This window comes from Bidens hawaiensis, unplaced genomic scaffold (genome assembly GCF_021521415.1).
Source record: "Bidens hawaiensis isolate Kalapana, Puna unplaced genomic scaffold, B.hawaiensis_p1.1 tig00013897_1, whole genome shotgun sequence".
Classification (NCBI taxonomy): Eukaryota; Viridiplantae; Streptophyta; class Magnoliopsida; order Asterales; family Asteraceae; genus Bidens; species Bidens hawaiensis.
In genome coordinates, this window is record NW_027492190.1 from 366811 (window position 1) to 423449 (window position 56639).

Genomic DNA, 56639 nt, shown 5'->3' on the forward strand with positions numbered 1-56639 from the left:
AAACATGAAGTGTATGTTATAACATATGAAACAATTATAATTATTTAGAAAAAATCCATAATGCCAAATAATTTAGTAAGGTATAACAATTTTTCATAAATTAAACTATATATTACACTAATTATAATAATGACGAAGGATTATAACATAAATTGTTCATAAAATAAAGGAAATAATTCAATGGAAAAAGTTTCCACCAGGTTTGAAAATACCAGTTGTTTCAACAAACTTGTATTGAACCAAATATGAACCTGAACCGCTCGTTCAAATTAAAATAAAACTAAAAATACATAAATAATGAATTTGAGTTTTAAGTTAAAAAAAATACCAACCTTTAAAATAACTCTTTTCGACTCATATACATTCGGATCATAACTCTTATCCGCTCGTTTTGACCCAAACTAATTTGATACTATTTTAAAAAGTGTTTTGACGCGAATTTATTTTAATCAAAAAATTATATTACTTTAAACAGGCGGGTTGGGTTTTTGTTTGGTTCAAAACAAGTTTAGGTCAATGTACTACGATACATAATAATGAATTTTATTTTTAAGTTAAAAAATCCTGTGGTCGATTAGCCAACAGTTATGGTTTAATTATTTATAATATTTTTTTCTAGGTGGTTTTTTATTTGTGATGGAAACCCATTCCCAACCCCTATACTTTCATTTGTGGTGGAAACCCCAATCCAAACCCGCAACCTTGATTCTCTCTATTAATCATCTATATATTAGAAGAGTGCCCGCGCGATGCAGCGGGTCTTTAAACGCGGAATCTATTAATCACGTAACAATTATGAGTGTTCATGGTTTGGTTTAAAACCCTGAAAACGTTTAAACTGGTCATCGGTTTGGTTTCTCGGCTGGGTTGTTTACTTTCAGTCGTTTTTTTACTTCCTTTATCCTTTCAAGTATCATATTTTGACTAATAAGTGCACGCAAACAAATTAACATAAAGACCTAAACATGAAAGGATTCAAATGAATGAACTGAACGAATCAGATGTGTTCGTGTTCCATCGTTTAGCTAAATGAACAAAAAAAATTTGTCCGTGTTCATTCGCTTATTTAATAAAAACCCATGAATGGTTCACGGACAGTTCACCGCACGTTTGGTTCCTTTAACAGTGCCCAACCATGAACCAAGGAAATGTTTTATCTAACAACCAAGAGTATAAACCAATTTGTTATTTTATTATCATCTTTCTAATATTCATTTTATGTCTTATTGTTGATTTCTGCTAAAAGATTAATGTGAATTATGTTAAATAGGGAAGTTAACAAGGCATTTTGTGGCTTTTCGGACCCTTGCAAGTCTCATAGATATCAGATGCTATTCAAAGATGATCACTCTTCAGAGGCTGAGCTTGATCATGATTATAAGAGCCTTGAAAGCAATTCAGATAATTTGGTGTGAGATTTTTCTACCTTTAACTGATATCTAATTGTTTTAGTTGGAGGTAACAATTTTGACCCGTTTACATATAAATGGGTCAATTTTGGTCTAATGAGTCAACCCTGAACAGAGAATTTGTCAGCCTGCAAGTGTTGAAGATGAAGTAGGGATTGCTACAGGAAATTGGGGTTGTGGTGCATTTGGGGGAGATCCTGAACTTAAGGCTATGATACAATGGCTTGCTGCTTCTCAGGTAATATCTCTCTTTCAAATAATGCAATTCAATATTCATATTTTTATAATTTGTTTGAAAAATAAAGTTGAGAATTAATTTTGGGATTATTTATCATTTCATGGACACTGATTTAGTATTTTCTTGTCAGTACGGGTGTTCACTTTCGGGTTCGGCCGGTTTTGGCAGTTTAGTTGTTTGGTATTGGCGGTTTGAACTTTTTAAAATTATGAATTTGTATAAAGTTTTGATAATGATCAAGATGGTTCATGATTATAATATATGTCAAATGGCCAATACCACGAAAACTGAACCGTTTGGATCTCAAACCGGTCAAAACGGCCAATTTGCTTTGATTTGGACGGTTCAGTCAGTTTCATCAGTTTTTTAACACTCCTACTTGTTAGTACTTCTTTCATATTTGCGTACTTTCGTGCAATTCTATCCAGGCGTTAAGACCTTTTGTGGTGTATTATACATTTGGCTTGGAGGCATTACAAACTCTGGACAAGGTAATTCCTTCAATATAACAGTTAAATCATCCTACACCTGATAGCATGATATGAAATACAGTCAATTTTCATTTCTGTATAAAAGATGTCAATCTTGACCCATTTTCATGGAAATGAGTTAACTTTGGACTAATATTATACGTCTAACTGGCCAGTACGGTAACCTTTGTGAATTTAGTGAAAAGTGAAACAAGTCAAAACTGGTTGAAAACCAACTATAAAGTTACTAATGTATTTAATGCTTACAACTTTTAAAATCTCGTCATTCAAAGAAATTAGATTAATATCTTTATAATATATTTGTTTACTCATATATAATAATGTTATTATTTATTAAGTCTTATGAAAAGGAACAGTAATATGTTGACCTAAAGCCTATTTTGACCCGTTACCCAACCCACCCATTTTTCTGCTGTAGCAATGGCAAAGTTTTATTGCTTATGTGCAGGTAACAGAGTGGATTACTTCCCATAAATGGAGCGTGGGTGACCTTTGGAATATGATAGATGAATACTCATCACAGAGATCTAAAAAAGAAACACAAGTTGGCTTTTTCAACTGGCTTCTTCCATTATTATCTTCTGATGACCCCATGATATTGGATCCTTAGTGATCTCGAGTAGTATTGTTGTATGATTAGCTTTATATTATCGGGTCAAAACACGAGCCTCTGCTAAACTTTTTAGGTCATAATGTTAAGTTTCAAAGTTGTGATTTCATGGAATCGAATTTGTTAGTTTTTTTTTTATTTTGGTTTGGTTCGAGTGCAAAACCCATCCGTACACACCTCTACTATTTGAGATATAATATATATAGAACCATTTAGATGACACTTGTTGACAATCAGATGGCCAGTCACAGAAACATGTAGCAAGTCTTCTCTACTGCCTTATAAAGTTCAATCTTTTATTATATGTTATCTTTCTTAGTATTCTAGTGGGTGGGAATCCTTGATTAGAAGTTTTTAGAAAAGTAGATACTTTAAACAAGTTGTTGGATGGTATCATTCTACCTTTTCCAAATACTGTTATGGTCAATCCTGCAGGATGAGTCATACTCATAGGCATGTACTTGTTCAATATCTTTTTAGAATATATACCTCATGAAAAAGGTTCCACATTAGAAAAACCAATGTTTGACTTTGAATAGTCAACTTGATGACTTGTAAATTTCAAAGGTTGGGTGTGATGTCTATTTCTATACCTTGTAACACTTGCAGATCACTAGTGATAAAGTTGGATCTACCTGAACCACCTTTACATTTTTCCTAATAATTTTTTATTAATAACCCATGTGAAAATAAAATCACATTTCTTTAATTATAATCTAGGTTCGGAATAAAAAGATTTAGAACGTTTTATTCTTCATAAAGAATATTGTGTGCCAAAACATTCCAGTTAACATGTTTTAAAGTGAATGTATTGAAATCGTTACTTACAAACGGGTTGTTTGCAGAACGTTGTTTAATACTTAATGTTTGTAGTAAAGGTACCTCCACATTTCGAACCTCGGGAGAGAAGGACGTTGATCGAGCTTTTCCATGCCTAGTCCCAGTTTCGATTAAAGACCCAGAACGGGCTAGGATTGTAGGATGGATATCACTAGAATAAAAAGGGGCAGGCATAATAAATGGAGCACCATCATAACAACGGGGCGGGACCCACGTGGTTGCACAACTAATTTCATTAACATTGAGCATGCGATTATAGGGAAATAACCTTTTTTTTTTCAAAACTTACAAGATGGTCAACTAATTCTATAAATATAGTATAACAATTAAAAATAATCACTTTCAATACCACCTTAGAGCATCCACAACAATGAGTTTGTGGTGTGTTCCGTATATAGTTGGCATCAAACGAACAACTGGCAAACTTAAGTGATACGAGAGTGATTTGAAGGGGGAAAATCAGGTGTTGTTAAAATCAGCAAATTTGTCCAGACTTCAAGGGTGAGACCTCTTTTGTAATAAATTTGTAGATGTTTGTTGTTGCATTAAAAAACCAATATTTTTAAATAAAGTTTGAAATATGACGTGAGAGCTTAGTTTTTAAAAGTTTATTATTGTTGGCAATTTAGTATATTTTGTTTTTGAGTGGTTTCCCATGTTATATTTCTGTTAAATAAATAATATTAAAGTAGTCAAAGTTTGAAAAATTGATTATTATATTAAAAAAAAGTAACATGTTAATATATTAGTATGGTTAATGATTAATTAATATTAGATTTTTAAGATAAAAAGGTGAATTTATTTAGAAAGGGTACAAAAAGGACAGACACCCTTTTTGATTTCTCCTCAAAACTCCAAACCCCTTCACGTCTATCTTCTCTTCTCTCTGAGTCAGTGAGTATAAGCCAAACAGATAATAGTAATAATAATAATATTAATAATAATAATAATAATAATAAACAAACAGTATATTCACCGTCGCAGGAAAAATATACACACCGACTACTCTCCGGCGGTGGAGGAATTATGACATCAACGAGGCTATTATTATTATTGCCTCTTTTAACACCTTCTACTTCTCTACGTCTATCTTCTTCTTCTTCTTTCTCTTTCACTTCTCAAATTTCATTCACCAGGAAGCAACAGGTAAACCCTAATTAGCTGGATTGATTTTATATCAATTGTGTTTAATTTTAATATACATGCATATTTATATGTGTTACAATTAGGTTGTAATAAGCTTAAAGTTGCTTGATTTTATTCTTCTATGTCTTTCGTGGTCAACCCAGATTAGGTCTAATCAAATCCCCTGATTTCTTAATTATTCAACTTCCAAGATAATAATAATAATTGTTAAATACTTAGCAAAATGGAATAAAGTTTACATTTTTATGAAACAACTTAGGGCTGTAAGAGGACCGAACCTGACGAGACTTTGTCCGTGTTCGTCCGTTAAGCTTTTGCCGGACGGTTCACGAACACTCTACCGAACGAAAATTCATTTCCATGTCCGTCCGTTAAGGAATTGAGTTTCTCCGTGCCTGTTCATTAGTTGGTAAACGGACGCTAATGGACATTAATGGACAAAGCGACCTCAAGAAAATGTTTCCAGACTATTGAACTCCTCTTTCTTTTCTTTTTGTTGAACGATTACTCTTCAGAACCAGTAGTTGCAGCATGTACAGCTTCATTGGGTTCGGTTCTCCATGGTTAGCTTCAATTATAACAACATCTAGATCATTTTACGGATGGACATAAACAAACCGGACGTCACCGAACGTTCACGGACACTATTGAACGAATGCGGCCTCTGTCCGTGTTTGTCCGTTAAGCTTAACGAACGAAATTTTTGTGTTCATGTCCTGTTCGTTTATTAAACGGACGAACATAAACGAACTTCGCGCCGAACGGACGTCCGGTTCGTTTACAGTCCTAGAAACAAGTATATATGGTTTGTGAAATGGAATAAAGAGTTAGTTTTACCCTCAGATAATCAGTAACTGATTAATGTTATTTTGAATGCTCGGTTGGTTTTCACTGATAATTTACCACCAGGGCCCTCTGTTTTTATAGTGGCTTTGTGGTAAACGACATCAAGGCGTTGTGTGCTTAAAGATTGAAGATGGTAATCGAGTGAATATGCTCGGTTCTGATGATGAATTTGGAACTCCAGTTCCAACCCAAGCCCAAACCGTTGTGGAAGGGTCCAGTGCAGTTCTTGTTTCAGAATATAAACCTTCCCCTGATGTTGATTACCTACAGGTTTGTGTTATCTTATGTTTGTTGTTAATATAGCTAGCTAAAAAATGTAGGTAAAATAGGTGGGTCCAGGTTGGTATTTGGTAATGGGTTAACACTTTTTTTCACATGCTGAAACTTAGTCGGGTTGGGTTGGCCCGGAACAAACGTTGGCCAGAAATTGTGTTTATATGCAGTTGAGACCATTCATACTGTTGGGTGCTATGAATCATTTCACATTTAGCTAGTTTTTTGTTTTACATGTTTGACCTAGGGGTGTGCATGAAACCGAAATTACCTTATAGACATGGTTTTCAAGGTACCTATTAGCTTGTAGACATGGTTTTTGGGAACTCACATGTGTTAGGAACAAAGCGGCGCGCGGAAGCGAAACAGCACACACATGCACAACGATAAACACGCATAAACGAAAATATAAACGACACAAGAATTTAACGGGGACCTACGTCCACGGGCTGCAACTAGGTTTTCTTATTAGCTCATAACAAAGATTACAATTACATGATGGGATATATATAATAAACAATATTAGGGTTAAACATAATTAGGAACCAAAACTGGGCCTCCTAATAAAACCGGCCCAAAGGCCTTCATAACCCAACAATCTCCCACTTGAAGGCCTTGCGATAAATTCCAGCCTGCCATCCAAGTAAATATAACAATCTCATTCATCCAGTAACTCTAGTAATCTTCAGTAATAGAAATCTACCAAGCCTCCAGTTCCAAGAACAAGCTAAAACTTCAACAAAAGAAGTTCTCCAAGCCTCCAGTTCTCTAGGAACAAACTAAGATTTCTACCAATCCACACCCTGGTTGCATCCGCCCTTCTCATCAGTTACCTGAAAGGCCTATTGAAGCTCCCGAGAACTCCAATCCGGTCATCCCAGACCCAGCCATGACAAAACTCGCCAATGACTCATCCTCAATCTTAACCGACTCTCACTTACTCACACAACCGGCTTCAAAGACTTCCAGAGGATAAACACTCTCCAAATCAGCAGACTATACCAGGAGAGATTTTCACATTCGGATTCCTGGTCCTCCGAACCCAACGTCCCTTTGGAAACAAACCTAGAACACACCTGCGTGCTCCCACTGTTACCAAAACCCCGAACATGTTCAGACCTCCTCCGAATACGCTCAAACTAACATCACTGTGGCTCCAGGCTTCATGTCTGCAAACTGAAACCCCTTAGCTCTACCCGATTCAGCGAGCCAAGACCTTATAACTCGGAAGTTGGTTCACTTCTTCCGACGATACAAAAAAAAACTCGTATCTTCCAAAAGTCTTTAATTAAAAGATTCAACAATGCTTCATTGAAGTGAGTAACAAGAAATAAAGCATACCATAATCTTGAACCCAAGAGTCGTCACCGCTTTCACTGAGTCCCAATGCATCAACCTCAGATACATTCTCAAAAGCAGAATTCCAAATCATTCGACATCGACTCTTAAAATGTCTCACCTCTACGCAACCTATCAAGTCGACTATGCCCAGATCCCACTGTCTCTGTTATCCCAACCCATGCCACACCAACACTCCATGAGATGAACCCCACTCGTACTATCCCGGCAAATAACTTTACCCAACACGAGATTATGAACCTCTCAAATGGTGTACCACTGATCACCACCAAACAAGATATAACTTCACAATTCCAAACGAACAAGAAGTAATAATCACAGTTTCGAACCAGCTAACAGGCAAACAGCTATAACAACAGTAGAACTTTCATGAAATCAAGCGGTACCAAGGGTTCTATGACCGTACACACGATCAGTTAACTCAAACCCTAACCGAAAGATCATCCAAACGAGCAATAGTTTACATGACTTGCCACTAACCTCATTTTTTTTTCACTTATGCCGTCACCAGCACACCCGCTGGTTCCATTTTCTCCAAGTTTATCCATCACCAGTACTATATCCAAGTTCACATGACAAACCAATCAACCAAAATCCATAACCGTCAACATTCCGATCATAACCACCTCGTCTTCAGTTATAACAATAACAAACGAGAACAAATCGAAAACAGTGAACAGACACAACAAGGGCACGGGCCTAAACTTGACGATTGTTCAACAGAACACTGCCAAATAAACCGATTTGCTCTTGCAATAACCGATAAATCAACTAACTGTAAATAAACTATATAAAGTTACCTCAGACTAATCTCTTGCAAACAAATCTGAACCCGAACCTAAATGGTCTTCACAAAACCCGGTTCCCTAATTTACGGTTGATAATAAATAGTCAAACCCTAACTCAGCCTGACAGCCACCAATCTTGACTGTCGATCACTGATGAACACGAACCAGAAATTAACCCTGCGATCTCCAAGAGTTATTCACGGTGACGGACCTACCCAACCCTAATCACCAAAAAACAGCTTCGAACCAAAACCTTCTGCGAAATCGTTACCAGTGCAACGAACCGTGTGTCCAACAAGCCAAAGCTCTGATGCCAGTTGTTAGGAACAAAGCGGCGCGCGGAAGCGAAACAGCACACACATGCACAACGATAAACACGCATAAACGAAAATATAAACGACACAAGAATTTAACGTGGTTCGGTCCCCGTGAGGGGACCTACGTCCACGGGCTGCAACTAGGTTTTCTTATTAGCTCATAACAAAGATTACAATTACATGATGGGATATATATAATAAACAATATTAGGGTTAAACATAATTAGGAACCAAAACTGGGCCTCCTAATAAAACCGGCCCAAAGGCCTTCATAACCCAACAATCTCCCACTTGAAGGCCTTGCGATAAATTCCAGCCTGCCATCCAAGTAAATATAACAATCTCATTCATCCAGTAACTCTAGTAATCTTCAGTAATAGAAATCTACCAAGCCTCCAGTTCCAAGAACAAGCTAAAACTTCAACAAAAGAAGTTCTCCAAGCCTCCAGTTCTCTAGGAACAAACTAAGATTTCTACCAATCCACACCCTGGTTGCATCCGCCCTTCTCATCAGTTACCTGAAAGGCCTATTGAAGCTCCCGAGAACTCCAATCCGGTCATCCCAGACCCAGCCATGACAAAACTCGCCAATGACTCATCCTCAATCTTAACCGACTCTCACTTACTCACACAACCGGCTTCAAAGACTTCCAGAGGATAAACACTCTCCAAATCAGCAGACTATACCAGGAGAGATTTTCACATTCGGATTCCTGGTCCTCCGAACCCAACGTCCCTTTGGAAACAAACCTAGAACACACCTGCGTGCTCCCACTGTTACCAAAACCCCGAACATGTTCAGACCTCCTCCGAATACGCTCAAACTAACATCACTGTGGCTCCAGGCTTCATGTCTGCAAACTGAAACCCCTTAGCTCTACCCGATTCAGCGAGCCAAGACCTTATAACTCGGAAGTTGGTTCACTTCTTCCGACGATACAAAAAAAAACTCGTATCTTCCAAAAGTCTTTAATTAAAAGATTCAACAATGCTTCATTGAAGTGAGTAACAAGAAATAAAGCATACCATAATCTTGAACCCAAGAGTCGTCACCGCTTTCACTGAGTCCCAATGCATCAACCTCAGATACATTCTCAAAAGCAGAATTCCAAATCATTCGACATCGACTCTTAAAATGTCTCACCTCTACGCAACCTATCAAGTCGACTATGCCCAGATCCCACTGTCTCTGTTATCCCAACCCATGCCACACCAACACTCCATGAGATGAACCCCACTCGTACTATCCCGGCAAATAACTTTACCCAACACGAGATTATGAACCTCTCAAATGGTGTACCACTGATCACCACCAAACAAGATATAACTTCACAATTCCAAACGAACAAGAAGTAATAATCACAGTTTCGAACCAGCTAACAGGCAAACAGCTATAACAACAGTAGAACTTTCATGAAATCAAGCGGTACCAAGGGTTCTATGACCGTACACACGATCAGTTAACTCAAACCCTAACCGAAAGATCATCCAAACGAGCAATAGTTTACATGACTTGCCACTAACCTCATTTTTTTTTCACTTATGCCGTCACCAGCACACCCGCTGGTTCCATTTTCTCCAAGTTTATCCATCACCAGTACTATATCCAAGTTCACATGACAAACCAATCAACCAAAATCCATAACCGTCAACATTCCGATCATAACCACCTCGTCTTCAGTTATAACAATAACAAACGAGAACAAATCGAAAACAGTGAACAGACACAACAAGGGCACGGGCCTAAACTTGACGATTGTTCAACAGAACACTGCCAAATAAACCGATTTGCTCTTGCAATAACCGATAAATCAACTAACTGTAAATAAACTATATAAAGTTACCTCAGACTAATCTCTTGCAAACAAATCTGAACCCGAACCTAAATGGTCTTCACAAAACCCGGTTCCCTAATTTACGGTTGATAATAAATAGTCAAACCCTAACTCAGCCTGACAGCCACCAATCTTGACTGTCGATCACTGATGAACACGAACCAGAAATTAACCCTGCGATCTCCAAGAGTTATTCACGGTGACGGACCTACCCAACCCTAATCACCAAAAAACAGCTTCGAACCAAAACCTTCTGCGAAATCGTTACCAGTGCAACGAACCGTGTGTCCAACAAGCCAAAGCTCTGATGCCAGTTGTTAGGAACAAAGCGGCGCGCGGAAGCGAAACAGCACACACATGCACAACGATAAACACGCATAAACGAAAATATAAACGACACAAGAATTTAACGTGGTTCGGTCCCCGTGAGGGGACCTACGTCCACGGGCTGCAACTAGGTTTTCTTATTAGCTCATAACAAAGATTACAATTACATGATGGGATATATATAATAAACAATATTAGGGTTAAACATAATTAGGAACCAAAACTGGGCCTCCTAATAAAACCGGCCCAAAGGCCTTCATAACCCAACAATCTCCCACTTGAAGGCCTTGCGATAAATTCCAGCCTGCCATCCAAGTAAATATAACAATCTCATTCATCCAGTAACTCTAGTAATCTTCAGTAATAGAAATCTACCAAGCCTCCAGTTCCAAGAACAAGCTAAAACTTCAACAAAAGAAGTTCTCCAAGCCTCCAGTTCTCTAGGAACAAACTAAGATTTCTACCAATCCACACCCTGGTTGCATCCGCCCTTCTCATCAGTTACCTGAAAGGCCTATTGAAGCTCCCGAGAACTCCAATCCGGTCATCCCAGACCCAGCCATGACAAAACTCGCCAATGACTCATCCTCAATCTTAACCGACTCTCACTTACTCACACAACCGGCTTCAAAGACTTCCAGAGGATAAACACTCTCCAAATCAGCAGACTATACCAGGAGAGATTTTCACATTCGGATTCCTGGTCCTCCGAACCCAACGTCCCTTTGGAAACAAACCTAGAACACACCTGCGTGCTCCCACTGTTACCAAAACCCCGAACATGTTCAGACCTCCTCCGAATACGCTCAAACTAACATCACTGTGGCTCCAGGCTTCATGTCTGCAAACTGAAACCCCTTAGCTCTACCCGATTCAGCGAGCCAAGACCTTATAACTCGGAAGTTGGTTCACTTCTTCCGACGATACAAAAAAAAACTCGTATCTTCCAAAAGTCTTTAATTAAAAGATTCAACAATGCTTCATTGAAGTGAGTAACAAGAAATAAAGCATACCATAATCTTGAACCCAAGAGTCGTCACCCGCTTTCACTGAGTCCCAATGCATCAACCTCAGATACATTCTCAAAAGCAGAATTCCAAATCATTCGACATCGACTCTTAAAATGTCTCACCTCTACGCAACCTATCAAGTCGACTATGCCCAGATCCCACTGTCTCTGTTATCCCAACCCATGCCACACCAACACTCCATGAGATGAACCCCACTCGTACTATCCCGGCAAATAACTTTACCCAACACGAGATTATGAACCTCTCAAATGGTGTACCACTGATCACCACCAAACAAGATATAACTTCACAATTCCAAACGAACAAGAAGTAATAATCACAGTTTCGAACCAGCTAACAGGCAAACAGCTATAACAACAGTAGAACTTTCATGAAATCAAGCGGTACCAAGGGTTCTATGACCGTACACACGATCAGTTAACTCAAACCCTAACCGAAAGATCATCCAAACGAGCAATAGTTTACATGACTTGCCACTAACCTCATTTTTTTTTCACTTATGCCGTCACCAGCACACCCGCTGGTTCCATTTTCTCCAAGTTTATCCATCACCAGTACTATATCCAAGTTCACATGACAAACCAATCAACCAAAATCCATAACCGTCAACATTCCGATCATAACCACCTCGTCTTCAGTTATAACAATAACAAACGAGAACAAATCGAAAACAGTGAACAGACACAACAAGGGCACGGGCCTAAACTTGACGATTGTTCAACAGAACACTGCCAAATAAACCGATTTGCTCTTGCAATAACCGATAAATCAACTAACTGTAAATAAACTATATAAAGTTACCTCAGACTAATCTCTTGCAAACAAATCTGAACCCGAACCTAAATGGTCTTCACAAAACCCGGTTCCCTAATTTACGGTTGATAATAAATAGTCAAACCCTAACTCAGCCTGACAGCCACCAATCTTGACTGTCGATCACTGATGAACACGAACCAGAAATTAACCCTGCGATCTCCAAGAGTTATTCACGGTGACGGACCTACCCAACCCTAATCACCAAAAAACAGCTTCGAACCAAAACCTTCTGCGAAATCGTTACCAGTGCAACGAACCGTGTGTCCAACAAGCCAAAGCTCTGATGCCAGTTGTTAGGAACAAAGCGGCGCGCGGAAGCGAAACAGCACACACATGCACAACGATAAACACGCATAAACGAAAATATAAACGACACAAGAATTTAACGTGGTTCGGTCCCCGTGAGGGGACCTACGTCCACGGGCTGCAACTAGGTTTTCTTATTAGCTCATAACAAAGATTACAATTACATGATGGGATATATATAATAAACAATATTAGGGTTAAATATAATTAGGAACCAAAACTGGGCCTCCTAATAAAACCGGCCCAAAGGCCTTCATAACCCAACAACATGCTCTTGAGTTGTTAACCTACAGCCACATCTTTTGACCTCATTATTTTGAAAATAATGATTAATTATTCCAAAATAAAATGTCGCATATTTTTATATTTGTTCAAAATCAATTCTATTTATCAAACCTTTATTGTTGAATATTAGGATTGAGTTTGCATTTTATTTCTTTGATTATTTTAATTACCTCTCAGGAGTTACTAGCAATTCAGCAACAAGGGCCACGAAATATTGGATTTTTTGGGACACGAAATATGGGATTCATGCATCAAGAGCTCATTGAGATTCTTAGCTATGCTATGGTCATAACGGTATGTGTGTGTGTGTTAGCAAATGTCAAGATGGGTTTGGTTGAATTAGTCTGACCCACAATGTTGTAAATTTGTTTAAAAAAATGCATTAATTTATGGTTTCAAAAACAGTACGGTAATAATAATAATAATCTATCAACTCATTTGGCCATTCTCTTTCTGATAAAAAAAATATGATATGGTGCAGTGATAAAAGTATAGTAGGATAATATGACGAAGCGGGCCCCTTCGTGTTTTATGTGGTTATGCAGACATGAAATGATATTTGTTTTCTGTTACAGAAAAATCACATATATACATCTGGAGCTTCTGGAACTAATGCTGCTGTAATTAGAGGTGCACTGAGAGCTGAGATGCCTGAATTGCTTACTGTTATATTACCTCAAAGTTTAAAAAAACAGCCTCCTGAGAGCCAAGAGTTACTCTCAAAAGTAAGACTTCATTTCATCTGCCACATCAGCATTTTTTTATCACTTTTTTTTTCCGGAAGTTTGAAGGTTTGTATGTCGTAAACATAGAGGTTAGGTGATTATTAAAGTATAAGTTATGCTGACTCTGCGCAAAACTAGATTCTTATCGACTTATGTGAATCTCAAAGTATTTTAAGGTTAAAAGGTAAAAGTTATAGTTTCTCTGTTGGATATACGCAGGTAAAGAATGTGATTGAAAAACCTCACAATGATCATCTCCCATTGATTGAAGCCAGCAGGTTTGTAAATCTTTTTTAAACAAGCCACTCTTTTTCTTTGTCTTAATTCTTTTAACGTATCGTGTGACTGGATTGTTTAATCCAATTATCTTATTATTGTCACGTATTAATGAGATTCTCAAACTTGTTGATGTCAATTGTCAAATAATTAGTTTTGAAGAAACAACTTCATAGTTCATACTGGTTGCTACAAAACTAAGTTGACCTAATTGCCCCTATTTAATCTACTTTGAGAGAATTTTACTCCGTCACATTAGACCTCTCCTTGATTCACACGAATATCTCGTTTTTAATAAAATTTTCAATACTTGTCAGAAACTTAAAAAGGCCGATACTTGGTTCCACTGGTTAGCAGGGTATTGCGGGACCCTTGAGTTCCTCTAACAGGGTTTCATGGTCTTTAATTCAAAAGAGTTTCATCATGGGTCATGTTGGATAATCTTGAAATGAGGTTTACTTGCTGCAGGCTATGTAACATGGATATCATATCTCAAGTGCAGCAAGTCATATGTTTTGCTTTCCACGACAGCCGATTGCTTATGGAAACATGCCAAGAAGCAAAGAATCTTAGGAAGATTGTAACCCTGTTTTACCTAGATTGATGGTGATTTATGAAGTGTTTTTGTGTACACATCATATGCAGCAGCAGCACATTACTCATTTCTGCTGGTCTTTTCTTTTCAATCATTACAGAGAAGTCAGCCCCTTTGCGATTGGATCACTAAAAGCAAAGGTTGTTTATTGTTATTGTTATTATTTATTTGTAGTTTTTTTAGACAAATAAAACAATTTGAAAGGTGTAGGGGATATAGTTTGTGTGATGTATATTCTTGCCCATATGCATGTGTAATTTCATTATGCAACTATACACATAGTTAATCGAAAAGCTAAGCCGAAATTTTTGTGAAAAAAAAACATGTAAAGGCAAACGGTTTTAAACTTTTTGATAATCAACTTAAATACAGATTTAGTATGGAAGATTTGCTAGTTCAGATTAAAATTAATTATTTACCCAAGTAACTTACAATGTGTTGGCCAACACAAAGTTAGTGTCTAAGAATTTAGTGCTCATTGTACAGATTTAGAATTAGCAACTTCTCACAAACACAACACTTGTATCAAGTGGAAGAGGACATTAAAGAGTAGAGCTCGCTTATGAGTCCATGTTCAAGTTACATATCAGGGGGTATCCATTTATAGACTACATGTGACCATTTTCGACATGACATGAATATAATAAGGTTTTGAGTTGACATATCTAACTCGTTGAGTCGTGTTTGAGTTGACTGTTTAATTAAACAAATCATGTTGCTCTTTGTTGCATCAACCACATTTCATGTTAACTGCATCACTAAACTGTAAAAAGTAGCTTACTCACCACTTGATGCTAGCGCCAGTTTACCATTATCATTATTAGTATTTTTATATGGTTGTTGAGTTGACATATTTTCGACACGAAATTAAAATGATTAGGTCTTGAGTTGACATATCTAACCTGTTGAGTAGAGGTGCACAGACCGGGTATTTTCAGGAACCAGAACCGGGTAGGAGCCAGTGACGGAGCCAGAAATTTTTTCATATGGGTTCTGTATTTTTCGATATTCATAATTATTATTATCCGACATCAAAATTTTTGGGTCAGGATAAATTGGGTTGGTCATCTTTTTAAAAAGTAAATAAATTAAAAATAGAATAAAATAAAAATGGTAAGTGTTTTGATTTTTACTAAGAACAATAAAAAAAAGGTCGAAAGTCGGAACAATAAAACAATAACGAAATAATAAGGGTGGGTCAATTATTAAGAATGATAAACAAAAAAAAAATGTTACAAGAGAATAATAAAATAATACATAGTGACTCCTATTTTGTTTTGTTTTGTTTTTTTTTCCTTTATTTTTTAATAACCAGACACTTCACCTGAAAAACTAACTTTTAATTTAGCATGAATAGAAGGTTTAGTATAATTAGTCATCTTCTCACTTTTCTTTAACCAATAAGACTTTTAAACAAAGCTACTCAAATGAATCTGCCGTAAAACTCAAGTATCTCATTTTTACTCTTTTTTTTTTCATTTAAGATGCTTTCGAACTCTACCGGCGATTGTTTGGGATGGACAAGCTATTCCCCCAAAGATTTTTTTTAATCGATAGCGGGTTCGGTCTATGAAAAAGACCGGGTTCGTTCGTCAATACGGTACTATACGTATATATAAAACCAGAATTAGACTGGGTTCGGGCGAACCCGGTCGTACAAACGTAGCTCCGCCACTGGTAGGAACCGGTTCTGGGTACGGTGTACAAAAGTCAAAATTGGGTCGGGTAGGAACCCGTTACAGTTTTTTGACCCGATTTTTCATGTTTTTTTTTGGGTTTTGGGTAAGGAAGGGTCTGGTTTTGACTTGGTATTTCTGTTCCAGAGAGAAAACCTATACCAGGTCGTACCCGAGGGTCGGGTACGAGTAGAAACTGGTCTGGGTCAGGTTTGGAACCGGGTATTTTTACACCTCCAACGTTTAGTGGTGTGTGAGTTGACTTTTTTAATTAAACAAATCATATTCGGGTTGACAGGTTTAACCCATTTATTAACAATCACTTAACCCGATTAAAACGTTTACAACTTAATTATTACTTGCCAACCATTGGAGAAACTTGGACTTATTATTTTTTGTTGGGACACATTGAAATAAATGGTTTAAACGAATTTTAAGCGTAGGGGGTTGTAATGTATTGATATTTTCAACACATAAACTATATTTATAAGAAAGCGAAAATAACGGGCAGTTGAATAACATTTGCATGGCAGTTAGAGACCGTAGTCCGTACGTGTAGCCACATTCTTCGTCTTCATTCACAATCATCGATCTCACCATTCTGAATCTGATTTCATTTCATCAATTAATTCCTCTTATGTAATTATCATCCATTCAAATTCAAATCCATCACACGTACAATTCTCTTATACTAATTAATTACATCTGAAGAATCATTTCCAATATTATTTGGGAGAATGAGCCGAAGGGGGTTAGATGACGCCGACGCCTTGTCCGCCCTAGCCATCTCTCCGCCACCGTCAACCTCCGGCAACACCAATTTCAAACGCCACCATAGCCACCACCGCGTACACAGCCTCGACGACTCCACCATCTCCACCGCCATGGACGGTTTTCACGATCCCGACGACCGTCCATTCCACCCTTACGCCGTAGACGACTCCCAAATTCAACAATATTACTTCCACGACCACAACAACAATAATAATAATAATAATAATATTAGTGACTACGACAACAATATCAATAATAATAATAATAATAATAAGTCAGATGATTACGACGACCAGCATCCATTACCAGAATTCACCGCCACAGGCAATACAGGCTTCTTCAAAGCACCGTCACGGTCGGCCGTACACCCAGGCCCTCCAACGGCATTGGAGCTCCGGCCACATCCATTACGTGAGTAGGACGTTTCATCCGTACAATCGCATGCACCGAGACTCAGTTATGGGCGGGTCAGGAGTCCGGTGTTAGGTTTTGGAATTTTAGTGATGCGTTTGAGCCTGGGTTGGGGATTGGGGGTAGGGCTAGACGTGGCGATGAGGACGCAGCGCCGTTTTACGAGAGTGTGAATACGCCGCCCATGACGTGTTTGATGATTGACTCCGGGTGTAAGTTGGTGTGGAGTGGGCATAAGGATGGGAAGATCAGGTCGTGGAAGATGGATCAGGAGATTAAAGATGATGCTCCGTTTAAAGAAGTGCGTTTCAGGCGTATAATCGTGGGGCGGTGCTTTCCATGGTGACGTCGTCGTATGGTATGTTAATAAGTCGGTAACGTAAAATGTACAGTATAGTAATCCAGATAACATAAAACGTGGTTAAAAGTACTAATAATGATAATGGTTAACAGGCGCTAGCATAAAGTGGTGAGTAAGCTACTTTATACAGTTTAGTAATCCAGATAACATATAATGTGGTTGATCATGTAATAAGAGCAACAAACAAACAAAAAAATGTGGTTGATGATTTAGGAGTATTTGGATTCGGATGTTCAACGTTATTACCTTAGGTAGTCGAAGGCACAAAGCCACAAAGGGTGAGACTTGGGCTTAGGTGCAAAGCGTTTAAAAAACACGCAGTGCGCAGGGTGTCAGTGTTATATTTAAGAGGTTTTAGACAGTTTAGGTTGATTTAGGCTAGTTGAGGCTGTTTTAGTGGGTTCAAGGCCGTTTTGGGATGTTTCAACCACTTTTAGTTAGGGGTGTGAATTGCTGACAGCCTGACACGACACTAACCTAACACGAAAGTCGCAGGTTTAAGTTTACTGTAAAGCAGTTTGGGTCAGTTTTGAGTCAAAAGCGCAATCGTGTTTGCTAAACGGGTCATGTTCGTGTCAACCCGGCAGGTTTGTGGGTTGACTAGTGAAATTGGTTGGGTATTTTATGCCAAAGTTTAAAAACTTACAAGAGATATCGATGTAACGTTTTCTAATTAAAATGTAATTGTTTTATATACACTTGTATTTTTTATTGTAAGATTGTAATTTTAAAGTATTAATATGTGAATAAAAATCAAGTTAACAAGGGTTGTTTTCGTTTCAACCAGCAAATATTCATGTCATGTTTGAGTTAGGTTGATGATTCAAGCCAAATGTTTGAATTGTGCAGGTGATATATGGGCAGGGTTTGAGAATGGAGTGATAAAGGTGTGGCCATGGGAATCAGTTGAAAAATCACTGGCTTTATCACCCGAAGAACGCCACATGGCAGCTTTGCTAGTCGAGCGGTCAGGTATTGACCTTAAAAGCCAAGTGACTACCAATGGTGTTTGTAGCATACCTTCTTCGGATGTCAAGTATTTGTTGTCAGATAATGTGACCTCTAAAATATGGGCAGCTAGTTCTCTATCTTTCTCATTGTGGTATGATATTGTCTTCACTATTTCTCTAGAAAAATGATTAATTTTTACATATATATTTATGGTGATGATTGTACATGACAGAAATAATAATAATAATAATAATAATAATAATAATAATAATAAGATAACAAGTTGTTGGAGTGTTTTGACAAATTCTGATTATCTTTGAATTCCTGTTGCAAAATGAGGCAAGTCTTGGCAAATGGACTTGTAATCAGAGATTGAATGATTTCTAATTGATACAATAACAAAAGAATATACATGAGTAATATAGGGGTCATGATATAGGCACACCATCTTTAAAGTGTACACCAACTTGTCTGTCACATCATACAGTTGTATGTCAAATCAACATTGCACAATCAAATTTGGTGTGCAAAACCTTTCACATCATACGGGTCGTATGATGTCAGACGGCCCGTATCATCTCTAATCAACTGTGGTGTACAAAACCTGTTACATCATGCATGCCATATGATGGGGCGAAAATGGTAGAACAGGCCACATGACTTTGTCAACCACATGAATGCATGATCATACAGGTAACGGGCCATATGGTTTGCCACTCATACAACCCATATGACCATTTTCTTCCTGTCATGTAGTATTACGTGACATCTAACATGACTAAAGTCTTTCAAATTAGGTTTGTAAACAAGGCGGTAATTAGGCAGTTTTATTTTACTATTTGATAATCAGTGCAGCTAGTGTGAAACCTATCAGTTAAAACCAATTAGTTAGCCCAACAAGCAAAACTAGAATCTATTTATCCAAATATTAAAAACTGATAATTGAATCTGCAGGGACGCACGTACATGTGAACTTCTGAAAGTATACAACGTAGACAGACAAATTGAGAACCGAGTTGATGCATGCTCAGAAAAAGATCAACCACCAGAAGATGAAGGAAGTGTAAAATCCGGTTCAAAATCCAAAAAAGATAAACAAGGTGGTTTCTTACAAAGATCACGCAACGCGATAATAGGAGCTGCAGATGCAGTTAGAAGAGTTGCAACAAAGGGCACGGGTGCATTTGCAGAGAAGATGCCAAAAAAACCGAAGCCCTTTTAGTCGCTTATGATCGAACCATTTGGACCGGGTGTTCAAACGGTGTATTGGTCCAATGGGACGCTAATGGGACCCGTTTACGTGATTTTCACCACCATCATTGTGCTGTTCTTTGTTTTTGTACTTACGGATCACGAATATGGGTCGGGTATGTTAGTGGCATGGTCCAAGTGATTGATCTTGAGGGGAATTTGATTGCGGGTTGGATTGCACATAACGGGCCCGTGATAAAAATGGTAGTTGGGAACGGGTCGGTTTTTAGTTTGGCTACTCATGGTGGTATACGTGGGTGGTATATTTCATCTCCCGGGCCTATTGATAATATTTTGAGACCGGAATTATCGAAAAGAGATGATATGTATAATGTTGAAACGGTTAGGCTTATGGTTGGTACATGGAATGTGGGTCAAGGAAAACCGTCTCCTGAAGCACTTATTTCTTGGGTCGGGTCACCTTCTGATCTTGATATCATGGTTGTCGGGTTGCAAGAGGTCGAAATGGGGGCGGGGTTTCTTGCAATGTCTGCTGCTAAAGAAACTATAAGATCTTTTAATCTCTTAAAATGTGACAAACTGTGTTTGTTATTACTCGTAAACGCCCTTAAAGTTTCACACTTTGTTTAAACTCTAAAATGTAATGTTTCAAAAGTTTTGATTCAGTGTAATTCATAAAGGTTATATTTTGTGGGTGAAATCAAAGGTGGGTTTATATGTGTTTTAAGTGCTAAACAGGTCGTATTCGCGAGTCTAACCCGATAAGAACTCGAAAATCGTGTCAGATTTACGAGCCCAAACACAACACTTGTATTTGCGAGTTGACACAAACACAACCCATTTAACCCAATCATTTTACTTTTTTATTTATTTCGCTATTACAATTACAATTTTAATTATAAAATATTATGTCAATTTCTCTTCTAATTTTTATATTTTAGCAGAAAATATCAAACTAGCAAATTCCCGTGTTAGGTTCATGTCATGTCAGAAATTCACACCCTTACTTGAAGAGTCTATATAGCATTTATATTTTATTGTGCATCTTGGTTGTAAGTGTGAACCCTTTTTTTGCACTCATTGGTATCATGTTGAATGCAGATAGGTGTTGAAGGAAGTACTAACGGTCAGTGGTGGCAAGATGCCATAGGGATAGCTATAGGTGAAGGGTCTACTTTTGAACGTGTAGGATCTAGGCAGCTCGCGGGCTTACTCATAGCCATATGGTATTACTTTCACAAACATAGATTCATACAAACTAATCTGAAAGTAAACTTCTTTTAGGCCAACTTTTAACTTCGTATGTTGCTGCATTATGCTAATGTGCATTTTCAGGGTACGAAAGAGTCTTAGAACACACGTAGGGGGATCTTGATGTTGGAGCAGTTGCTTGTGGCTTGGGTCGTACGTTCGGTAATAAGATAAGCATGTTTGTTCACTAAAGCGTCTTATTTTTCATTTTAGGTTGTAGTTTTGACTCATTTACTTAGGAAAGGATTGATTCAGATTGTTTTATCTCTAACGGGCAAAAAAGTCAAAGGATCCGGGTCAAATTGGTTGAAAATCACCCATACTGAATTTTAATTAGTTATTCAGTTAAGTTCATTTTTCCTCCATGTGGTTTGGCCAAAATTGCCAATTTAATCCAAATGTTATTCCTTGCCTTGGAGAAATTGTGGTTTGCATGTTTTTGCCATTTCAGTCTAGATGACTAACGCCGTCCACCTTTTCTGTTAATTTTTTTACAAATGACGAAAATAACCTTAATTCATAAAATAATAAAAATTAAAAGAAATATCTATAAATAACTCTTTTGCAAAAGACTAAAATACCCTTAAAGTTTACAGAAAAAGTGGATGGCGTTGGTCATCTGGACTGAAATGGCAAAACTGCAAACCACAATGTCTCCCAGACAAGAATTAAACTTGTGTGTTAAAGTGATTATAAAATACTAATTTTTGGCAAAAAGTGTTTCGGGCCAACCTGACATGTTTCGACCGGTACCAAAACATCTTGGCCCATTATCCAGCCTGCAGAAAATGCCTTTTGCCACATCTACATTTCATGTACAAAACTCTTGACATAAAATAGCCATACTATGTACAACTAGAAATATATGTTTCTTTGCTCTTCATAGATTTTCTCATTATCATTTGCATAGAATGCTACAGCTAATTAATGATCATGGTTATTTACTTTTGAGCAGGGAGGTGTAGGGTTGAGATTAAGAGTTTATGACAGAATAATATGCTTTGTCAACTGCCACCTGGCTGCGCATTTGGAAGCAGTCAACCGCCGGAATGCTGACTTCAACCACATTTACAGAAACATCACATTTGGGCGATCAATCAATAACGCATCTGGTATGGCGCGATACCTGTTTTTGTGTTGCTCTCTTGCCTTGCTCACATATTTATTTTGGGTGCTTTATTCTTCCTATGGCTTGTTATGGTTATGGTTGCTCCTCATTCTTTCAGTTGGTGTCTCTTCGACTGCCCAAATGCCCCGTCCTGCTACTGTAAGTATATCTGTGCATAGAGTGAAGTTCAAAATTCAAATACAGAATGAGTTTTGCCTAAAAAAGTAGCATTGTGAGCCTTTAATCAAATCAATTTAGTAGTTAATAACTTAAGATTGATTTAGTTACTAATGCTTGAGAGGGGCAAAAGCGGGAGTTTATAAGACCATATATCTATCTGTGTGCATAGAGAGATTCAAATTTGTTTTTGCATAAATAGTGTAGGAAGCATTGTGAGCCTTTAACCAAACTAATTTAATGGTTAAGATTGTTTTAAAAGTTATTTATGCTTGAGAGGTGCAAAACAGGAAATTTAAGCTTGACTTTTTTTTCATTAAATACTAGCTCCGTCAAATTTTTTAAACTCAAATAACTATCATATACTTTATTAGTTAAACAGAAAAATTATACCATAAAATGAAACTTTTCTAAGAATATATAATACATGCTCGAAAACAGCACAGTTGTATGTTAAACAACCAATTATAATTGGTAAACAAACGCAGTTATAAATGGATGCAAATACCCTCCAACTACATGTTTTAGACCAAAACTCACTTTGTATGGAACCTCTGTCTGTGTGCATATGTATGTGTAGACTGTAAGCTATTTGTGTGTTTTGAGATATGGTATTTTTTTCAATGTCAGGAGCCTGTTGCTATCAATCCTGATGAAGGGAAGCCAGATCTAGCAGAAGCTGACATGGTTATCTTTTGTGGGGACTTCAACTACCGTCTTTTTGGAATAACTTATGATGAAGCCCGTGACTTTGTTTCGCAAAGGAGTTTTGATTGGCTAAGACAAAAGGACCAGCTACGGGTTGAAATGAAAGCCGGGAGAGTTTTCCAAGGAATGAGAGAAGCCTTAATCAGATTTCCTCCAACTTACAAATTTGAAAGAGGGAAGCCAGGCTTAGGAGGTAATATAAATGAACGTAAATTAACGAACATAAACTTACTGACATAAAAGAACACACAAGACATGTGTTCATATCCGTTCGTTTGACTAAATGGACAAAGTTTTTGGTTCATGTTCGTTTATTAAATTAATGAATATAAACGAACTTACTGCCGAACTGTTCATTAAACGTTCAGTTTGTTTACAAGCCTAGTCAAAACAGCTTAGGTTGACCTAAATAACTGTAACGACAATAGTGCCAAAAATGATTACAAAAGTAATATTATTTCAATAATAAACGACTTTTTTGAATTATTTAAGAAGTTATATGAAATACACTTTAGACTACTTTCGAGTGTCTACCCATTAGCCCGTTTTGTTGTTTTCTTCTTAGTTCTTGTAAAAGAGACTGGAATAATAATATATCACTTAAATTGTCACCTTTGATGAAAACCAGTGATCCTTTTTTATTTTTTCAGGATATGATTCTGGGGAGAAAAAACGTATAGCTGCATGGTGTGACAGAATATTATATAGAGACAATCGTTCGTCACCAACATCCGAATGCAGTTTAGCATGCCCAGTTACAGCTTCAGTTTGGCTGTAGGTCTCTTTGGGTAACTTCCCTTATTTTTTAACCCCGTCTTATTTTTATAAAATCATATTTCTCTGTAATAACATCTACAGGTATGAAGCTTGTATGGATGTAGTAGAGAGTGATCACAAACCTGTCCGCTGCAAGCTTAAAGTCCAAGTTGCCCATGTTGATAGATCATTAAGAAGACAAGAATTCGGGAAAATATTCATGTCGAATGAAAAAATAAAAGCCATACGTGAAGAATTACGTAATGTTCCAGAAGTTTCACTTAGTACCGACAAGATAGTACTTGAAACTCAAGAAACGTGTTGTTTAACGGTCACCAACAAAAGCAACCAAGAAGACGTTATTTTTCAAATTTTATGTGAAGGCCTGTCTGCTGTCACCGAAGGTGAAGAACCTGAGTATCGACACAGAGGTTCATTTGGTTTTCCTAGGTGGATTCAGGTAGTAATCTGAGCAGCAGCTGGCATTTTCTGTTTTTCTAGACTTTTTTCAAGATTTGGGAATTGACACTAGAGATTGAGTTGGGGATATAAAACCGAAAGTTTTATATAAACCCGAAAATCATTTGAACCCAAACGCGGAAGGTGTATTCGCAGGTTGACATGAACACGGCCCGTTTGACCCGAAAAAAATGTGTATTCTTTTTTACATATTTAATGAGGATCAACCCGGGAATCCTCCGGATTGACACAAATACAACCCGTTTATCTAAATGTGTTCATGGGTTTGACCTGAAAGACCCCAAATACGATGTGGGTCAAACCGGTCAACACTTTTTTGTCCATTTTTTAAAAAATATTTTATATGATTTAAAATAGTTGTAAGCTAATGAATACAAGAGTCAAGAGAGACGAGTTTAGACCCATTTCATTCTCAGATAACTTATTTTCTTAATTTTCTTTTAGTATTATATCCGTTTGACTGATTATCAGACGTACGCAACAACTTGAATTGGCCCGTTTACATAAAATGATTGAAATTGTGATGTAGGTGACCCCTGCTGTTGGCATAATAAAACCAGGAACCGCAGCAGAAATCTCAATACACCATGATGACACACATACCTCAAAAGACGAGGGGGGCCCACAATGGCGCTCTGAAGACACGCGTGACCAGTTAGCTATCTTATCAGTAGTAATTAGAGGCAGAAAATCAACTGCAACAAGAAGTCAGCAGTGTCATGTACACTATCGTTATTCTGCCAAGTGTCCAGTACAGCGTCAACCGTCAACAAAAGGTCTCGGTTCGAAGAAACAACAGAGCTCAAATCATCGGGCTTCTGCTAAGTTTGATGATCATCATCGAAGTAGACATGAATCTTGAATAAGTAGCTAGTACAGAATGGAAAACTAGACAAGAATCTGCTGCTACTTGGCTTTTTTGATGTAAATACTACATGCTGATGCAGTGCTAGATTCCAAGATCCTTTGTGTTGTTAAGTTTTGTGCAATAGATAGGTTAATGGTAATTTTTTTTTTGTTGAATTAACTGATTCTATGATTATGTAGTGCAATCATGCAAAAAAAAGATTTTGGCTTGCATGAGATGTAAGCCTGAAAAATGGGCGGGTATGTGGTGGTAGCACAGAAGAAAAAGGTACTAAGTGGGCGGTATGTGGTGGTGGTGGTGGCGGTTATTATGGCGATTGGTAGTCGTGGTAGTGAGTGGTAGCGGTGCACTATTTTGAATTTGGTGGTTATTCTTACAATGAAATTGGTTTGGATGAGACTGGTCCCGATCCGATCCAATAGTTTGAAATGTGGTTGAGAATATATATCCATTGAAACCAGTTAGAACTAAATAAAACTGGTTTAAAACCAAGCCGTTTAAAACCGGTTTTCAAATCAGTCCGGTTCTTTCCTCTTATAAACCAGTTTGGGCGATCCAGTTTTAACTATCTATGACTCAATCCGAACTGGTTTTAAAACCGATCCAGTTTGGCCCAAAATCCGGTCTTGTGAACCTCTAGTGGTGGTCCTGGCTCATTTAGCCATAAGTTAACTAGTTTAGTAAAAGTAACTCATTTTGACCGATTAAAGACCACTTTGACACACTTATTACTCATTAAAAACATAAAATTCAGCTTTAGAACTGTTTTGACCCATTACCCGACCTGCCAACCTGGCCACCTGTAAATTCATCATCCGACCAATCACGACATATGTACCACTTATTAAAAAGAAAATGCAAAAAACACAGCTTTTCCTGCAATATAATTGTACTATTAATTACATGCAAACATATTGTATAAACTCACAGGAAGGGCAACTGTGTCCATCCGATCTGATCCGATCCACTTATCGACTGAACTCAAAATTCCAAAAATACCCTCAACCCACTATCTTTCAGACGGCATACATTCTCTTATACATTCTCATACGTACCACTTATTAAAAAGAAAATGCAAAAAACACAGCTTTTCCTGCAATATAATTGTACTATTAATTACATGCAAACATATTGTATAAACTCACAGGAAGGGCAACTGTGTCCATCCGATCTGATCCGATCCACTTATCGACTGAACTCAAAATTCCAAAAATACCCTCAACCCACTATCTTTCAGACGGCATACATTCTCTTATACCTCTCACTATAAATCTCAGGATCAGATGCCCCCATTGACATTGAAAAAGACCGCGAATGAGTCTCGGCCCGTCTTATATTCCTCATCTTATTCTCCTCCAACCGATGCCTAATGACACAATAACACATTGACCCGATAGTAGTCAACATAATTGTTGCACCAATCACAGTGGTATAAATAGCAAGCCACTGCTCATGACTCCCCACAACAATATAAGTCAGAGAAATAAATGCAACCGATATCGCAAGACACGCAAACCACATAACCTTATTAATCACAAACATAAGCTGTCTCTTAGCCTTCTCCTCAATCACCACAATAGATGTCTGAACCACCACAACCGCCAACGAGACGAAAAGGGCTAAACTGTCAAACAAAAAGAACAAGATAAACGCAGCATTGTTGGCTATATTGGCTTCACCGAGCGTAAAACCGTCTGTTTTCTCCTCAAGATATTGGCCCGGGACCGTGAAAATGGCCGCAAATGCCACTGTGGCGATAAGAACCGCAACTACAGTGGCTGAGTTAATGGCATTGTTGAGCCCGTTAATATGGAGCTTTTTGACTTTTTTTGCAATCTTGCGGACCCTGAACCCGGTTTGACGGGTCTGTCGGATTTGAGACTCGACATCGTGTTTGATGTCACTGACGGTTTGTTTTAGTTGCTTGGCGGCACTTGGCGGTTTTCCATAGTCTTTGGAGTGAGCAGCCCCTGCTTGTTTTAAGGTATCAACCATTTCGGCTATTTTAAGGTTTTCTGCAATGTCAAGAGGTGTTTCTCCGGCTTTGTTGACTGCATTGATGTTGATGTCTTCAAATGATAGCAGGCAGTTAACAATCTGACAGTTACAACAAGTCAAGAACAATTTTTTATACATTATTATTATTGTTATTTATAAAATACAACTTTGTATATGTGCAAGTAACCCCCAGCAGGCATCAATTTCTACCCCTTTAGTTATGAATGATCAATTAAGGTTGTGTTTATCTCAAACGGGTCAAATCAAAAAATTTAGCTAAAAGGGTAATGGTTTGAAAGATGCCCAAAGCTCGAACTGTAAACGAGCCAACATGCTCGTGAGCTACTCGAGACCGGCTCATTACAAGCACGAATTGAGCCGAGCTTAAAAAAGAGCTCGAGCCTAACAATAAGTTTTTATAATAAACAAGCCCGAGCCCGAGTTGGCTCACGATCCTAAACGAGCATATTAAATATATAACTTTTAGTTATATTATAATATATATTTTTCTAAAAACTATTATTATACAAAAACTATGATAAAAATAATTAAATAATATATATTATGTTATATATTGAAAATATAAAAATATAAATTAAAAATACATATGAAAAACGATATAAATGTTTATAAATTAATTAAAAAATAATAAACGAGCCAAGCTTGAGATCTTGTAAGTCAAATGAGCCGAGCTTGAGCTTGAGCTTGAGCTTGAGCTTGAGCTTGAGCTCTCATAGGTTAAACGAGCCGAGCTCAAGCTTAGACGATCTCAGGCATGACCTGGATCGTTTACACTGTAATAATACCGGGTCCATCCAACTTGACCCGCTAAAAATAACTTTCTTCAACCCAAGCCTGTTTTGACCCATTAACCGACCCATCTATCTTGTGACCTCTACGCACAACGAGTGAATAATAAAGCTGCAAGGGGGAAAGAAAAACCTTTGTCCGGCTCTTTTTCGTTGCAATATGAAGAGCAGTATTCCCCTTATTATCTTCCAAACTCAAAACAGCTGGATCGGGTTTTATTAACTCAACCACCATATCAATATTATGGCCCTTAACCGCCATATGCAGAGCGGTTTGACCCTTTTTATCAATCCGGAAACCAATACTCGGGTCACTATTCAATATTGATTTTGCAACTTCCAAATGGCCCATTCTTGCTGCAGTATGAAGCACGGTTTTACCATTGTTTCGGGCTATTTTGGCAAGATTTGAATCAACATCAAGAAGCAAATTGACCACATCAATGTGGCCTTGTGCTGCTGCTGTGTGTAAAGCGGTTGAATTTGAAGAATCGGTGGTCATAACGAGGTTTGGGAAAGAGTTCAGAAGTTCCCTCAAAACTTCTGCAAGATTTGACAATCAGATTAACTTAAAAGCAGTAATGCAAGATGTAAATAAATTTGAAAAAATGTATAAAAAAACATTATTTTGCCACCCTAGTTCTCTGGTTCTTGATTGCAGACAGGCATAATAAAGATTTGTTAGAAAGAAGATGATGATACAAAATTTATGCAAATGCCCTTTTGATCATTTCATCGTTAAATTTTTGAATAAGCAAGTATAACCACTTTTGATTGTTACAATATCCCAAAGTATTCTGATTATTCATATCACATTATCCATTTCAAACTTAATTTTCACAATGCAAATGGTAACTTATCATGCTAAAAACTAATTTTCAAACATAAAAAGGTTAAATCATACCTATATGTCCCTGTTTGGCAGCAATATGAAATGGATCAAAACCGTTATTGGCAGCAATAGAGGCAGTTTGAAGATCAATATGTTTCAAGAACTGAGCTACAACATGAGAATGCCCGTTCTCTGCTGCCACATAAAGAGGTGTTTCCCCTTCTTGATTCTGTTTAGATAATGCATCAAGACCAAGATTCTGAAGAATCTCTATAACCTTTGTTAAATTCCCTCCTCTGCAAGCCAAATGAAGCATCGAATCCCCTCGTTTTCCGGGCGATTCTTTAGGTTTTTTGAAACTCATCTGTCTTCCCATGGCTATTCTGAAACTCTTCTGTTTTTCCATGGCGGAAGCACGAAAACTTTGCTGTTTTTCCATTTTTCCTAACCGGAAACTAATCTGCTTTTCGATGATCGGTAATACCCAGAACCGAAAACAAATCTTTTTGATGAATTACCTTAAAAATACTTTGAAAAATTTCAAATTCCCATGTGCCGGTGTGCAGAAAGCCCTAGATTCTTGATGGACAATGAAAAGGGATCAAGAAATCAAGAAACTGCAAATGGATTAACACCAAGAATCAAAGTTTGAATCTTTTTTGTAGAATTAGACACCAACACATGAAAAACATAAAATTTCAATGTTCAAATGTGCAGAAACTCCTAGAGTCTTTATAGACAGTGAAAAAGATTGCAATTTAGTTACCCCCCACAATTAAAGATAGAAAGCAAGCCAAGAACCCTGAAAAACAATATATTTCAATGTTCCAATGTGCAGAAACTCCTACAGATTTGTAAACAGCAAAAAAAGACAGCAATTTAGTCACCTCTAACAGTCAAAGATAGAATTTTTTGATGAATTAGTGAGCAAGAACCTTAAAAAACAATATATTTCAATGTTCCAATGTGCAGAAACTCCTAGAAACTTTATAGACAGTAAAAAAAGACTGCAATTTTAGTTACCCCCACAGTTAAAGATAGAATCTTTATGGTGAACCAGTGAGTAAGAACCATGAAAAACATCAAATTTTCATTTTCCAATTTGCAGAAAGCCCTAAATTCTTGATAAAAAGTTTAAAAAGAGGGTCAACTTTTTTTTTTTTTTTTTTTTTTTTTTTTGCAAATCAATCAAGACCCATGATCCAAAACATCAAATCTTTTCAGAAATCAGTAATCAACACACTTCAAAACCTCAAATTCCCATGTCCCAATATGCAGAAACCAAAAGATTCTTAATGGGAAGTAAAAAAAGGGATAAACTTTGATGAATGTCAATAATAATAAATAACATATATAATTTGAGCACCTGAATCTAAAGAAGCTTCTGAATGAGTTAGGCAGATGAAATACAGCCGCCAGTAGATGTAACACTAACAACCAGGAATGGACGGAGAAAAATGATGGAATCTGAAGGTGGGACCCACTTTGCATATGATTGATTGGTGCTGTGGCCCACAGCAGCCTTCAAGCAAACAGAAAAAGCATTATTATACTTTGGACCCAAGTTGTTGCAGTCATCATCCAGATGGAAGAAGAAGAAGAAGATAATGGTGGAAGATGGCCTACTGCATAGATAGAAAAAGACGAAGAAAGATTAAACAAAAAATTATACTTAAAACTTACACTTAAATAATAAAAAAAAATTATACTGTTTATATCGATTCTGATCATCTTAGAGCATCTCCAATGCAACGTGTACGGTGGATAATGTATCTTGATTTCCTGGTAGATGCGGACAAACGGAGGTGGGCCCGACATTTACGTTACGGTCACAGCATTAAAAAGAAAATAAGTGTTTTTGATGTTTGATATCTTTAGTAAATGATATAATTATTGAATTCGTACAAAATTTAGATAAACCTATAAAATAAAAAGACTATACTTTCAAACAAAATGTTATTGTTTGGTGGGAAAATGATGGGAGAGCTAGTCTTTTTAATTTTTATTTTATTTGAATTTTCAATGTGGAATAATAATAATAATAATAATAATAATAAAACCAAAAGTAACGTCAATTTTGGTGGATGTAGTAGGATTTGGGTGGGGGGATAATACAAAAAAGTAGGAAAATAGCCTTTAATTTTATTTTTCTAAATAATTTTATTCAGTATAAATTTGACGTGTATCTTAAAGAGTTGTACTTGTTTTTGAATTAGTGGTTGACCTCCGAACTTTTATGTCAAGTGAAGGACATTAAATCTTCTGCACCGTATGTAGCAAACAAACATGGAAAAATTTATGATTTGATGGTATTTTCTTTTTCTATTTTTCTTGGTTTTCTGTTAGTGGTATTTTATGCGTGTAAAGTGTGAGATTGACATGGAAGTCAATGGGTGATATGAAGATAATGATGGATAATTGGATATGGTAAGGCAATGAAATAACGCTATAATTAAAACCGAGTTAGGGTGAGTTTGAGTTTGGATTGTTTATAAATTAAGCTAAGACGAACCGCCTCGTCAAAAGCTCAAGCCAGCTATAATGGCTTGTCGAGTTAAATCTTTTATTTCAGTTTTAAAATTTGGCATCTTTTACATATGATATATAAAAACAAAAATAAATATTTTTAACACATATTGTTTTTTTTCTCACTTGTTGAGGGGATCAGTAGCGTCTTTTGATGTTCCTTATGCTTCTAGTTTTTTATATGGTTCTCAGAGAGTTGATGTAGGAAGTACAATACTAGAAACTTGGTAGTTTACTTTTTTATATCTTTAACATACAAAACATATAATTTATAAATACTGGAACTTGGGTTTTAATTTAAATGAGTCAACGAGTGAGCATGCTTTAGCTCATGCACAACTCGTTTACAAACCAAGCCAACTCGGCTCCCTTATAAATGAGCTCCGAAAACATATATGACGCTTCCTACGTGGAAATTCACATTTCACATCTCCATAATAGACGGCCTAAGGTTGGAGTGAATACATACCTCCCATCCGACTCGTCTTACAACCCTCTATCTTTTATATTAGCGCTTTACTTTCCGTCCTAGTCATCTGATCAGATCCATTTTTCAAATTCAAATAAATATAGTCTTGTTTAATAATATAATAAAAACGATTACAAATTAAAATATACGAATAATAACTAATAATAATATGAGAATAATAATATAATATAGTAACTAATAATAATAATAATAATAATAATAATAATAATAATAAAATAACATAAAGTTAATACGGTAATAATAGTAATATAATATTGAGAAAGTGCTGAAAGTAGTTTCGAATTATCAGAAAGAAATCACCACCCATCTAAATTCTTTCAATATAAAAGGAAGCGGGATAGTTGTGCTTTTTGGTACCAAATATCAACTCATTCTATTTCATCATATCCCAAGTCATTTAAATGTACGGATGCAAAGGGTACTCTTAAAAGTATTTAGAGTACTCTAAATTGCCAACCATTAAGATGGCATCATTGTTTGTGTTTTAATGAATTAAGTCGTTCAAATAAAAACTTAATATATCGTCACCTCATTCTTACCTAAAATGAACGAAACACTCTTAACTTTAATCCAAAATATCCAATTTGCTTTAGTTATTCGACATCATTATCAAGTTCACGAACCATATTTGCTACCCAATTTCATTACCTGAAGAGCTAAAGCATGTGGGGTTGTGTCCCAAAGTACCCAATGAAGATTACACTAAGGTGCCTCATGCACTCTAAGGAATGGTATATAGTTGTACTTTTAATCAGTTAAATAGATAAATTAAAAGTTAACTAAAAAATATACAAAAATCTCAAAGTGTCCCATCTAACTTTCAAAAAAACCCTATCACTAAATAATCAAAATCTCGAAGTGCAAAGCCAGGTGATTCAACTATATTTTCAGGCCACGGACTCTGAAAACTCACATACCCTAAAAACAACCTGTTGGTTTCATCACGCCAGAAGTTTTTCCTCCGGCGTTAACACAATATGCAGACGCCGGAACCTCTTTCTTAAAGCTTAAGTTCACATCTTGCATTGTTATTCCCTGACATGGATACTTTTTGCTGCAGTCAAACTTCACTGCCACTTTCGTTGCCGATGTCCCATGGACGTCATGATACTTCACATTGGTAATTTTCACATCCTTGCACCTATCTTTGAAAACATTAAATCAACAAGTTTTGTTTTTGTCTTTAGTATGTGAGGAATGTTATGTAACAAGTTGACAAGAGAAATGTAAGAAGTAACAAAAAGTAGTGGCGTAAACGAGTTAAGCTGTTCATCAACTACTTGAGCTCGGCTAGTTAATAAACTAGCCCAAGCTTTACTTATGGATATATTAAATATACAATATATAAGGATTATTAATCATAAAATGATGATAAATAAATAAATAAATACTATCTATATATTATGTATAAAAATTAATATTAAAATATATGATAATAACTTAAAAATAATGTACCCTAGTTATCGATACTATATATAATATAGAAGTGAGTGACCTTTTAAATTTTAAAAGGATTGTACAAGTAACAATGCATACAATTTTAAGAATTTAGGGGTAAAATAGTCTTTGCATATCCAAAAATAATATACAATAATGGTCCTTCAACTTTAATCATGTTTTGTAAATATAGTCAATAGTTACATATTCCCCCCTAATTATTAACCAACTACCCCCACGACATTTAAACGGCCGCAACTTTTTCATACATTAATATTTTTTCTAAAAAATTACACCATAAAAACGAACATTTTATTATCTTTAATTTGAGTATGGTATTGCTATAGTTAATTAATTTTTAAAAAAACTAACATATTACATGATTACCAGTTATTACCGGCAATGGGTCGGACATGTTCGACTGATGGTGTTGAACGGGTTAATAAAAAAAGGGTTAATTTAGTTCATGTCGGGATGGGTTTAGATCGAAAGGATTCATGTCAAAACGAGCTTCGGGTTAAAACGTTTTCGGGTCGAAACGGGTACGTAAAAAAGGATTGGGTTAAAAGTAGTTTATTTGAAACTATTGTACATTTCATCTTACTTCTTTCTTATCGCCACCTGTTATGCGTGTTCAAGCATCAGTTACATGGATGACACTGTTTATACATATCGGGTTGCTCGCATATAGGCATTATGTGGCGCGCTTACTGGCACCGATTACACGCCCGATGCCATGTTAAATGCATACCACCGTCGGGTTACGAATGTACCGTTGCGAGGTTACAAACGTAATAACACCGGTTGCGTTTGTACATACACCGCTGCATCGCGCGGGCAACTAGCTAGTTAATATATAATACTCCCTCCGTCCCATTATAAGTGTCATAGTTTGACTTTTCAAATCTTTCGTTTGCAACTTTGATTGTAAATATTTTTGTTCGTGTCATATAATACTTGATGAAAATTATATCAATGTAAAATACATTTAAAACCAAATTCATTCATATATTTTACATCAAGTATTATATAACATAAACAAAAATATTGTCGGTCAAAGTTAAACAAAAAAGACTTGAAAAAATCAAATTATGTCACTCATAATGGGACGGAGGAAGTACATGACTAGCTAGAGCCAAGCCTTAGTCAAGATTGAGGTTATAAAAACTACTCTCAAGTCCAACTTGAGCTCGAGTTCTCATACTTTAAACGAGTATTCTGGCTCTGATTCAAGCTCGTCTAGTTACATCCCTAATACCTATAAAGCACTTTTTAAGAGCTAATATATAAACATGATGCAATAATAATTAAAAAACAAACCTGATTGGGACAGTTCTTGTGACTAGGACAATAATTTTGGTCGATAAGAATCGGGTTCTGCACGTTGGTCATGACCGCGTTCTCGAACAAAACACCATCTACAAACCCATGGCTAGGTCGCGCCCATGACTTGATCCTTAAACCGTTATCCGTATCCTTAAAGTTAACCTTTTTCACGGTCACATTCTTCACACCTTCTTCGTTCAAATCCTTGCCTAAACTTCCAATGCTGAAAGTGTAAACATACATTCCATTAACAAACTATTATTTAGTTTCACAAAGATTCGAAACAAAGAAGCTTTCATAAATTATGGTTCACTAGTCATATCGATTTCAAAATCTGGATTATGTAATAAACATTTTAAAAATAAATCAAGGATAACATATAATGCTTTTAAAATTAATATGTAACATTCCATTATTTTTTTGTATGAATTTGTATTATTAGTAAAAAAGCGGTTATCAGTTTATCAGTAACCAACCAGTTTAAATACACACAGCTGGACCGACTTAGGTTGATATATACCTGATGCCATGACCGGGTCCACACCTGACATTTTCGATCCATAGATTGGTTGCACTGGGACCAATGGACACACAATCATCACCGGTGCTGATCTTGGAGTTTAATATGTGACTCCGGTCGACAGCTGGACATGGATGCCGTCGGTGTTGGGACTGTCCAACGGCGCGTGCACGTTCACGTCCACCATCTTCACGTCATCACAACCGTTCACCACGATGTGAATCATTTGGCTGTTTATTGAAGTCAGCCCGTACACTTTTACGTTCTTTGAGTTGAAAATGCTAAAGTCTGCACGTGCAAAATGCTTGATGAGATTCTTTTTTTTTTTTTAACAGCCAACTAAGTAACGCTGGGTACCCCGTACACGGCCCCCATTGACTAAAGGTAGCCCGAGCCGGCCACTACTCCGGACGGACGGAGCCCCTAGCGGTCCACCTGTTGAGGGATTCAGCGGATAAAACCCGACCCCCACGCCCGCCAAACGGCACGACAGCGATGAGCCGGTAAAACCGAGTGAGATCAAGACTCGAACCCTGGCAAGCCAAGGTCATCCCTCATATATCCCATATAAGTTGGTGGTAGTGAAGTTTGATACCTCTACCTCTCACTTATAAAGTAAGTGCTCAACCATTGAGCCAAAACTATGCTTGATCAGATTCTTAATATATGTTATAAAATTACAATAGATTACATAAAATATTAATATATGCTTTTTTCTTGTCGCAGGTTGTAATAAATAAATAATTTTTTTTCTCCTACCCAATATTTCGTTAACATGTAATATGATTTTGATTTTTATATAATTTACTTATTTATTCATTTACTAAATATGCTTTTTTAGTTAAAAGTAGACCAAAAGATATTTTATCTTAAAACCAAATAACATTGTTACTTTTTTTTGAATATTTTGATCTACAACTTTGTCCACTTTATGTAGTGTTCTAGCCTCGTAGAACTAGGTAGTTCGTTACATGAACAAATAAACTTATACAAGTTGGAGTATTACTTATTAGTAATATTCATGGTATGGTATTTTGAAAAAGTTGAGTCGAATCATGACTATGGTTTTCGAAAAGACAAATCAAACCGACGGTTTTTAACGCTTTAAGGGTTCGTATTTGGTGGTTTAGCTGTTATGTTTTAGATTCAAAAAATATTCATTAATATAATAGATATATAACTTAATATTCCTAAAATGAAAAAAAAGAAATTAAATATATTTGTTAAACATATAATATTCGGTAGGGGTGTGTGGTGCGGTTCGGTGCATTTTTTGGCTAAAACCAAACCAAAAACCAAAAATTCGGTTTTTTGAGTTTTTGAAACCTTTCGGTTCTGGTTTTTTCGGTTTCGGTTTCGGTTTTCGTCATTTAAGCTTGAAAATTTTAGGCCTAAAAACGTTGCCAAAAAATAATTAATTTAGGTATAAATAATTTGTTAATTCTAAAATGATAGACTATTATACATTTGAACAAAAATATTTTATTATATCATTAAATTCTTATAATGAATTAATATAAATTATTAAAAAAACAAAAATTAGAAATTCGGTTCGGTTTTTTCGGTTTTTATTACATGCAAACCAAAACAAAACCGTTAGTTCGGTTTTTACAAAAACATAAAACCAAACCGTCGGTTTTGTTTCGGTTTGGATTTTTTGGGTTTTCGGTTTCATATCGGTTTTTTCGGTTTTTTCATCGGTTTAAACTTAAACTGTTTATTATAGTTCGAAAAAAAAACTTAAACTGTTTATTAACACCCTAATTAAAAACAAACAATTTCAGAAACCACCTATAAACAAAAAAAAAAAAAAAAAAAAAAAAAAACAACGTTTTCTTGACAAATGTAACAGTTAATTATTTATTATCAAAACTGGTTTATACATTAATGAAACCATACCGTGGCTCCATCCGGACAGTTTTCCGAACGTGACTTCTTACACGCCCATAAACCGGCACCTTGTGCATCTATCACCCCACCCACCACCGTCACCCCATCAACATGCTGAAACCTTAGCCAATAATGACCTTTACTCACAACATTATAGTTCCCAGGACCCACTAGCGTCCCATCAATCCGAACCGTGATGTTATTACTCTTACACGGACCCGAAAACTCCATCCCGCCAACCATGTACCTTCCTTTGGGAACGTACACGGTTGACGCCTTCACCGAGCCGCATGCATGTGACCATGCGGACATAAACGCCTTCGTTGAGTCGGTTTTACCGTCCGCTTTTGCTCCTAGGTTGTTAACATTGTAATTACTACCCGCGGAGACGGTGGTGATGGTGATGAGTGAAAGAATTAGTGAAAGGATGGACATATTTTTATGAGGAGAATTAGAGGTTTTGTTGTATTTATGGGAGAGTTAAGTTAAGGTAACTTAATATTAAGTTTTTTTTGTAACTAGGAGTTATATATTAGTATAGTTAATAGTTATAATAATTAATGTAGTATGGTTTATAAATATGAAGGTTTAAGGAATGTGAGGAGGTCATGGTCATGGATAGATCCTTGTTTAACGGACCGGATCGATGAATGTGGAACATGTCTTATTATTCAGTTTAGTTATTTTTATAATATTATTATGTGTACGTATAATATATGTATGGATACTATGTGTATCATGATCTATAATAGACTAAAAGTTATGAAACAAATCACAAATAGTGGAATAGATCGGTTTGATTTTTAGTTTTATTATTTCTGTATTTGCTAGCAATGTCATAAATACAGTTATACACACTCATTTTGTATGTATCACCGACGAACAGTGGCGAAGTTTGGGCGAGTTTGTATTGGGGGCAGACTCAAAATGTATTAAAAATTCATAAATAATGAGGGTCGGGCTTAAATTTTTGGACGAAAACGGGTAAATTTACACTACGTATACAAATTTTCGGACTAAAACAAACAATTTTACGCTACTGCCTAAAAGACATGAGGGCCCGAACCACCCCAGGCCTTCACTAAGCTTCGTCAATGCCGACGAACAATTAGTTTTAAAAAAGTTATTTTTCATTGTTTTCATAGACTAGCTTGGGTACAATGTAACAATGATTAAACTGCCAGAAGAATTTCAGGGAATCGTACTGATGTTGTGGCACCTTTTTCGAATGTGTATGTGTGTTTGAGACTTTGTACGGCCGGTATAATAGTTAGTTGGGATAATTCTCAAAATAGTCTAAAACAGGAAAGAGAAAACCAAAATAGTCCATTTGAGGAGAGATGATTCCTGTTGGTACATAGATGTCAGTAGTTCATAGTCTAGCGTTTGTAATCGAGTTTGTAATGTAATTATGTTTATGTATGTAAGCGAAGTTGTCAACAAGTTCGCTTAGGCGAACTTGTTGAACAAGCGAAGTTGTCGACAAGTTCGCCTAGGCGAACTTGTTCAACGAGCGAAGTTATAGACAACTTCGCCTGAGGCGAAGTTGTCGTGTATTTAAGTAACCTACAGGTTTACGGTTTAACTGTGAGAGTTTTGGTTATTGACGAGAGAGGAGTCAGTTGTTGAGTTCAGTGAACGTGTCGAGAGTCTGTAATAGACGTGTTTCAAGTTATAATATATAACGTGTTTGTTTGTATCGCGTGTGTTTTGTCTTACGTATTCTACGCTCGTAACTACCTACGCAGGGATTCCGCACCTACGTAGATAGCGATATCCCGTGTAAGATCCGTCCGGGAACCTACAATTAGTATCAGAGCTTTGGCTCAATTGTGTGGTTCGGGATTTCACGCGGGTGTAGAAAACGTCTCGTTTGACCTATTCGCAGGACGCGTTTTCGTTAATATTGTGTTATACTCACCTTATACAGTCATATTCAAGCTGTCACACCGACCGGAAACTGCTAAATCGTCGAAAACAGATCTGAATATTTTCAGTGTTCTTCGGGCGAAGTTGTTGTTCTTCAGGCGAAGTTGCCGTCGCTGGAAGTAGGGTTTCGGCGAAGATATAAGGTTGAGCGAAGTTAACCACAACTTCGCCTACCTCATAAGTTCGCCTAAGCGAAGTTAACCTCAACTTCGCTTATCTCCTAAGTTCGCTTACCTAAGCGAAGTTATTCTCAACTTTGCCAAGTCACGCGAATTTAAGGATTTTCCAGCGAAGTTAACACTTAAGCGAAGTTATCCTTAACTTCGCCTATAGTACTGTTTGGAATAATTTTTGTTTTTTTTTCGAGTTTTTCTTGTTTTCGAGAAGATGTCGCCAATTAACATCTCAGAGTTAGTCAAAATGGAAGTTGAAGCGGGGTCGGCTACTAAGGCCCCAAGGTTGATGAAAGGAACCGACTTTGTTGCGTGGAAGGATAGGTTCATTCAGTATATTAAATACCAGGATGCAAAGATGTGGGTGTGCATCCAGGATGGATATATTCCACCGACAATGGAATACGAAGGTCGGGATGTGATAAAGAAGTACAGCAATGGAGGAAGAAGAGAAGAAAATGTATGAGGCAGAGAGCAAGGCCCATGCTGCAATCACTATGGCTCTTCCTCAAGAGATTCTCCATACATTCCGGAAGTACACTTCTACACGAGAGCTTTGGGATGCTCTTGAGAATAGATTCGAAGGGAACGTGGGTATTCGTGCCTCGAAGATTAAGCTGTTAAAGACCCAGTTCTCTGTCTTCAAGTATTTGAAGAACGAATCGCTCGATGATATTATCACCCGATATTATCATCTAATGACAGAGCTGAACAACTATTCTATTGCTTACAGAGAGGAGGAAATAGTTGAGAAGCTTCTCGATGCTCTCCTACCAAAGTGGGAAATGTACACTGTTCTAATGAGGGAAGACAAAGACTTTCATAATTATGACTTGGAGACAGCAGTAAACAAGCTCAGAACCTTTGAGCTTAATATGGTTCGTAAAGAGACACCAACGGATCAGGTTCAAGACCCTGGTATGTATGGTGCCAAAGTTAACGCAGGCTCAAGTTCAAAGTCTGAATCTGCTGCTTACTACTCCAAAGGAGAGTTAGGTTCTAACTCTTCTCATGAAGGAAATGTGTCAGTAAACATGAACGGTGATGTTTGCTTTGTTGCTGGAGGATCAAGTGCTTCGAAACCTCAAGCCTCCAAAAGTAGTTTCTCTCCGAGTGCTTCAAGCAATAAATACACTAAGATGCCAATGAGTGTCAAATCTGCTGAAGAGCAGTTTGCACTCTATGCATCTTTTATTGCTTCTTACGAGAACTACATACAAGGGAAGATTGTGGACCCTGCTGCTTTGGAAGAAGACTATGACCAGATCGATCCTGATGATCTGGAGGAGATGGATCTGCAGTGGCAGATGGCGATGATAGTCAGAAGAGTGAAGCGTTTCATGAAGAAGACTGGCAGAAAGTTCGTAGGTGGAAAGCCAGGATTTGATAAGTCAAGGGTGAGGTGTTACAATTGTCAACAAAATGGACACTTTGCAAAGGAGTGCACTAATGCACGTGTAGAACGTAGTCAGGGGAGGACTACACAGCAAAGTGGAAATAACAATGGGAATAATGCCATGATGTCTGATGCTGGTGAATACAACTGGAACATGTTCTCTGGAGAACTCTTTGAGCAGGCACACATGGCGAAGGTTGCAGCTGAAGAATGTATGAAAGCTGCTGAAAATGAAAAAGCTTTCATGGCTAATGACCAGAACTCCGAGGTATGTACTAAACCTATCTGTACTAAATGTGAGAACTTGTCTGAACAGCTTGCTACAATTACTGATCAGTATGTTAAGTTGGATGCCGAATTTAAAACCTTGAAAGAAGATCATCACTTCACAAAGACAAGAGAAAATAATTATAAAATAAAAATTAAAGCTTGTGAAAAAGACGTTAAAAGTTTAAAAACAAAATTAGCTGAGAAAATTGATGTGATCGATCTAAGCTACGAGGTTTTAGAAGAGAAAACCAAGTTAATCGCTGAGAAAGAAAAACAGATTGCTGATCACCAGGTAAAAGTGGTGGAACTAAATAGGAAACTGGAGCAATTCCGGAATTCCTCTGCTATTCTTGATCACCTCGTTAGTGATCAAGGTTCCTCACCTAAGAGGGGAGGAATTGGTTACCATGAGGTTCCACCACCTTATAACCATAATTATACTTTCAATCCTAGTGTTCATGAATCTGTTAATTTTGTAGCTGATCAGACAGGTCCTGCTAAGGAAACTAGTAAAGTACCGGAAATTAGTAAAGGCGAAACAAGTTCGCCTGACTCAAAAGTTAAAATTTCTATTTCAAGTCCAGTCTCATCTGATTCGGATAAGTCATCCGAGTCGGGTAAGACAAAAGAGAAGGAAGTGTTACCCACTAGTGGAGAAAAAGTTAATTCAACTAAAAGGAGTACTCCACTCAACCCATATGTCCCACCTTATGTGAGACGTACGGTGGGTAATACTGCCTCCACATCTAAAACATCTGCTGAAAAGAAAGCTGAATATAGGTGTTGTTTTAGATGTAATCAAACAGGGCACCTTGTTGCTGATTGCCCTCTGAAGCAGCGTTTCAGAGAGGTGAGGCCCTCGAAAACTGAGACTAAGGTTTTTAGTAATCGTTTAAATGTTAAAAATGAAAACCATTCAAATTTGAAAGATAATACAGGTTTTCAAAGAAACACATCTCGGTTTTACACTACTAATAACCAAACCAAATGCTATAATTCTTTTGATTCTCTTAATGTTCGTCGGTTTGGTTGGCCTCACTATCAGTCTCCAAGAAGGTATCCTGTTAGGACTCGTGGAAGTTTTTCTAATGCTAACTTTGGTCAGCCAAGTTGTATGAGTTCTGTTAAGAAGGTTAATCGACCCAAGACCAAGAGGTCTTGGGTCCCCAAATTTTAATAATCTCTTTTGTTTGTGCAGGAACAGTTGAACAGGGCTTCCAATAATCTTTGGGTTGTGGACAGCGGCTGTTCCCGGCACATGACTGGTAACAAGGATTTGTTACAAGATTTAAAACCTGTTCAAGGGGCAAGAGTCAGTTTTGCCGGTGAGAGTGGAGGCAAAATAACAGGAAGGGGTACGGTAACTAACGGGAAGATGACGTTAGAAAATGTGAACTTTGTTGAAGAATTGAAGCACAATCTGCTGAGTGTGTCGCATATTTGTGATAAAGATTATACCGTACACTTCACAAAGACTGATGCGATTGTGTTGAAGCCTGGTTTTCAAATACCAGAGGATTGGATAGTAATGAAGGCTCCACGTGATCGAAATACGTATATGATGGATTTAAGTTCAACTGAAATGTCAACGGAAGAATCGTGTCTTTTGACAAAAGCAAGCGAATCGGAATCTGAACTGTGGCACAGGAGAATGGGGCACATTCATCTTCGGAAGATGAACCATATTGTCAGACATGGGCTTGTGTTGGGTGTTCCCTTAAAAAGTTTCAATTTTGAAGACAAATGTCTTGCGTGCAAAAAGGGAAAGCAGCACAAGAAGTCCCATCTCACCAAGAAAGTAAACTCAATTGCCAGTACACTAGAGCTGCTTCACATGGATCTCTTCGGTCCTGTGAATGTAAGAAGTCTAGGTGGTACAAATTATTGCTTGGTAATCACTGATGACTACTCACGATACTCGTGGGTATACTTCCTGAAATCAAAGGACGAAACGGCTCAAATGGTGAAGAATCTGATTACCAAAGTTGAGAACATTATGGATAAACGAGTGAAGTTCATCAGAAGTGACAATGGTTCCGAGTTTAAAAATTTTGAAATGGAGATCTTCTGTCTGTCAAGAGGGATTGAACACCAATTCAGCGCTCCGTATACTCCGCAACAGAATGGAGTGGCTGAAAGGAAGAATAGAACTTTAATTGAAGGAGCCAGAACTATGCTGGCTGATTCGAAGCTTCCGGTGGTGTTCTGGGCAGAAGCTGTTTCTACAGCTTGCTATGTACTGAATAGAGTTTTAACGGTAAAAAGACTTAATAAAACATGCTACGAGCTTATGCATGGGAGAAAGCCCAATTTGTGTGGACTTGAAGCTTTCGGGTCCCCGTTTTCAATTTTAAAGGCACATTCAAATTTTGGTGAAGCAGCCGTTGAAGGAATCTTAGTCGGCTATGAAGTTGGGACTCCCAACAGGCGTGTCTTTAATACAACGAACGGCAAGGTTGAGGTGGTATGTAACACCGACATTACGAGTTACAGATCGCCAAGACCGAGCATCGGACCTCCTGGGATTTTCGACTATGATAGGCTCTTCAAGTCTTTTAACATACCTGATTTGTTTTGTACAGAAGAAGAAGAACGTGTTGCTACGAAGATGATTCTAGATGAGGAGGAAAATTTGCCACATAGACAGCTATTTGATGATTGTCAACCGTCCTCATCAAATTCTATCGGTTCCCCTGATGTCTCTCCTGAAGAAGAGTTTATCAATCCATTTCACTCTCAGCCAGAAACAACCATTGATGAGCTCTCTTCTAATTTAGAAGATAATTTGCATGTCGGTGCTGTTCCGACCACGAGAATTCACAAAGACCACCCTTTGGAGAATGTTATAGGTGATGTGTCCTCCGGTGTACAAACCAGAAGTAGCTTGAATGAGCACACTTGTGTTTATACAAGCATTAAGGAAACGGGTATAATGAACGAATGTTTGTACTCATGCTTTATTAGCCAGATTGAACCGAAAAATTATCAAATGGCTCTTAAGAACAGCTCGTGGGTCGAGGCCATGCAAGAAGAGTTGGCTCAATTTAAGAAGATGGAAGTTTGGACTTTGGTTGAAAAACCAAGAAATGTGCATGCGATAGGCACAAAATGGGTGTTTAAGTGCAAGAGAGATGAAAAGGGGATTATTACAAGAAACAAGGCGAGGCTGGTCGTTAAAGGTTTAATCAGCAAGAGGGGATAGATTATAATGAAGTGTTCGCTCCGGTGGCCAGGTTGGAAGCGATAAGATTGTTTTTGGCGTTTGCTGCTTTTAAGAAGATGAAAGTGTTTCAGTTGGACGTGAAGAGTGCGTTCCTCAATGGGAAAGTTGATGAGGTTGTGTATGTTGAGCAACCTCCGGGTTTTCCTGACCCAGACTTTCCTGATCACGTGTACAAGTTGAGCAAGGCGCTGTATGGATTACATCAGGCACCTCGTGCCTGGTATTCAACGTTATCGGACTACTTGCTAGAGAATGGTTTTGAAAGGGGTTTGATTGACAGCACACTGTTTGTGAAGAGAGATGGAAGTGACTTCCTGCTAGTTCAAGTCTACGTGGATGACATCATATTTGCTGCATCAAGAGTCTCCATGTGTCAGGAATTTGAGGCCGTTATGAAGAAAAGATTTGAGATGAGTGCTATGGGTGAACTAACGTTCTTTTTAGGATTGCAGGTTGATCAAAAGAAGGATGGGATGTTCATTCATCAAACAAAATATGTTCATGATGTCCTCAAGCGCTTCAAGATGGAGGACTCTTCTCCATTTGACACTCCAATTTGCGTCAACCACAAGTTGGGAGCTGAAATAGACAGTGACGCAGATGTGGACCCAACTCAGTATCGGGCTATAATAGGTTCTTTGATGTATTTGACTGCTTCTAGGCCTGATATAATGTTTGCTGTTTGTCTTTGTGCTCGTTTTCAGGCAAACCCAAAGGAATCTCACATGAAGGGTGTGAAGAGGATTCTGCGGTATCTCAAAGGCAAGCCGAAGCTAGGGTTGTGGTACCCGAAGGGAGGAGACGTGGAACTGGTCGCTTATACGGATTCTGATTATGGAGGGTGCAATCAGAGTCGGAAGTCGACAACAGCAGGATGTCAGTTTCTCGGTGGAAGATTAGTTTCCTGGCAGTGCAAGAAACAGACAACAGTCGCAATCTCTACGTGCGAAGCTGAATATATGGCAGCATCCAACTGCTGCTCTCAGGTTTTGTGGATTCAGCAACAATTGCGCGACTATGGTCTGAATTTCTTACTCACTCCTATTTTTATTGATAACACTGCTGCCATCTCAGTAATTAACAATCCCGTGAAACATAGTAAAACTAAACATATTGACATTCGTCATCATTTCATACGGGATTGTGCTGAGAAGAAACTGATTAAGGTCGAAAAGGTCGATACGCCTGAAAATTTCGCTGATTTATTTACAAAAGCGTTTGATAAATCCAGATTTCAAAACCTAATTGAGCTGAACGGGATGATCAATCCCGAGTAACCATGTTTTTTTTGTGTTTATTTAAAAAAAAAAAAAACGTCACTATTGCTTAAAATTATTCGGTTACCTCAGTTTGATGGACATATCCTCGGATATGTTTTGGTCCTCGTTTCTACTTGTAGAGAATGAGGGTCGCCATTAACCAGATGACTGAAAGTGACCGGGGCGGTTATGATGTGTTTTCTTTCTGTCGCTGAAAATTAGTCGGTCATACTTAGTTAGAAGGACACATACTTGTATGTGGTCGGTCCAGTTGATCCATTGGATCTTCAGGATTGCCGTTTACCTGAAGACTTTGATGTGATCGGGGCGATTGAAGTCAAAATTTTTAAGGGAAATGAAATTACTTTTCAAGTCTGTTACTTCGTAAGAAGTTAGTTAGCTATGTTAAACGGAAAATTGATCCAACCATGGAAAATGATAGATATACTAACTTTGTGTGCTTAACTAGTGACGTTATTAGGCTTAAAAGGCTTTAGGACAATCATTGTATGTCATGGTAACTTTTTATGGTGCGTAAAAGTAGATGTGATACAAATTAAATTTTACTTGATTTTATGTGGAAACTCCTTAAGAGTTTTGCGTGTCTTCATGTATATCTTTCCGAATGATAGGCAGAAAAGTGATTACCCAGTCATACACGAGCCCGTAAGTGTTCTGATTCCCGTGAAGAAAGCGTTTCAAGAAACTGCAGTTATCCAGATTCGGGACTTGCAGTTGTTTATTACTCTAAAGTCTATAAGTATGTTTGCTTGAAAAAAAAAAAAAATTAATACTTATGAGTTAGTGTAACATTCGAGATGTCAAGATATCAAGACTTCACAATCTTCGAGTAAGAAAGAAGAAAGGGAAACAGATCAAGAGTATTTACAGTTTAATCAGACACTATGGGTCGAAGTCAATTCGGGGTGACTTGGGGAAAGCCAAATACGCTTTGAGGATAGATAGGAGGCATCAATCTTTCTGAGTTGTTGCCCACTTAAATTTTAAGGATTAATTGAACCTAACTCGTATCACAGAAACGATGAAAACCATCTTAAGCATATTACCTGCTTACAACCTGTCTCTATATGTCATAATACAGCTAAACACGAATCTATGTGACAGTCACGTAGTTAGTATGATTCCTGTTCGGATCTTTTCTAAAACGTAGCAGTCCCTATCGAGACTGAAATTTGATCCCTTAAACTTTAAATTTTTTACGTTTTTGTACTTAGATAGCTTTATGATTTTTTAACTGGTTACTTAGAATTGATCATGTTATTTATTTCTTAAAGGACAATTTTTAACTTAATTGACAACTGTTAAAATCTTAAGGGTTAAATTTTGAAATTTTAGGCGATGTTGTTGAACAGGCGAAGTTGTGAATAACTTCACCTAGGCGAAGTTATCCGTAACTTCGCCTGTATAACAGAGCCTCTATATAAAGGATTTTAAGGGTCAAACTGTTCACAGAAAATCCAGCGAACTTATCCGAAATTTCCGGCGAAAATATATATTTTACGGCGAACTTGTTTCGTTTCCGATTTCGATCCTTTTTCTCAGTTTCGTTCATAGATTCAAGGTGTGTGTTATCGATTATCCGTATATCCAAAGACAGTGATGCTTTTCATAGGTCGTTTTGAACGGTTTCGTGACCTCGGTCCGGTGACCTTTCAAAACCGAGATTAACAAACTTGTATTACGTGTGCATGGACGATCTTTTCATCTAACCATCCGTACTATCATGTGTTAGAGTCTCCTGGATCGTCAATCTTTGCCGAATCATCGGATTCCGGCTGTGAGAATCCTAACAGTCGCCGATTCAGTTCAGGCGAAGTTAGGGTTTCGGCGAAGTTATCCACAACTTCGCCTGACGATTAATTTCGCCTGAGGCGAAGTTATCCACAACTTCGCCTGAGGCTTAATTTCGCCTAACCCTTATCTTCGCCTGAGGCGATGTTGTGATGAGGCGAAGTTATCACTAACTTCGCCCAGACCTTTTTACTTAAAATTAATTAGACGAACTTAAAGATGAAGCGAAGTTGTTCCCAACTTCGCCTAACCTTTAACTTCGCCTATACAGGTTTGATCACAACTTCGCTCCTGGTAATCAAGCGAACTTGTGTACAACTTAATCGTTTATCTAACTTGGTTCATTTAGTGCAGATATGGCTGCTGTTGGAGGTGCAGGAGGTGCAGGTGATGACGGTGATGATCAGAGACAATTCTTCCCAGCTCATAACCAGTTCATAACACTTGATCCAGATGCAAAGGGCGTGGAGGACTACAGGGAGATAATTACTTTTCTACTACGCTCAAGGATTTATCATGCAATAACAACTACCCTGCCTATTTCGCTACCGAACATTGAAGACTTTTGGCAGACGGTAGAGTACGATTGCCGGGTTGAGCCCCCGGTTATGCGAGCCACCGTAAACGGTCAAGTTGTTCAGTTTTCTTCTGACTATATACGGGTGGCGTTGCAGTTTGGTGAAGAGACGAGGGATGACCCAACGGAGTTTGTTGCACCATTCCGTGATGGGGCGTTCCTCAGGATGGGATATTCTGGTCTCTTAGGGGACACACAACGAAGGAAGGGATTCCTTTTAGATCAGTGGCGCTTCCTTATGCACGTCATGATCGTATGTATGTCAGGACGGAAGGCAGGCACTGATGGTATGGGTGCGACAATGCAGTCTGCTATGACTGCGTTGACTTATAATAAACGTTATTCTTTCAGCCAGATGATCTTTTACGATATCGATAGGCAACGAAGGGCTGTGGCGCGTGAGCGGTTTACAATGTATCCTCGATTCCTACAGATGATTTTCAATCATGTGGCTCCGACGCTGCCTCAACGACGCCCTATTCGATACGTGGAGAGTGTGACAAAACGTATCTTTGCACAGTGTCGCACTTCCAGCGCACGAAGCAAGCCTGAGCTGCGTCCCAGGCATACTCCGCTCTTTGGGTATCTTATAAACCCGGAGTATGTGCCTGCGACAGGGGACGAGTTCAGAGACCCAAGACCACAACAGGCGGCAGCACCCCAGGCTGTATCAGCTGCGCCTGCTGTATCTGCTGCTGTGTCCGCTGCAGAGATTGATCTTGACGCCATGTTCGGCGGGCAAGGATTGTTTGATATGGACCGAGTTGATCCACAAGAGAATATTCAAGTCTCGGGTCCACAGGCTGATTTTGATGATGTGATGGAAGAGGCTAGAAGGATGATGGTAACGCATGAGAGAACGGTTGGTAAACATAAGAGAATTGTTGACGATGACGACGAGGAAGATGATGAAGAAGAAGCTGTGCAGCTGGTGAGAAAGCGTTCACGAAGGGAAACGACAGGTATGGGTGTAGGAGCTGGAGAGACTTCACGGTTGGTACGTTTTGCTCCACCTGCCTTGTCTGGTATGTCCTTTGTTCCTACCTCTGTGCAGGTATCGAGTACAAGCGCTACGGTTGTTCCCGTAGTGGCTACATCGTCGGCTGACATTCCATCGGTCACGGCTGTCCAGACGTCGACTCCAGCAATTGTGTCTCTACCACCTCAAACGCGTACTCCATCGGTGGTAGTAGCACGATTTGTCGAGTCTACGGTCACCACTACTGCAGGGTTATCGGGTACGGACCACCTGCGGACACGCCCACTTCAGACTCGGAACGTATAGCTTCCCTAGAGCGGATTGTAGCTGAGCAGTCCAAGACTATTCAAAGCCTAGTGGAAGCAAATCAACTGCAGGCATCCCTCCTGGTTGAGCACGGAAAAGTTATAGATGCCTTGAAGGTGTTCTTGGCATCTCAGGGGGAGATGAGATGTAGAGGAGATGAGCTGAGGACCAAAAGAAGAGAAGATCAAGACGATGATCCCAATGCACCGGAAGGTGCAGGTGGTGAGTTGCCAAGAACTACTATAGCTCTTGGGGCTTCCACAGCTGAGGGGGAGTCTGCAGCTGGTGTTGCTGTTGGTGATGATGTGGATGTGGTTGATGATATGATTGATGCACTAAAATAGATAGACGATATGTTAGAGGATAATGAGTTGATGAATGAAGATGATGTTCTGCCAATCGATGAGATTGAAAAGATTGGTGCAGAAATTGTGGTTGAGAATGTGATAGAAGAATGAGAGATTGTTGAAGAAAATGTAGAGCATGAGATCCCTGTGGTTGAACAGTCGACTATATGTGAAGATGCTGTGGTTGACAACACTGAGTGGGAAGAACAGCCAAACTGGAAGGAAGGCTGCGCTCAGTGGTTTGTAAAGACGAAGAAGCCAGCAGTACCGACGATGTTCAAAAAGTCGTATAATATAAAGGGATATGCAGAATCAAAGAAGGGAATCATATGCTGGTTGTACGATGAAGAGTTGAAACTATTTGTGATCAAACGTTACGACGGCATTCAGTACTTCAAGAAGATGTTAAGATCCCTGAATACCTTACCGGAGTGTGAGGTGAAAGACTTAGCAAGACTGGGGCTGATAAACAGAAGCGATGATAACATGGCGAGAGTAATTGGGAAAATTGTTTGGAAGGAGGCCATTAGAGACAAAAAGTTTGAACTTCTGAAGCATCAGAAAGGGAAGTTAGTAGAAGACAAAGATAGAGGGATGAGGGCAGACGGCAAACCATGGATGGTTATGAAGTATAAACCAGTCCGTCATTTAAAAGAAGTGCCGATGAAGGTGATGCCCAAGAACGTCTTGAAAGACTTGAAGTGGTGGTACGTGGATTGTGAAACTGCTGAAGCGGTCATGGAGGATGAAGATGAGCAAGAGATCATGAGAGTGTATGATCATATGCACTTAGTCAATCTGTCTCAAGCTGACTTGCAGGTACTACATGCTAAGAAGATTTTCTACATTCCTGCTTGGAAAGAGGAAGCTAAGAAGTACCAGAAGTTGGTTTCTGTATGTGTTAGACAGGGAGTGCATGCTTGAAGAGATGAAGAGAGAAGACGAGAGATTACAAGACACAAGCTTTAAAGATCAAGATATGAAGCTACTGCCAAGGGGGAGTCTGTTGGTACATAGATGTCAGTAGTTCATAGTCTAGCGTTTGTAATCGAGTCTGTAATGTAATTATGTTTATGTATGTAAGCGAAGTTGTCAACAAGTTCGCTTAGGCGAACTTGTTGAACAAGCGAAGTTGTCGACAAGTTCGCCTAGGCGAACTTGTTCAACGAGCGAAGTTATAGACAACTTCGCCTGAGGCGAAGTTGTCGTGTATTTAAGTAACCTACAGGTTTACGGTTTAACTGTGAGAGTTTTGGTTATTGACGAGAGAGGAGTCAGTTGTTGAGTTCAGTGAACGTGTCGAGAGTCTGTAATAGACGTGTTTCAAGTTATAATATATAACGTGTTCGTTTGTATCGCGTGTGTTTTGTCTTACGTATTCTACGCTCGTAACTACCTACGCAGGGATTCCGCACCTACGTAGATAGCGATATCCCGTGTAAGATCCGTCCGGGAACCTACAATTCCCAAAATAGTCCATACAAACTTGTCTTCAACGTGACATTGGTAATTGTGACGTGAGATTTGTTAACCACTCACAGTGTGACACGTGTAAAGGTACGTGAAAGTTGCTCCCAAATCTGTCTGCATCGATAGTTTTCTGGCCAAAATCTTTTTCTCATAAATGCATCTCCTCCGATGCATTTCAGGTTAATTTCGTCTCATACGAGAAATTTCAGAAAAGTTGCAAAAAAAACGATACTTTTCCAATGAATTTAGTCTTGTTAGATGATTTTCAAAAAGGTTAAAAAAAAACGCTAATTTCCCAACAAATTTAATCTCCTCGGATGATTTTTATAAAAGTTTTAAAAATATGGCAAGTGTTAAGAATGTGGTGGGTGGTGGATGATGGCGGTGGGTGGTGGTGGTTGATGATGGCGGTGTGTGGTGGTGGTTGATAATGGCGGTGGGGGGTGGGTGGTAGTGGTGGTTGATGATGGCGGTGTGTGGTGGTGGTTGATGATGGCGGTGGTAGTGGTGGATGATGGCGGTGAATGTGGTGGTAGGTGGTGGATATGATTTTCAAAAAAGTTTTTTAAAGAACTATTCTTTTTATGCAAAAAAAAAGATAACTTTCATCTAAAAACCCTCGAATTTAATTAATTTGTAACAAAATTAATCTTTTCTGACAACTCTTCTTCTTATGCAAAAAAAAGATGAAATTCACCTGAAATGCGTCGAAGGAGATGCATTTATGAGAAAAAGATTTTGGCCAGAAAACTATCGGTGCAGACAAATTTGGGAGCAACTTTCACGTACCTTTACACGTGTCACACTATGAGTGGTTAACAAATCTCACGTCACGGTTACAAATGTCACGTTGAAGATAAGTTTGTATGAACTATTTTGGGAATCTCTCTCTTCAAATGGACTATTTTGGTTTTTTCTCTCCTGTTTTGGACTATTTTGAGAATTATCCCTAGTTAGTTTAATGGTCATGTGATTTAGTGCATATAATACGGATTTTATTTTTAGTAAAATTTGTAAAATTTAGTTAATTGTGGGTCGTTTTATTCTTTTATTATCATTGTGCAAGTAAAATGAATAAACTAATATTTTGTTATTTCATTTCTTAACTTTCGATTTTAAAGACATGATGATGTCTTAATTAATTTAAAAATATAAAATGTAATATATAGATAGTTTGATGAACTGAATGTTATTATATTATGATAGCTAAAAAATACGGTTTTTTCTACATTAATATAAAATGTTTTACTAGCCTTTTTGTCTTTCGTAATTTTGGGTTGGGTTAAATATAAATAAAAAATATGCTAAGATTTTTCATGAAAGATATTTAAAATGAACATAATGGATACACTTTTTTTTCTTCTCATAATGGATACACTTTTTTTTCCTTATTTTTTAAAATGTGATATATTTATGTACAGTATTGTGTTCTACTAGAACGAATAATTTTAAGTCCCTCGGTTATTTACGACGTATTTATGTAAACTTAAAAAAATGATATAAATGGTTAAAGCTACTAAAAATTAATTTTGAGTTAAAGTAAAAAATGATGCAAAATATTTAACTTCCATTAAAGATCTTTGAAATGAAAAGAATTGCACCAATGAGTATTTTTCTTGCCTTAAAGATCTTTAAAATGAAAAGATTTGCATCAATATTTTTCTTACCTCAAAATGAATACATTTTTTTTATTAATTGTGATATATTTGTGTAGTAATTCGTGGTGTTTAATTGTGACATATATTAAGTCTCTCGATTATTTATGACTAATTTATGTAAACTTCAGGAAAAATAAAAGTATGTTAATTTGAATAGCAGGAAAATAAAAGTAATCACATTTTGTCTCACATGTATTAATTACAAACATAATTTGTATTTATGTAAACTTCAGGAAAAATAAAAGTATGTTAATTTGAATAGCAGGAAAATAAAAGTAATCACATTTTGTCTCACATGTATTAATTACAAACATAATTTGTAAGACCATCCGTAGTCGAACGTTATGGGGGCACGTTTTGGCCCAAAACACCGGGACCCCCCCCCCCCGGTGTTTTGGGGTTTTTTTTAACGTTTTGAGTATAACGCGTAAATGGGCACAAAAATCAAAAAAAAAGAGCCGTTGCATCATGCCGTTGGGATTTAAAAAGATTTATATTAATTAAATTTATACTATACAAACAAACCAAACTCATATTTTTTTAACACATTCCACTATTCCTTCTATATATTTTTTACTCAAATAATTCTTGCGAAAATGTTTCCGAATAACAACCAAAATGTTTTCGGTTCGGTCAATTTGCCCGGCAAGGCAACCAAAATCCACAACCGAACCCATCTACCGCCCCGATGCCAACCGTACCTATGATGGACCCGCAAATGGCCGCGTACATTGCATTGTTACAAAACTTTATGCCAAATGCAGTGCCCGGTATCCAAAACCCAAAGGCAAACATTTTTGCCGTTTCGGGTTCCCAACCCGTCCCGGAGACTGAATCCGAGGTCGAGTTCGTGCCGGAGACACAACCCGTCCCGGAGACCGTAGGCGGTTCGAGCCAACGCGGACGTCCGAGAAAACACGCAAAGAAGCCCGCCGGCGAACCTTGGGTTAAAAAGACGGTGATACCGTGGAAGATCGACGAGTGCGTACTATGTGCTCGTGCTTGGTGCGCGATATCGGAAGATCCCAAACGCGGTATGTTTTTAAAGTACATATATATATATTTTTAATTTCTTAAAACAATCATTGAACGTGTAATGTTTTTTATTTTTTTTAGCGAACTATCAAAAAACGGGGGTATTTTGGCACAAAATTAAAGATTTGTTCCACGACCTTGGCGGGGACTCGCGTCGATAAAAAGATTCGTTACTGTCGAAATGGGGCGACATAAACACCAAATGCATGGGTTTCCATACGGTTTACTCCCGGATCAATCGAACGAGTAGTAGCGGTGTCTCGGACGCGAAAGTCATGGAAAACGCGTTGACATAGTATCAACATAAGGTCTCGGGGTCCTTCAACTACTTTGGCATTTGGAAAGATCTGCTGAGGTTTCACCCAAAATGGGGCCAGGTTTTGGATGCCGAAGCTGAAGGTGGTCTACGTAAAAAAAAGTCTAAAATATCGTCTTCGGTTGATCCAGACACGGCCCGTTCCGACGCTCGAAACTTCAACTTAAGCGATAATGATGTCGTGAATACTACTGAGATGCCTCGGCCGGGGGTAGAAGAACCAAGGGCAAGGGAAAGGGGAAATGGGTCGCTTCGTCGTCGAATCCCGAAATGGATAGTCAATTCAAAGAAATGAACTCTCGACTCCGAGATTTACACGAACATGGAACCGAACGAGTTAAAGTAAATGTAACATTCGTCATTTTCGATCTTTTTTGTATTTGTATTTGTATCAAAACCCGACCCGATTTGTAAACCAAATCTTTCACTAATATAAAATGTTGGATTTTTATGTTTCATAATCATTTCTTACCTTTTGGATTTGTTACTAGATTTTATTATTTAAACCTTTTTTAAAAACAAAAACACATGCAAGTATTGATATAAAACAAGGAAAACAAGTTTGACTCCTTCCCTATATAAACAACCCAATCCTCTTCATTATTCTTTGCTCATTCATCTTCTTTCTCTCCCAAATAAAGTTCATATCTCTAACCTCTAAGGTTCTTAATAATCAAGCAATAACCTTCTTTAATTCTTGTTTGTTACTTATTAATTCATATCTTGTGGCACAACATATATATAATATGCACCCCTTGTTTCCTTCGGCTTTCATCTTCTTCCGGAGGTGATATGCTACAAGGCAAGGCTACATGGAGAACTCTTGGTAGTTCTTGTTTATACTATTTTCCTTTAATGCTTTCCTAGTCTTGTTCATATTGTAAGTAGTTTAGCTTTTAATTCATGTTTAAAGAGTTTCATGGTATTGGTTATGAAGTCACTAGTCTCGGTTTTATCCCGAGATTAGACCCGAATCAAGACCGAACCAAGACCAAACTCTTGTTTACTAGTCTTGTTTATACTATTTCCCTTTAATGCTTTTGTTTATATTGTAAGTAGTTTAGTTTTAATTCATGTTTAAAGAGTTCCATGGTGTTGGGTATGAAGTCACTAGTCTCGGTTTTATCCCGAGATTAGACCCGAACCAAGACCGAACTCTTGTTTACTAGCTTTTGTTTTAAATAGTTTTGACGTTATTTTACTAATCTCGTGAAAATAACGTTAAAAGTGACGGAAGATTAATCAGGCATCATGTGGTGGCGTTGATAGCCGAAAGACAATGGTACATGCACCAATTAGCCGATGTCCCGATGATTGAGTGTTATGTGCCTTATATCCAAGGCTTGATGCAAAACTACTATCGAGCCGGGGGTCTCACCGGAAGCAGCCTCTCTATCCCTATGGGGTAGAGGTAAGGCTGTCTACATCTTACCCTCCTCAGACCCTACCATAGCTTTGCTATTGGCAGGATATACTGAGTACGATGATGATGATGATGATGTTTTAAATAGTTTTGTTTACTAGTTTTGTTTAAAATAGTTAAATAAACATGTTTATGAAAGATTTGAACCTTGTAACTTCTAAAACCATTTTGATAGTTCTATGGTATTTGGGTATGTGGCAACCATCCTCGGTATCATTCCGAGTCAAGGACCGAACCAAAACCGAACTAAACCAAGTTCACTTGCCTAAGACACACAAGTGTGTTTTTGGCCATCGAAACTCATCTTTTCTTCAAGAATGTATTTTAAACTAATTTTAAGTATTTTATCAACTTACTTGGTGTGTCGGTATCCAACTTGATCTTATAACAAGCTTGGACCGGTGATACCAAATACACACTTAACGGACGTTAAGATTATTCATAATAGAACTATATACTTGGTTAAGTCTTTCGATTTTATTGAGTTATCTCAAAACATTTTGGAAAGTTAACTTTGAGTTTAGTTAATTATCTAGACCCAAGTTAACAAATCCGAACACTCGATTAGAACCTTGTTTTGGTGTTCATATACCCAAAGGTAGAGGTGCACAAATCGGTTTTTTTAAAAAAACCGGTTCGGTTAATAACCGGACCGGTTTTTCTTGGCCTGGAAAAAAAACGGTTTTTAAATAACCGGACCGGTTTATTAACCGGTTTTTTTGGTGCAAAACTCGAACCGGTCTAACCGGTTAGGACCGGTTTAGAAACCGGTTAGAACCGGTTTTTTTAATTAACCGGTTTTTTTTTTAAATAACCGGTTAATAACCGGTTTTTTTCATAATAACCGGTTTTAAAATTAACCGGTTTTTTCCATAACCGGTTCAGTAACCGGTTTTTTTCTCAAGAACTTGTAACCGATATACGAACCGGCGGTTACTACACCGGTCAAACCGGTTTTTAAATAACCGGTTTTTGTAAAAACCGGTTTTCGGTTTAAACCGTTGAACCGGTTCACCAACCGGTTTTTTTGCCCATCTCTACCCAAAGGGTCTTGCATTAGTGCATTATAACCCACATAAGTTACTTAACATAAGTTGAGTAATAATTATGAATGAAATACCAAGACCCGGTTTCGAGTAAACTTACTTTTTAGAACATGTCTTTAATTTCCCAAGTATTTACATTTTTAAACCATAAACTTCATTTATTTACTTTACTTGTCATATTTTATTTTAAACCCTTCCAAGACTACCTACTAACTTAAGACCCTTTTAGTCTAGGTCTTGCTTGTTAAACCCGATCTCCGATTATTCACGAATCAATCTTTCAAGTTACTTAGTTAACGTGAGTACATTTCATCCCCCGTTTTCACTTTTATCTTTTGGGGGTAAC

The 56639-nt window shown here is 37.7% G+C and overlaps 3 protein-coding genes and 2 pseudogenes across 5 annotated transcripts; 3 read left to right on the forward strand and 2 right to left on the reverse strand.

Moving 5' to 3' along the window:
- Positions 1 to 1207: 1207 nt before the first annotated feature.
- Positions 1208 to 2852, forward strand: LOC143545317 (poly(ADP-ribose) glycohydrolase 1-like). Its single transcript, XM_077037232.1, has 4 exons — positions 1208 to 1409; positions 1525 to 1647; positions 2076 to 2138; positions 2587 to 2852. Exons 1-4 carry the CDS (start codon positions 1260 to 1262, stop codon positions 2746 to 2748), a joined length of 498 nt encoding a protein of 165 aa, XP_076893347.1. The 5' UTR covers positions 1208 to 1259; the 3' UTR covers positions 2749 to 2852.
- Positions 2853 to 4629: 1777 nt separating this feature from the next.
- LOC143545340 (uncharacterized) lies at positions 4630 to 14665 on the forward strand. The gene is made up of 6 exons (XM_077037250.1): positions 4630 to 4734; positions 5662 to 5850; positions 13095 to 13211; positions 13493 to 13642; positions 13862 to 13920; positions 14387 to 14665. Exons 2-6 carry the CDS (start codon positions 5728 to 5730, stop codon positions 14520 to 14522), a joined length of 585 nt encoding a protein of 194 aa, XP_076893365.1. The 5' UTR covers positions 4630 to 4734; positions 5662 to 5727; the 3' UTR covers positions 14523 to 14665.
- A 2261-nt stretch (positions 14666 to 16926) lies between these two features.
- On the forward strand, positions 16927 to 25248 carry LOC143545339 (type I inositol polyphosphate 5-phosphatase 13-like; annotated as a pseudogene). The gene is made up of 10 exons (XR_013137411.1): positions 16927 to 17732; positions 18585 to 18837; positions 19641 to 20443; positions 20999 to 21124; positions 21234 to 21331; positions 22105 to 22416; positions 23068 to 23335; positions 23793 to 23916; positions 24001 to 24358; positions 24908 to 25248. The product of XR_013137411.1 is annotated as a type I inositol polyphosphate 5-phosphatase 13-like (transcript).
- Positions 25249 to 26320: 1072 nt separating this feature from the next.
- LOC143545336 (uncharacterized) lies at positions 26321 to 30312 on the reverse strand. 2 transcript variants are annotated; one of them, XM_077037247.1, is made up of 4 exons: positions 30252 to 30312; positions 28958 to 29502; positions 28187 to 28596; positions 26321 to 27343 (listed from the first exon to the last, which is right to left on the reverse strand). In XM_077037247.1, exons 2-4 carry the CDS (start codon positions 29322 to 29324, stop codon positions 26480 to 26482), a joined length of 1641 nt encoding a protein of 546 aa, XP_076893362.1. In that variant the 5' UTR covers positions 29325 to 29502; positions 30252 to 30312; the 3' UTR covers positions 26321 to 26479. The 2 variants fall into 2 exon arrangements, with proteins under 2 accessions (XP_076893362.1, XP_076893363.1); XM_077037248.1 differs by lacking the exon at positions 30252 to 30312 and having other exon boundaries at positions 28958 to 29534.
- A 2305-nt stretch (positions 30313 to 32617) lies between these two features.
- LOC143545318 (polygalacturonase-like) lies at positions 32618 to 37509 on the reverse strand (annotated as a pseudogene).
- Positions 37510 to 56639: the final 19130 nt, after the last annotated feature.

Coding starts and splice junctions, on each gene's coding strand:
- LOC143545317 (XM_077037232.1), top strand. CDS start 1,260: ATGTTAAATAGGGAAGTTAACAAGGCATTTTGTGGCTTTTCGGACCCT. Junction 1,410..1,524: donor AAAGCAATTCAGATAATTTG/GTGTGAGATTTT, acceptor AACCCTGAACAG/AGAATTTGTCAGCCTGCAAG. Junction 2,139..2,586: donor CATTACAAACTCTGGACAAG/GTAATTCCTTCA, acceptor GCTTATGTGCAG/GTAACAGAGTGGATTACTTC.
- LOC143545340 (XM_077037250.1), top strand. CDS start 5,728: ATGCTCGGTTCTGATGATGAATTTGGAACTCCAGTTCCAACCCAAGCC. Junction 13,643..13,861: donor GCCAAGAGTTACTCTCAAAA/GTAAGACTTCAT, acceptor GGATATACGCAG/GTAAAGAATGTGATTGAAAA. Junction 13,921..14,386: donor CCATTGATTGAAGCCAGCAG/GTTTGTAAATCT, acceptor TACTTGCTGCAG/GCTATGTAACATGGATATCA.
- LOC143545336 (XM_077037247.1), bottom strand. CDS start 29,324: ATGGAAAAACAGCAAAGTTTTCGTGCTTCCGCCATGGAAAAACAGAAG. Junction 28,597..28,957: donor TGCCAAACAGGGACATATAG/GTATGATTTAAC, acceptor CAAATCTTGCAG/AAGTTTTGAGGGAACTTCTG. Junction 27,344..28,186: donor CGAAAAAGAGCCGGACAAAG/GTTTTTCTTTCC, acceptor TGTAACTGTCAG/ATTGTTAACTGCCTGCTATC.